Source organism: Elaeis guineensis, chromosome 13, assembly GCF_000442705.2.
Source record: "Elaeis guineensis isolate ETL-2024a chromosome 13, EG11, whole genome shotgun sequence".
NCBI classification, from domain to species: Eukaryota; Viridiplantae; Streptophyta; class Magnoliopsida; order Arecales; family Arecaceae; genus Elaeis; species Elaeis guineensis.
Genome location: NC_026005.2, coordinates 13089881 through 13161969, shown reverse-complemented (window position 1 = coordinate 13161969; position 72089 = coordinate 13089881). Strand labels below are relative to the sequence as shown.

Genomic DNA, 72089 nt, shown 5'->3' with positions numbered 1-72089 from the left:
AAGTGATTCACAATCACTGACTTTGAGGATTCCCTCTTGAGTTAACCTGTTTATTCTGTTCTTATTTATATGACCTAGCCTCCAATGCCATAAGTAGATATTTGACACACTATCTAATCTAGGGTGCTTGCCAGTAGAATAGACTCTTATCAGGCTTGATCTTTTTGATCTGGCTCTGCACAGATATCCCAGCCTGAACTTGCACCTTCTTGACTTTCTTCTTCTTGTTCTTCTTTCCTTTCTCAAAGGGTCGAGAACCAGAAGATGAACCTCCCACTGAGTTCACTGAGTTCACCGACTCCTTGAGGAGTTGGTGATCCTTCTCAAAGTTCTGAAGCAACCCCATTAACCCATGGTAGTTTACTTCAGACTTTGTCATTCTATAATGAGTGAGGAATGGGAGACAAGACTTGGGCAGCGAGTTCAGTATTGCATCTTTCCCAAGCTGCTCATGCAAGGGAAAGCCGAGCTTGCTCAATCGTTCCATCAGCTCGATCATGTACAATACATGATCAGTGATAGAGACTCTATCCCGTATTTTGGCGTTGAAGATGGCACAACTAGTCTTGTGCCTCTCTACATCATCGGGTGTGCCAAAGGTATCCTCCAACACTTGAAGCATGTCCTTTGGCTGAGCCGTCTCGAATCTGCGACTGAACTCGTCGCTCATGATAGCAGCCAGCATGATACAGCGCACCGTGGTCCGGTCACTGAGCCACTTCTGGTAAGTGTCTCTAACTGTTCCACGTGCATTGACAGCTGGCTCCTCAGGTGCAGGATCCATTATCACATATAGGATCCGTTCATGCTCCAGGACTATCTTCAACTTTCGGTACCAGCTACCGAAGTTGGGTCCCACCAACTTATCATTGTCCAACAATGATCGGAGCGATAGGGAAGTGGCCATATTTGCACAAAGGAGAACCATAACCTAATTAGTAATTGATTCATTAAACCTAAAGATTTGGACTTTAATCAAAAGGTTTCTCCCACTATTTTATTCGAATTGGTAGCCTCTACCTCCAATTCGAGGAATTACCCTAATTTCTTAGCGGGTACTAGAATCCACTTAGACTGCACACAAGCCCAACTTTGGTTGGCCAACCCATGTACATCTAAGGGTAGGTTCATAACCAATTGTTTCTCTAAACAATTTCTAGTAATTTTAATTTTGCCCCAGAAACCTAATCAGTAGGCTTTGGCCTCCACTGTAAGGATCCGGTTAGGTCCAACCATTAACATGATCATACTTGGTGTATCTAACCAACGAATGATTAAGCCCAACTTTGGTTGGCTCACCTAACCACCATTAGAGAGATACTTCCAAGTCATCATATGATGAGTGATAATTCCATTAGTCAACAAGCACCAGGCCTTTGGGTCTGCAATGATTATTGAGTTCATGGACTCATTATCAAACACCTTAATGGGAGGCTATGACTCAGTTATCTCCATAACTTTATCATTTTAAGGACCTAATAATTTTAGAGGATTTAAATAATATAGAGGATGAGGTCAGATGAACCAGCTTATCATGATCCTCCCACTGGCTTCACCAAGTCAGCTTAAGGGAGACCAGGGCTGGTCTAGGAGCACCTAAATCAGTCACACTGATTTACCTAGCTGACATGGGTCAGCTCGAATAGTCAAGTGATCCGATCAAAACATAATTTCACCAAGAGGCCAGGTAAGTTCGATCAGTGGGAGGGTCTGCCAAAGCTTGCCTTAGACACCATCAGAAATGGTCAGGTAAGCGGGCTCCCAATTAAAAACCACCGGTCTGATTTATCTTAGACACCAACTGGTTTAATTAGTTTCGATTAGATCAACCTAACAGTTCGTGCTAGACCGCTTAGCCAAGAATCAAGTCCATTTGGTTCTCGTTAAAGACATGGACTTGACCAACTACAACTATTGTAATTGATCTAGAGAATCCTTGACCTAATCTAAGACAACAATTGATTAGATTTAGTCAATTCTCTAATTAAGTCCATCTTTAATCTAACCATAGGTCTAACCCAATTAATGGACCTAATTTTCACTAACCCATTAACCCAATGTATTATGATTTGTGTCTTAGGTTCTTCAATTCACAATCCTAGAACCTAATCAAACAACTTCTTAATTCTTAATTAAGTTTTGGACTGAGGGTTGGGTTTGGCTTTTCAAAAATTATTTTCATATTTGTAAAATAATTTTACAATATGATTCTACCAATCATATTGCATGTTTGATTCATAATCAAGATGCAAGTGAAATAAACATGAAACTACTTTAGATCTAATCTAAACAGGTTCATGTAATTGAAACAATTTCAACTTTAAATAATTTCTTTGCATAAAAATTATTAACAAAAAGATTTTATTTCAGATTTAAACATCTTTTAAATCTAATAAATCATAAATTTAATCTAGATCATATCTAACAAATTTATGATTAAAGATAGATCTACACAAACTAGGACAACCTTTGCACTGTAAGGGGTAAACCTTACAGCAGGACAACCTTGCAGTTTGTGATTGATCTAAAATTTTAATTTTAGATTTAATAATCAGATTATAAATTAGATCTAATCTAAAAAATAATCTAAGCATGTATAAATAATCATGTAATAAAGAACCTAGGCTCTGATACCAATTGTAGGAACCAGATCTAGAGTTTCAGGGTTAGATCTTGAAACTTTTTCAAGATCATACAGCGGAAGACTAAAATAAATCAAAATTTATTTTTTAAGATCAGAAAATCCCTAGATCTAAGATCCTATTACATGATTATTACATAGCATTAAATCAAAAATTAAAATATATATAAATATAGTATGAACTACATGTTGATCATATCAACATGTTTCTATACTAGCTACATCTAATGTATGTATTAAATAATAGATCAGATCTATTACCTTGCAAGTTAGACGCTCTAACCTCACTGATCCGGGCTTAAGGATTATGTTGCAAGCCGTACACGCGTCCGGCCTCTAAGAATCGTCCACACGAGCCCACGAATCTCGATCAGAAGTCCTGCTTCAGGAAATCAGCACAGTATGCTAGTACTGCGCTGATCCTTCTTTGATGGTTGATCAGGTGCCTCCTTCTTCTTGATTTAGACTCTTCCAAAGATGAAAAGTAGAAGAAGGAGTTTCAAATCTGAGACGCTCTCAGGAAACTCAAGATGGAAGGAGGAAAGATATGAAAATAAAAACCCTAGAAGAAGACCCTCTTCTTCTTCACGTTTTTCTCTCTAGACACTCAAACTTGCGTCTTTTATATCTCCATGACCCAAAGGTATTTCTCTCTGATTTTTGGATGGCAGAAAGGCCTCTCAAATATCTATCTCTCCTTAAAATTTCACGAAGAAACTCATCTTATATAGAGAGATATGATAGAGTCCTTGTCTAGGTCAAACACCTAGTCAAGGCTTATCCAAACATGGCAAGTTAAGGGACGCCCAACTCTTGAGCACCTCCTCCATATTTTTGTGCATGGATTACCAGAAAAGGGTGTACAATGTAAACCCTAAAAGCCACGAAAATTTCAAAAAAAATTTGGATAAATTCGGTGCAAAATTGAAAGAGTTGTGGATTTCTAAAACTCTATCTCATAGAATTCGAAATCCAAACTTATTCCTTTCAGATTTGATCCAAATCACCTTCCATGTAAGAAAGAAGAGAGGAGACCTTTTGTGAACATGGGAGAGATCTGGGAGAGGGCTTTTGTCACACAAAATAAGTGGAGATTGGCGTTGAATAAGAGAGAGGGCGTGGAGAAGGTTTATGTGGCGCAAGGTGGAATCCTAGTCCTACTAGGATTCTGTCTCATAACTTGTTTTAATTTGGTTTCCCAAACCAAATCAAATCAAAATTAGATCAACTCAATTAAAATAGGTCTTAATCTAATTAAGAATCTAATTTAATCAGATTAAATTAGATTTAAATCTGATTTAATTTTCTAATCAAATTAGAAATTAGATTGACCCAAGTCCTAGTTGAACTAGGACTAGTTTTTCCTTGCACTTGGCTTATCCAATAAACCAATTGAACTTGATCCAATCAAGTCCAAACTAAATCTAATTAAATCATATTTAATTAGACTTAATCTCAGCCCATTGGCTTAATCAAATTAAGCCAATTAGCAATCAAATTGCTAATCGATCCTCCTGCAACACTTGCACTGGGTTAAATATCAATCGTATTGATTATTTAACCCTATAATGATTCTTAATCATTGATCAACCATCCGATCGGATCATGAACTCTAATGTGTGTGACCTCATAGGTTCGAACCTAAGCCGGTAGCATAAAAACAAATTCCTATACCAATCGAAGTGACCATCTAGCAATGGTACCCGACGTCCGGATAGGTCGAATGTGTAGAACAACATCCTTAGAACCCATGCGGATATAGTTTTCATATAATTCATCCCCTTGACCAAAATGATCATAGGACACCCCAGAGCTCAACTGTCAACTCTGATCAGGTTGTCCACATTGTATTTCAAAATATCAAATCCATCTGATGGATTACCCTGGCCAAGGTTTTGCTAAATTGAAATATAGCGACTCATTCTTCTCCAACTCTTGGAGTGGTCAATCCCATCTCGATCATACTCTGACTTCGCAAGTACTTGACTGTGCCCAGAAGCCTTCCATCCCTGAATTAGAAATTCAGTTAGTCCAGTACCAAAGCACAGTGAGTTGCTTGCAAGTCACTGAGGTGATCTCAAGTCTAAGGGACACTTATACCTATATCCCATCAGAGACATTCTCGACAGCAGAATGCTCTGGAGTTGGTCACGTTCAATGACGATGTAACCTTACATCTCACCTGTATGCCATACCAGTGTCTCCACACTCTTTGATTAAGAGGACAACCAACCCATATGGCCTACAGCGACCTATGCTCGATAGAAGCTGTCGTCCTTATTAACAGCCTATCATTTGGTCGTGAACAGTTTTAAGGACTAATCGATAAATCCTCTCTTTATCGAATCTAAATAGTCCTAAGGACTTCATCATAACAACAGAGTTCATTAGAAGATGAAAGTTTATGATGAAGATGCCAAATATATTTTATTTATTAACAAATCAATTACAATACTTGGTCGCTCAACCGTCAACAACTTGACGATTGGCTTTTTGGGACACATTTCCTAACAGAACCTACTTATACATGTAACCTTCTAGCAATGTTTAGAAACTAATAGACTATTATTATATACCTAAATTTATCAAAAATATTATTTTAATTTTTTTATTATTGTAGCATGGTTTTGAAATTAATGTATGGAGTAAAAGTTATTCTCCTTCTAATAAATTTTATGACTGTGGATTTATGATAGTAGTCTTATGTTTCTATCACTCAATGATATTATTCTTCATGATAATGAGAACAAGAAAAAGAATATGTGATGGTCACATGTCTCTGGTATTGCCAACTTGATCATTTTTATGAGTCAAAGATAAATAAGTACTACAAAAAAAAGTTCTTTGTTCTGTATGATTTTGAATCATTTAGAACTTATAAATCTTATCTCATGAGTAAAATGTCTAAGATCTCATTTACTGAACATGGAAAAAGGCATGAGCAAATTATTAGGCCTTGTATATAGGAATATTTAAAGGCTAATAATAATATCTCGATCCAAAGATGGACACCCCATATGTGATATGGTGTGTTCCTTAATATGCTTCAGAGACCTTGTTATCTTATTCTGAGGATATGCCCTACAAATTACTGTATAAGTTTTGAATTGGATACCGTCAAAATCTGTTACTAACACTCTATATGAGATATGAAAAGAAAAAGAGACAGGTTGCCCAGCTTATATGAAAAGAGTTGATGTACATAAGTCATGTGATAGATCAGATTAGTATTCGTTTATAGGTTATCATAAGAGTAGTATGTGATACTCTTCTACCATCCTACTAGATAAAAGATATTTTGTCAGTAGGTATATCACTTTTTGAAAAAAAAAAAAATTTCTAAGAAGAGGATAGTGGGAGGATAATTGAACTTGAGAAGTTTAAGGTCTATGAACTATCCCATCATAACCTATAGAGTGTCCACAAGTTGATCCTCAACCAGATGTGACCATTGATGAGGCACAACTATGAAATACACCTCCTTACCGAAGGTCAATTTGAGTGTGTAATGTACCACTCAGATATGGATTTATCATTATAAATAACAATACACCATACATCATTAAAAATGATGTTTTCTTAACCTGTTCGAAAATAGTCATGAGTAGAGACTCTGATAGATGGTTTGAAATCATAAAATTAGAAATGAACTTTCGGTACATCAATCAAGTATGGACTATGGTTGAAGTATCTATGGGTATGACCTAATAGATTGCTAACAGGAATGTCAATCCAAATTTTTGCTTGCTATAGCCATACACCATCTAGAGAGTTTATCTCTAATGGAAGAATAAATTCATTTATGGATTAAAACAGGTATTGAAGAGTTGGTACTTCTATTTTTGATCAGATAGTTAAAATATTTGACTTTGTCAAAATATGGATGAACCGTATGTGTGCAAGAAGATAAGTGGGAGACCCACTAACTTCTTGGAGATATATGTGGATGACATACAGCATATTAGAAAGGTAGTCTCGATACTGCACTAGGTCAATGACATGCTTATCATAAAAGTTTTCATGAAAAAAATATGGGTGTAGTATCCAATTAACTTGGCATCTATAGTGATAGATGTAAGTGGATACTAGGCTTACCCCTATCTAGGTACGTAGATTTTATGTTGAAGAGGTTCAACATGAATGGGTGTAAAAGAGTTTACTTACCAATATATTCAATATACCAAGCCTGATGTGGTTTATGTCTTGTGAATAATCATTAATTTCAGGCAGATCCATGATAGGATCTTTTCAAAACTGTGAAAAATATTCTCAAAGTACTTGAGAAGTACTAGAGGAGCAGTGAATTGGAAGAGTTTCCAGTAGCAAATTGTGTTTGATTCAGTTAATTGCTGTTAGTAAAGATTACTAAAAAAAGTTGCCTGATGAAAGGGTTCATCACTGAGTTGGATGTGGTCTCACCAAGCACCCACGCATATTCTATGGCACTTTCATCTCATTAATGATTTGATCATAAAATGGGTTCGTATAAGGAACAGCATAATGGACTAGTTCATTAAGCCTTAACACAGCAGCAGTGTGTTCGCTACCTTGATTGCATGGGCATCAGGTACTGGGGCAATTGTCTTTAGTGCAAATGGGAGATCGAAAAAATAGTACCCTACAAGCCAATCGCATGGGTGATGCGAAGAAATTTTTTTGTAATATCTTTCTGCTCATTTGTATGACATTGGTTATTTTGTTTATGAGGTATTGTGTTTTATCATTTGCTGCATCATATTTTTATGATTACGATAAACTCTATAAATTAGGACAATAATTTTAGGACCATGATGAGATCATGTCAGTGAGGCCTAAAATCTTGATAGCTTCAATCTAAAATATTTTCAGTCATTGGATCATCGAGTCGGAGATCGATGATGTCGGTAAGACTGGTACATCTTATGTATACTCAATGAAGAGGATGATTGATCTCACAATCACTTGTGTGGTGACACTAATACAAGGATATATGTGTTCATTAGAGAATGAGTTTACTGAACTGATTTATAGAAAGAATATCTGATGAAGCCTTATAGCATATCGACAGATGATTCTTCAGTGAAAGTGGTGCAAGTGATCCTTTGATCTGAGATTACCATGGTACATTATGTATATAGATCCTTACTTTGGTTTATTCCTTAGCATGCCACTTTGAAATGTGTATAAGATATTCTGAGTTTGGTGAAGTATGTATCGAGGTTGTGAGTGGTCAATATAGAATCGGTCACTCCTTATAGGAGGAGAGAACATCCTATGTGATCTCATACAATGATGACTCTGAGAGTCTCTGACCAGAGCAGGGATGAACAGTAAAAAAGATTTCTATTGGTTCATCAATCGAGTCATCATCATCAGATCAAGATACATATGGATAAATATTTGAGCTTGATATGTTTTCATGCCCATGGCCTATCTGGGATGTTATGTAATTGAAAAATTGAATTGCACGGTAACTCACCATGGAAAGATAATTTTGATATTTCTATCAAATTTCATGTCTTCTGGATAGTCATGACACATTACTAGACGTCAATCTTGACTTATGGATTTGTAAGAATTAAAGAAGTTTAATTCAAGAATTAATTAGAAGGTATTCTGATTAATTGATGACTTTGGGCTGACCTAATTGAATTAGGTTATGAGTTTGAGTCCACTGCTGGCTAGATATGGAACCCATTGTTCGACGTATATCTTAGAAGTAATATGGCTGACACATTATAATAATTTTAGAACATAATTTTATACTTAATATAATGATATGATCAATAAAAGGATATTTTTTTTTCATTCAAGTGTGATGTGTCCTTGAATCATCTATTAAATTAGTTTCAATACATATTCTCAAAGTGTTGAAAATTAGAGACGTGTATTTAATTCTTAAATGCTCCCGATCATAGGATTATCATGAGGATGGTGATTGATCTGGATAGACTGACGCACAAATCACTTCTTTTGGGATAGATGAGTCTCTGATTTACTGTATAGAGACATAGGACGACGAGTATGGATAGTTGTTAGAGAACAACTAATACTGAGCGTGACCATACGAGAGATCACTTAGATTTCTATTCAATCATCAGTGATTATCTTGATGCTGTAGTTGTATGATTGATCTTTTGACTTGAGATTGTACTACTGCTCGCAGTGAGGCTGCTGAAATTTGACTGACACATAAACATGGATCTCAATGAGCCCTTATAGTGGATGTTGGCGACAGTTAATTCACTGTAGGAGTGGGATGCGTATCAAGACAGGATCTATCGATCTTGATAGAGATGAGTAGTTCTATGAGATTTGAAAGGCTAAGTCCAAGAATCTATGACCATAGTAGTGTGATTGATGAAAAAGAATTTTCATAAAAGTCACAACTAGACTTGAGCTAATCAAATCTATCATATGACTGATGTTGAGATTTGATGATTTATCTATGATCTGCCATCTAGTCGAAACTCATGATAGAGGGACTGAATCACACATTAACTATACCTAGAGGTTCATTTTAGTTCTACTGAGTTACCACTACATACTGCTAGATGTCTCTGGTGAATTGTGAGAGCTCACTAGGATTGTTCTGGATCGACAATCTTTGTCGAGTTAGAGTGAAATTATTCTGACCCATTGAAAAGAGTTTCAATGATACAATGATAGAGATTATTGTATATCTCACTACCAAATAGAATTGAACCTATGGGGCCACACAACAAAGGGATTAGGCCTGGAATAAGTAATTGAGCTTATAAAGTGTTAATTAGGTTTAGAGAAACCCCTTAGGTTCATGATAACCTTGTTAGCACATGGTCGGATCCAATTTTTTTTTCGTTGGAATTACTTATTTGATAAGATAATTCTAACTTAATTATCTGCTAATAACCTACATGAATAAAATTCACGAGACTCCAATTGTTAGGTGTCTAAAGTTATGGATCATATTAATTAAGGGTGCAAGTCCCTAAAGGGTCTAATTATGGGGCTTTTAGTTCTCTTATGGAGCTTCTCTTGGATGTATTTTGGGGTGTCTAATTATAGATGCAAGGGCTCCAATTATTGGTGCCTAAAGGGTCTCCTAAAGTAAGTTGGATAACTTAAGTTAATAGAAAACCTAATGCAAGTAGGACTTGTATTATATGATTGAATAGGATTCAATCCTCATGTCTATTTAAAGGGACCTCCCTTAAGGTCTCTAGAAAATCCAAACCAGCAGCCTCTCATGCCCAAAGGCTCTCCCCACGTTCTCTCTTCCTCTTCCTTTCTCTTCTCCTGGGTGTTCTACACGCCCATCCCTTGGGATGCGAGTCCCAAGGAGCTCTACGCCTAAGGTGTTGGGCATCCTACAATTTATTAGTTGCTAGTATTTTGTAGCAGCACAAAGCAAGGAGAAACTCTAGAGAAGAGGAGAAGAAGAAGATCAAGGAGAAAGATCAAGCGTTGATCGCGATCCAGACTTCGTTCAGATTCAGCAGGCTGAATTTTGGAGAACCAAAATTTAGATTAAAAAAGACTGTTCCAGACTGATCCTGAGTGGATACTCATAGAAGTTAGATACTTGTGCGGCTAAGAGAGAACCTCTTCTCTTCCAGATCTAGATTTGAAGAAAAAATTACGAAACAGGTCTGTGATTTGATCACAATTTAAATTTCAGTATATATCAATTTCAACATATGAAATAGATCCATGTGGTTTTATATTTTCATACATGCATAATTTAGATTAAAAGTATTTTAATCTTATTCTCCACTGTGGTATTTAAAAAATAAAGTTTTTGAAACACATATGCATGCACCAAACCCCAAATTTCAACAGTGATATCAGAGCCACGGATTTTTATATGCTAAATTTTGATATACATGTTTTTGAGAAGATTTCTAAATCAAATTTTTTCTTAATACATGAGATGTATAGATGGATCTTCTAATATGAAATTTGATTTTGGGTTTAATCTTAGAAGATATAGATAACATATAATTGCATGCATAGATCTGAATTTTGATCTAGAAAGAGTTTTAGTTCATGTTCATGTGATACATAGATACATGCATAAAATCTAAAATTTTTATATAATCTGAATTTTGATACATATATGTGATATATGATTATATTTTTAGATCATAAATTTATTTTTAATCTGATCCATAATTAGTATATGTAATATATGATATCATGCTAAGATCTGAAATTTTATTTAGATTTGATTTTACATGCATATATGTGATATATGTTTGTATGCTAAAATCTAAAAAATATTTTTATATTTTTAAAACTTACTTTCATGCAATAAATTTAGATGCGAAATATAATTTTAGAATCTAAAATTTGTGTTTATACATGAGAGTTTTTGTCATGAAAAAATTATAAATTAGATCATGTAATAGGATTGCATTTAAGATTTTTGATTTGAGTCATATGGATCTAACTTGATTAAGTAATTAATTAAATTAAGTCAAGTGTTGATAAAGATTAGATCAATTAAGTTAATGATCATACAATTATTATTGATCAAATCGTTTGAATCCCATATGTAGAATCGATTAACTTAAGGACCTAATTTGGCTCACTGGTTTGATCCTGATTTGCTAGAGCTAATCAATTCTGATCAATCGACCTATTGGTGTCTAAGATAAGTTAATGAGATGTGATTATTTAATTAGTTTCGTTAGCCAATCTGATCAATTTATTGGTGTCTTAAGAAGGCAATGGGGGGACCCCCACCGATCTCCACTTATCTGATCAATTTGAAAGATTGGGTCTTGAATATGGTTACTTAGCAATCTGATTTAGGCCATGCCAGTTAGATCGATCATATGATGACTGATTAGATGAAATCTAAATCTAAATCTCTTCACAAATATAAAGTCTATAGGTCTCCCACCATTGTAGATATGCAAGTGTACTATCGATGTTGATTGTTCTCGACTGGTTACAGTGATTCGTTGCATCAGAAACATGCAACCATTCTATTAGCAAAGAGTTGCTCCAAAATAAGGATGAGGTTGGGCTCAATAACTGTTAGATGAGGGACCCAATGACGGTCTTGCACCTGCTAGTGAACGGTGGGTCGGGCTTAATTAAGAAGTGTGGGCAATAACTGTTAGGTGAGCCCACATGACTTAGAGATCAAGTTGCTGCAACATACTTAGTGAAATATCTGGATAAAGAGTTGCCTACGCATCGGTGTGCATGTTACCAATAACTGTTAGGTGAGGTGCATGTCATCAGTGGAACCATAGCACCCATTAGGAATCTTTTATCGCGTTAGGATTTCTATTTCCTTCTTGGAGAGTGGAGGGATTCGATAAATTAGTGGGAGTCATTATTTACATCTTAAAGTTTCTAGAAGCAAATTAAATATTAAGTACAAAAATCTAACTGGAATCTCTACTCTCGCAGTTAAACCATCATGTCAGCCTCAAACCCTCTTTTCTGCATCCTTGAAACCAATTGTTTGATCGATAATAATTTTAAAGATTGACTCAAAAATCTCAGGATTATCCTGATCTTAGAAAAGTTAAGTCATGTTCTCGACCAGGATCCCATAGTGCTACCAAACCGTCCTACTGCTGAGCAAAGAGCTGCTTTTGAGAAGTGGACGGATGAAGACAGTCGGGTCAAATGTTATGTGCTAGCATCTATGTCAAACTAGTTGCAAAGCTAGCATAAGCATATGCCCACTGTTCGAGCCATGATAACTCATCTACAAGAGTTGTATGGTAAGCAGAGCCATACTGCGCGCTTCGAAATATCCAAAAGACTCTTCAATATGAAGATACGTGAAGGACAGTCTGTCTATGAGCACCGTATGACAGTGATCAAGGACATTGAGAAGCTTGGAAAGCTTGAGCTAGAAATGCAAAAGGAATTGCAGATGAATCTGATCCTTCAATCTCTTACCAATTCATATAGTCAATTCATTATGAATTTTTACATGAACAAACTTGACTGCACTATTTCTGAACTCGTTAACATGTTGGTCACCATGGAGGGTACCTTGAAGAGTTCAAGGAGTACTATTCTCGCTGTGGAGCGAACTTTTTCTTCCAAGAGAAAGTCCACTGAAAGAAAGAAGGTTAAATCTGCGAAGAAGCAAAAGAAAGAGAGCAAGCCGAAGAAAGATGGTCTAAAGACGGCCGAGGCAAAGAAAAAGTATTTCCACTGTCATGCTAAAGGCCACTGGAGGAGGAACTGTCCTAAATACCTGGAGAGCCTAAAGACCAAAAAGGGTGATAAGCCTTCTGAAGGTATGCTCGTAATTGAATCTAACCTTACAATTTTTTTTACTTCTAGTTGGATATTGGACTCTGACTTGAGTGCTCATATATATATCTCAATACAGAGTCTGATAGAAAGTAAGAGATTGAGGAAAGATGACATGATCCTTCGAGTCAGCAATGGAGCAAAGATTGCTACAGAGGCCGTTAGCACTTATCCTCTTCGATTACCATCTGATGTTAAATTAGATTTGAAAGACTGTTATTATGTTCCTATGGCTAGTCAGAATTTAATTTTTGTGTTTGTGCTAGCACAGAAATGTTTTAAAATTTATTTCAATAAATATTTTTATTTCATTTATTTATGAAATAAATTGATTACACGAGGTCTTTTAATTTACAGTCTTTATCACTTGCATGTTGATGCGATGTGAACCTAAATGAGTAAATAGTGAGTGTCGTAGGCCAAAAGAGACCCAGAGATGGAATAAACTAGAAGTACTTGTGGCACCATAGATTATGCCATATTGGAGAGGACAGGATAAACAGACTGGAGAAGGATGAGATCCTTAGCTCTCTTAACTCAGAGTCATATCCAGCTTGTGAATCATGCCTTCGAGGAAAGATGGCCAAGTTGCTCTTTGTAGGACATAGAGAAATGGCCACAGAGCTACTTATCCTAGTACACACCGACGTGTGTGGGCCATTTGATGTGCAGGTCAGGAGCGGTTATATCTACTTCATTATCTTTACCGATGATCTGTCTAGGTACGGATATGTATATCTCATGAAACACAAGTTTGAGGTCTTTGAAAAGTTTAAAAAATTCAAGCATGAAGTAGAAAAGCAGACAGGCAAATCTGTTAAGGTTTTTCGATCTGATCGAGGAGGTGAATATCTTAGTCGAAAATTTTTGGGATATCTTAAGGACATGGCATAGTCTCTCAATGGATCCCTCTTGGAATGCCTCAGCTCAACAGGATATCTGAAAGGAGGAACAGGATCCTATTGGATATAGTCTGATCCATAATGAGCTTCATTGATCTACCCTTATTTCTTTGGGGACATGTCTTGTTAACTGCCATTCACTTATTGAATAGGGTTCCATCAAAGTCCGTTCCTACCACATCGTATGAGATATGGTTCGATAAGAAGTCGAGTCTGGATTATCTCAAGATTTGGGGATGTCCGACCTATATCAAGAGATAAATGATGGATAAGTTAGAGGATAGATCTATTATAGCTCGCTTCATAGGGTATCCAAAAGAATCCATAAGATACTACTTCTACTTTTCACAAGATCACAATGTGATTATGAGTCGAAATACTGTATTTCTAGAAAAACAGTTTATCCAGGATGGCGGCAGTGGGAGATTAGTGGAGCTCGAAGAGAAAATCTCTGAAGAGTCCAGATCTATAGATTCTCAAGAACCCATAGTCCATGAGCCAGTAGTTGATGTTTCTCTACCACCTCATAGATCTAGTAGGATCTCCCGACCTTCTGAAAGATACATGGGTATGCTTACGGAGGAAGTAAAGAAAATATTCTTTATGGGAGATAGAGGTCATAGTGATGATCCTAATACCTTTGACGAAACGATGTCTAACATCGATTTTGAGAAATGATTAGATACTATGAAGTCAGAAATTGACTCAATGCACTCGAATTAAGTCTGGATTTTAGTAGATCCACCTGAGGATATCGTATTCATTGGGTGTAAATGGATCTACAAATGAAAGATAGGTGTCGGTGGTAAGGTAGAGATCTATAAAGCTAGGCTTATGGCTAAAAGTTATAGTCAGTGCGAGGGCATTGACTATCAAAAAACTTTCTGATCGCTGTTGTAGGCGGTCAAGAATAAAAATCAACTCAAACTATATAGATATGGTGAGTAGAGATCATTTTCACGGAGATCTAGGATGATTATCTTTTTTTTTTAGAAGAAATAAAAGAGAATTATTTATAAAAAAATTAAATAGAAATAAAATAACAAGAATTTAATTAAAAGTATAATTAATGAAAGAAAATAAATCAAAAAATAATCCAAAAATTTCGAATCTACCTTGCAAATTAGATTTATTTTCTTCTTTTTTTATGTTGCAATATTATTTCTTGTGATTAAGATATTAGCATAGCTTATCTCTAAGGGGTACGGACTGTATCAGTAGATTACAGCTTATCCTGTCAGAGTATAAACTATCTAAATTCAATTACAAGATATAAGATTTAATCTAGCATACCATGATCTATCTCTCCAAAGTACGTACCATATCCAGGGATCACGGCACGTCAATAGAGAGTATAGGTCGTGTAGGCTGGATCAATATCTCAAAAAAAATAAAAAGATATGAAACAAAAGTATAATTTTATTGTATAAAAATTAAATATAAAAAAAAAATAAAAATTTATTTACAGGCTTCATCGTATTCCTGGATTTGTAGGGATTTAGCCACGCATCAAGCTCTCTTGCTCCATAAACTCCCAATATTTGATTCCTAAAGCTTCTTGATTTTTTTCTCTATTTTTTTTATTTTTTTTTTGATTTTTTTCTCTTCTCCATTCTTATTCCCAGATCTCCTATTTATAGATAAATTTTTTATATTTTTTTGGTAGGAAAAGGAGTCCTAAAATTCTTAGAATTCGTATAATACTCTTTACATTAATTTTTGGTCATCGGATCGGCTTCGGATGGCTCAGATCAGCTCAAAAATTATAGTTTTAATCTTTATCAATATCGGATTCAACCACAGCCATCTGATCATGCTTTTGATCAGTTTCTGACCGTCGGATCATGTTGTTTATCTCTTATTCTCAGTCGGAAGTGTCCTCAACCGTCCGATTTCATGATAGATTGCATCTGGGCCGTCGGATCATGCAAAAGAGTCCTTTCAACTGACAACGAGTATAGACCGTCAGATCTTCTCCATAATCAATATCAACCATTGGATCATGCAAAAGAGGCTTTCATCGCCCGTAGATCGCGCTTGTGGATCGCGTATTGTTTCTGATGGAACGCATCTTGACTCTGTGGATCGAGCGGTCAGTCCATCATGCACTGAAGGTAATAAATTTTGATTTTTAGGATATTTTCATTCAATTTTTGCTTGAAAAATAAAAAGATATACATTAAATTTTTCAAAAATTTTACATTATTTTGATGCTTAAATTACTCAATTAAATCAACATCTATTTTTCATAAATATTCTCTAATTTTATATTTTTTTAAAAAAAAATATTTTTATAAAAAAAATTAATTTATTTATAAAATTAGATTTTTAAGAAGATGTTAGCACCATAAATTATCAAAAATACCATCAATAAATATAAAAATATATCACTTATCACTTTCTCACCCGTAGCCATGCTGAAATCCATCCGTACTTTGCTTGCTGTTGTGGCTTACTATGATTATAAAATCTGACAGATGGATGTAAAAATTACTTTCCTGAATGGATACCTGGAGGATGATATCTAGCAGCCTATGGGTTTCACGTCCAATGATGGTGATCACAGAGTCTGCAAGCTGCAAAGGTCTATATACAGATTAAAGCAGGCTTCTCAGAGTTGGAACTATTATTTTGGTGAGGCAATCAAATCATTTGATTTCATCAAAAATGAAGAAAAATCTTGTGTGTACAAGAGGATCAATGGGAGTGAGATCACCTTCCTCATATTGTACGTGGATGATATTCTTTTTATTAGGACTGATATTCCCATGCTGACCATGGTCAAAAGATGGTTGTTCAATAAATTCTCCATGAAAGATCTAGGAGAAGCATCCTATATTTTCGAAATAAAGGTCTATAGGGATAGACCTAAATGGATGCTTAACCTGTACAAAAGTGGTACATAGAAAAGATGCTGAAGAGGTTCAGCATGAAAAACTCCAAGAGAGATCTCTTACCTCTTAGGCATGGTATTAATCTCTTCAAGACGATGTGTCTGACCATATTTGAGGAGGTGCAGTGCATGAGTAGGATTTCTTATGCTTCGGTAATAGAAAGCCACATATATGCCATGCTATGTACTCGATCTGATATTGTCCTTACCGTGAGTGTCACAAGCAGGTATCAGTCAAATCTAAGCGAGGAGCACTGAATAGCTGTGAAGAATATCCTTAAGTACTTAAGAAGGACTAAGGATTTGTTCTTGATCTTTGGAGGGGATTCCGAGTTGTGAGTTGAGGATGTATTCTTGTTCGATATATTAGAAGGGTTCTAAATATTCGATCAATGGAGGCTGAATATGCTGCAGATGTATAGGATAAATTCTGGCTCTAATGTTAGTTGTAAAACTGGATGTCATGCCCTAACACAATACTACAAAGACAATCACATCATAGTCCTTGCTAAAGAGCCTAAGGTCTCACCAGAAGTCCAAACACATAGAGCAGCAGTGAACGCGACTACCTCATATCGAGGTGCAAAGAGTAGACTCCACGGAGAATGTGGTGGACCCGTTGAGCAGTTGAGCCGACCGAAAATGAAAGTCCACTTTAAGAAGATAGGATTTAGATTTGTGGCCAATTGACTTTAGTCCAAGTGAGAGATTGTTAGACGTATGTCCTAGAAGTCAATATGATTGACATATTATAATAATTCTAAGACATAATTTTGTACTTAATATATTGATATGATCAATAAAAGGATAATTTTTTTTTCATTCAAGTGTGATGTATCTTTGAATCATCGATAGAATTAGTTTTGATATATATTTTCAAAGTGTTGAGAATTAGAGATATGTATTTAATTCCTAAATGCTCCCGATCATAGGATTATCATGAGGATGATGATAGATCTGGATAGACTGACATACAAATCGCTTCCTTCGAGATAGATAAGTCTCTGGTCTACTGTGTAGAGACACAGGATAATGAGTGCAGGTGGTTGTTAGAGAACAACTAGTACTGAGCGTGACCATACGAGAGATCACTTGGATTTATATTCAATCGTCAGTGATGGTCTCGATACTGTAGTTATATGACTAGTCTTTTGACTTGAGATGGTACTGCTGCTCGTAGTGAGACTACTAAAGTTTGACTGACACATAAACATAGGTCTCAATGAGCCCTTGTAGTGGATGTTAGCGAAAGTTGGTCCACTGTAGGAGTGGGATGCGCATCAAGATAGAATCTATCGACCTTGATAGAGAGGAGTAGTCTTATAAAATTTGAAAGACTAAGTCCAAAAATCTATGACCATGGTAGTGTGATTGATAGAAAAGAGTTTTCATAGAAGTACAACTGGACTTGAGCTAATCGAATCTATCATGTGACTGATGTTGAGGTTTGACGATTTATCCATGATCTGCCATCTAGTCGGGACTCACGATAGAGGGACTGAATCATATGTTAACTACACCTAGAGGTTTATTTCAGTTCTACTAAGTTGCCGCTACATACTGCTAGGTGTCACGTTGGATTGTAAGAGCTCACTAGGATCATTTTGGATCGACAGTCTTTGCTGAGTTAGAGTAGAATTATTTCGACCTATTGAAAAAAATTTCAATGATACAATGATAAAAATCATTGTGTATCTCACTATCAGATAGAATTGAAGCTATAGGGTCACACAACAAAGAGATTAGGTCTGGAATAAGTAATTGAGCTTATGAAGTATTAATTGGGTTTAGAGAAACCCAATTGAGTTCATGATAATCTTGCTAGCACATGGTTAGACCCAGTTCCTCTTTCTATTATTTGATAAGATAATTCTAACTTAATTACCTACTAATAACCTACATGAATAAGATTCATGATACTCCAATTATTGGATGTCTAAGGTTATAGATCATATTAATTAAAGGTACAAGTCTCTAATTAATTTTTTTGATAGTTATTTTTTGACGCCACCTTGATTTGATCAAGTCGGACGTGTCCATTGATTAGAAAACTTTTAGTTCTCTTATGGGGCATCTCTTGGGTGTGTTTTAGGATATCTAATTATGGGTGCAAGGGCTCCAATTGTTAGTGCTTAAAGGGTCTCCTAAAGTAAGTTGGATAACTTAAGTTAATAGAAAACCCAATGCAAGTAGGACTTGTATTATGTGATTGAATAAGATTCAATTCTTGTGCCTATTTAAAGAGACCTCTCTTAAAATACTTAGAGCATCTAAACCAGTAGCCCCTCACGTCCAAAGGCTCTCCCTGTGCCCTCTCTTCCTCTCCCTTTCTCTTCTCTTGAGCATTCTACATGCCCATCTTTTGGGATACGAGTCCCAAAGAGTTTCACACCTAAGGTGTTGGGTATCTTATAATTTACTGGTTGTTGGTGTTTTGTAGCAGCACAAAGCAAGGAGAAACTTTAGAGAAGAGGAGAAGAAGAAGATCAAGAAAAAAGATCAAGCATTGATTGTGATCTAGGCTTCATTCAGATTCAGCAGGTTGAATTTTGGAGAACCAAAATTTAGATTAAAGATGACTGTTCTAAGCTGATCTCGAGTGGATACTTGTAGAGGCCGGATACTTGTACGGCTAAGAGAGAATCTCTTCTCTTTCAGATCCAGATTCGAAGAAAAGGATTGCGAAACAGGTATGTAATTTGATCACAATCTGAATTTTAGTATATATCAATTTCAGCATATGAAATAGATCCATATGATTTTATATTTTCATGTATGTATAATTCAGATTAAAAATATTTTAATCTTATTCTCCACTACGATGTTTAAAAGATAAAATTTTTGAAACATATATGTATGCACCAAACTCCAAATTCCAACATCCAATGGGTCACACACAATAGAAATTTGATCTTGATCTAATCTATTTGGATTTATTGTAAATCTAATGGGTTAATTAAATTGCTAGTACATGAATTATCCCAAATTTTCAATTTAGTTTGGTGCAAAGGTGTTTGTGCTAAACCTAAGTTTATTACCTTGATCTAATGTGATTAGGTTGAAACCTATAAATTAATAGGTGGCTTATCTTATTTTTATGGAAGCGTTCCATAAGAAGTCAACTTCCTCCATGCTAAATCTCATGCCAAAATAAAGGCACGTCCCATTTATTTTTTGTGTTAAGATGAAGGAGTCCTTCTTTAGTACTCTTAATTTTTTTCTTATCCTTCCACACATTTCTTTATTTTTTGTGCCATCAGATGGTGCCTTGGGATATGTTGGCACAGAAGAGAAGGAAGAGTGCTTCTCTGTGAAGGAATTCACACGTCAAAAATTAATTGGGATGCCCCTTTTTGTGTGATGAGAAATAGAAGAGTCCATCTCTCATTAAACTCTTAACTTCTTTTCATTTGCATTATTATTCCATACTAATTCCTAAGGGGTGGCGGCATCAGGTGGCACCTTGGATAGTGTGCGCAGAGGAAAGTCCTTCTGCAAATTAAAAATCCAACTAATTTTCTTAAATAAAATTTAATCATCGATGAATTCATTGGACGCCAATTGTTGGTGTCCCTTGGAGGCACCCTTTCCTTCTTATTTAAAGGGGGCGTGTCCTATGTGAAATACATAGAAAATCTGTAGTGATTAGGCATCAGAATGAGAGAATAAAGATAGAAAAAATCTGAAAAAAAAATAAAAAAAAAGAGAGAAAGAAAAATAGAAAGGAAGGCAAAAGAAAATTGGAAAGCATGTGATGTTTGTCCTAAAATTCAGATTGTTCAAGTATGGAACATTTAATCTGATTTTTATATGGTGACATCTTTTGGGAAAGGATCTCTAGAGTAGTCTTAGTGGAGGATTCAAAGGTATACAGGCAGTGGTACAATTCATTCTTGAGAAGAATGATTGACAGTAAACTTGCGAAGATGGCTGCAGCACTACGTCGAATTAGGAAGGACCCTGATCTGTCCTGTGTGGATCACCATTGGAGGGTTTCTACTTTGGAATCTTATGAAGATCACTCGATTATCAGATCCTCATCTTCATGTTTGGTATATGACATCTGATCCCTTGTTAATATGTATTCTTATATTGTTTGATTGTAATCATCAAGGTATTCCTAGGATTTTGTATTTCGATAGTCCTGTTTAATTATTAAACATATTTTCAATGGTTGAATATATATAAAAATTTTTGAAATCTACATTCCACTGTGTCATCGGAACCCAACAGTGGAGGATGACCTCTTGGAGGTATCAGATGGTCACAGGCAAAACACAGATGTATGAATCTTGGATTCATCCTGTTCGCATCATTATACATCAAATCGATCTTAATTCACTACATACATCAGGACAGATGAAGGGAGCGTGACACTTGAAGATGATCACCCATGTAGAGTTGCTGGTATTGAAAGCATTCGAATGAGGATGTTTGATGGGATGGTGCGGACTCTCACTAATGTGGAGCACATCCCTGATCTGAAAAACAATCTCGTGTCACTTAGTTATATGAAGTGGAGTGGCTACAGTTTCAGCAGTCATACCAGGAGTGGGGTGTTGAACATCTCAAATGAAGCCATGGTAGTGATGAGAGATAGGAGGATGGAGAATAATCTCTACAGAATGGAAGGATTTATGGTGACTGGAGAATTTGATGCAGCAGCAGCAGCGTAGGACCAGCAGGGAGCTTATCGATTGTGGCACTACCGCCTAGGCTACATGGGAGATCGTGGGATGAAGGAGCTGAGCAAGCATGATCTGATTCTAGATCTAGATGAAGATATCTTAGAGGTATATGAGTCATGCCATATGAAAAAATAGGGAAGAGTGCAGTTTGCTAGCAGTTCAGCTCGCAGTGCAGTCCATTGGAACTAGTTCATACTAATGTGTGGAGATCGATCTGATTTCAACCAGAAATGGGGTGAGATATTTCTTGACCTACATAGATGATTTTTCGAGGAAGGTATTGGTCTACTTCAAGGAGAAATCAGAAATCTTCACCAAATTCAATGTATGGAAGGTTGAGGTGGAGAAAGAGACAGGTCGGAGCTTGAAGTGTCTGCAGTCCGACAATAGCAGAGAGTACACCAGCAAGAAGTTTTAGATTTTTTGTAAAGAGTGTGGCATCAAAAGAAACTTCTCGATAAGAGAGACTTCTCAGCAAAATGGGGTAGCTGAAAGGATGAACAGAATCCTTATGAAAAAGGCACGGTGCATGAGGCTGCAAGCAGGATTTCTTAAGGTGTTCTAGATTTATACAGTGGATGCAGCCTATTATTTGATGAATCGATCATCTCATACCAAATTAGATGATGGTATTCCAGAGGAGAAATGATCTAGAAGGAAGATTGGGCTAAGCCATCTAAGGATGTTTTGGTGCACAGCATTTGTGCACATCGGTGCTGGTGAGCAGAGCAAATTGGATGCTAGATCACGAAAGATGGTGTTCTTGGGATATCCGCGAGGAGTTAAGGGATGCCGGCTATGGGATCTCTTGGAGAAAAAGATCATAATCAGTATGGATGTCACTTTCGATGAAAATTTAATTCTTCAAAGACGAGATGGCATGGAGGAGCAACAGGAGGTCCAGCAGGGCAGTGCTAGATAACTAACATCCTATTCTGTCTTGCCACTTGCGAGTGCATCTGGAGGACTTGATATTCAGGTGGAGCACTCCTCAAAGGTGTCTCCACATGTGGAGAGAGCTTGGATGGATGAAAGAAGTCAGAAGGTCCAGCAGGAGCAAGCTGGACTTAGGATAGATATCGGGGTTGTACTGCACAAGCCCAAAAGAAACGTCAGGCAATCGAAACGATATAACTTCGAAGAGACAGTGTCATATACCCTGATGACAGCAAATGAGGACCCTTACACCTACAAGGAGGCTATAGAGAGCCAGGACAGAGAGAGGTGAGTCTAAGCAATGTTCGAGGAGATACAGTCTCTCCACAAGAATGAGATATGATGATTGGTGCAGTTGCCACAAGGAAAGAAACCCATTGGTTGTAAGTGGGTTTACCAATGCAAGGAGGGGCCTCGAAGTAGAAAGGTATCAGGTACAAGGCGAGGCTCGTGGCCAAGAGATACTCCCAAAAGGAAGGCATCGACTTCAGTAAAATTTTCTCTTTCATCGTCAACCATACTTCCATCAGGGTGCTGTTGAGTATCGTAACAGCTCAAGACTTGGAGCTGAAGTAGATGGATATCAAGATGGTATTCCTTCATGGACATCTGGAGGAGAGCATCTATATGGAGCAGCCACCTTGGTTCTGAGAGCTAGGAGCAGAGGGAAAAGTCTGTTTGTTGCAGAAATCGCTGTACGGATTGAAGTAGTCACCGAGGCAATGGTACAAGTGGTTTGATTCTTATGTGAGGAGCATCAAGCTTTTCAGGTATGAGTATGACTCTTGTGTTTATGTTAAATATTTGGAGGATGGGTCTAGGATATTTCTACTCTTGTATGTGGATGACATGCTTATAGCATGCAAGAGTAGGAAGGTTGTGTAAGAACTAAAGGCAACCTTGTCTCAGGAGTTTGAGATAAAAGATTTGGGACCTGCGAGGAAGATCTTAGGCATGAAAATCTTTAAAGATCAAGCTAAGAGGGTGCTGTATTTATCTCAGAGAAGTTATATCAAGAAGGTCTTAAAGAGATTCAGGATGAAGGAAGCGACACCGATGGAGCTGCCACTCATCGGGCACTTTAGACTCTCGAAGATGATGTCGCCACAGACTGAGGTGGAGGCTCAGGAGATGAAGAGAGTACCATATGCTTTTGATGTGGGGAGCCTTATGTACGTCATAGTGTATTGTAGGCCGGATATCGTCCATGCAGTGAGTCAAGTCTGTAGGTTCATGGTGCAGCCTGACAGGGAGCACTGAAGAAAATCTTCAGGTATTTGACAGATACTATTGGAGTCAGCATCTGCTACAGACAGCGAGGAAGTGCTGAAGGACTCTCCAATATGTCCAAGAAGGCTTGGAGGCTGATAAAAGGGTTCATGAATGCAGATTTTGATGGAGACGTGGACATCTGACGGTTGATGACAGATTTTGTATTTAGCCTATTTGGAGGTCTCGTTTCGTAGAGATCGTGCTTGCAACCCATCATAGCCTTATCCATGATTGAGGTGGAGTATATTGGCATTACGGAGGCAGTGAAGGATGCCCTATGGTTGAAGGACTTGACGTTGGAGATGAACCTCGCACAGAAAAGGTTCCAAACAGAAAAATATAGCCAAATTCAAATTGTGAGACAGAATGCATTACAGCATTAGATGCTTGTAAAGAAGCTATATACAGATTTATTGACAAGCTAGGAGTGGCACCCTCCGATGATGGCCTTGCTGTATTGCACAGCACTGGAGCCATAGCTCATGCCAAGGAGCCAAAATTTCATTAGCTTAGTAGATATTTTGCATCACTACCATCTTATTCGAAAAATCTGTTAAGGTGACGTCAATTTTTAGAAGATCGACGGAAAGAAGAATTTAACCAACCCATTTACTAAAGCCTCGATATTTAAGAGTTCTGAGATGATAAATCGAAGATGGGTATATGATACTATACTGATTAGCTTTAGTCTAAGTACGAGTTGTTGAAAATTGTATCATAAAGTCAATCGTTTGATGATTGTGCTGATTATAAATATATATGAATTGATAAATAATAAAAATTATATGATATTTTTCATCACAAGATTACATCTTCTAACGAACTCTTATGTTGTGATGAAGTTCTTAGGACTACTTTGATCGATAAAGGAGGATTTATCGCATAGTCTTTAAATTGATTTGCGACCAAATGATACGCTATTACTAGGATGATAGCGATATCAAGTGTAGGTCATTGTGTGCCATATGCATTGGTTGTCCTCGTAAGCAAATGGTATAGAGATACTGGTATGGTATACAGGTGAGATATAGGAGTACATCATCACTGAACGTGATCAACTATGGAGCACTCTACTGTCAAGGGTAGCTCACGAAGGGTATGGGTGTAAGTGTCTCTCCAACCTGAGATCACCATGATGATTTGCAAGCAATTCACTGTACTTTGGTGTCAGACTAACTGAGTTTCTAATTCAGTAATGAAAAATTTTTGGGTACAGTCAAGTACTTGTCAAATCAGTGCGTAAGTTAAGATGGAATTGATCCCTTCGAATTAGTAGAAGATATGCATTAGTATATTTTAATTTAGCAAAATTTGAATTTGGATAATCCATGTGATGGATTTGAAAAAGATTGAAATACAATATGGATGACTTATCTAGGATTGATAGTTAAATCCTAGGTCATCCTCGAATATTATGATCAAAGGGATGAATTATACGGTAACCATACGCCAATAGGTTCTTGAATATTGCTTCACCATCATTCGACCTATCCAGACATCGGGTCATCATTGCTAGATGGTTACATCGATTGGCTCAAAAAGTTATTCCTATGCTACTGGCTTAAGTTCGAACCTATGAAATCACATTCAAAAGAAGTTTCTGACTGATCATGTGGCTGATCAATGATTGAGAATTATTCAAAGACTTAATCGTCAATTCGATTGATGATTAATCTTATGTAAAAATTATAATAAATTAATTTATCAAGTGTTAGTGAATTAATGAAAGATTAATTAGCAATTAAATTGCTGATTAGTTCAATTTGATTGAGCAAAGAGGATTAAATAAAATCTAATTGAATTAGATTCAATTAGGTTTGACCCGATTAGGTTATGAGATAACCTAATCGGGTCAAATCTAATCACTAAGATTAGGATTAAATAAAATCTAATTGAATTGGATTCAATTAGGTTTGACCCGATTAGGTTATGAGATAATCTAATCGCTAATAAAAAATTATCCCTGATTTGATCAGGACTTTGGTTCAGTCAATTCTTAATTTGATTAAAATTTGATTAAAAATTTATTATCTAATTAGATTAAATTTCATATATTTTATTTAGACTAAATCAGATGTGATTTGGTTTGGATTCAAATAAGGAAACCTAGAGTCCTTATTGGAATAAGACTCTTCTCCCTGCGCCAACCCAGTTTGCACATCATATATCTCCACGCACAAAATTATTTTATGTGAGATTTTTTTTACACAAAAGAGTCCTTTCTCTTATCTATCTCATGTCCAAATCTGATTTGATTTTGATAAAAAGAAGGTTCTAAAATTAGATTTCAAAATATTCCTTATCAGAAGAATCTGTTCTCATTAAGATCAATCTCTTCATGCCAATAAATTTTTTTCTCCTTATATGTGTGATATTTTGAGGAGATTTTTTATAAAAAATCAGTTGGAGAACTGATTTACCATAAAAAAATATGAAAAGAAGCGTCCCATATTTTTTTGATATGTTTTGAGGTATGAAATTGTGAAGGAAAGCAAAATCCTGTAAGAGTCCAGGATCACTAGGACTCTTCATCCCACCTCCTTACACGCCTATAAAAGAAGGTTTCTTTTGTATGTGTAAGATACCAGAAGAGAGTTCTTTATGTGGTAGAAGTTTGGGCATGATTCATAGTGTGAAAAATATGAAGGAGGGTCCTCTCTCTTGGGGTGTGCGCAAAAGTTTGAATTTCAAATTTTTTATCCTTTGGGTTTGGAAAGAGAAAATAAATTTAAAAAAATTATTTTCTTCTTCATTTTTTTTACCTCTTCATATCCTCCAAAAGTTCATCTTCAACCTCTGAAAAGGTTTCAAAAATTGGAGCTTCAAATAAATTTTTTGTAGAGGCCGGACGCTTGTGCGGCTGCGAGCAACCAGCAAGAATCCTCTCCACCATGTCTCTCAGCAGCGGAGATCATTGACCTACGATCATGTATGGAGTTCTGAACTCAGATTAGAAGTAGATGTGATCTACTACTCACATGCATGCATGCTGATTTTATTTTCAGTATTTTTTAGATTTTATATGCAACATTACATGTCATAGATCCTAGAGTAGGTTGATTTGATGATTAGATCATATGCATGTTAGATTAATTTGATTAATCTAATGATGTTCTGCTGTAATTTTTTTAAAAAAATTTGAAATACATACATGAAATCGCCTGCGTTCTCCAATATGAAGGGCTTGACGTTGGAGATGGGCCTCACACAGGAGGCCGTCAGGATATACTGCGACATTCAGAGTGCACTGTTACTTACACAGAACTCTGTCTACCATGCAAGAATAAAGCACATCAATATCAGGTATCATCAGATCAGAGAGCTTGTGAAAGAAAGTGAGGTGGAGCTGGTGAAGGTTCACACCAAGGAAAATCCAGTGGATGCACTGACGTAGGTACTTCCACAGGACAGCTTTCAAAAATATGTGAAACTGATGTACTTGATGGACAGGACGGAGTTGGTTGAGGCCTTGGGATATCAAGGTGGAGATTATTGGGCCTTATGTGGTGCTCCCAAGGCTTAGGGGACCAAGGCTAAGGCCAAGGTCCAAAGTCCATGAGGTGGTTATGGGGTTTCTAGGGCTAGTTTGGGCCCTAGGATGAAAGGCTGTCAGTTTTCGGATCTTGAGGTTTAGAGGTTTTGGACCTTGAGGGGCTAACTTATATTTGGACTAGGATTAGTCCAAGATTATGAGATTGAATTAAGTCATGGATATACATGGACTTGGATGAGCGCAATCTTATATTGAGTTAGCCAGGAGAGTATTTGAGTTAGATCACATTGACCCTATATAATACACTATATTCTGACTTGATGAAGTGAATGAATACTAAATCATTTTCTCCCTAATTTTCTCTCTCTGATCTTCTCCACATTCTAGCAGCAAGAAATCTTAGGGTTTCTTAGCTGTCAATTCCAAAAAGGAAAGAAAGGAGGTGCTAGGGTTTCTAGCACCCTCCTTTATGCAAGCCCTCTTTTTGTGCGCTCCCTCTTGGCTGCCCAAGAAGAGTTTCATGCCTTCATATTTTATTTTTTGGAGGCCTCATCAAAGGTGCTTCCGGATCTCAAAAGGTGGATTTCAAATCTGGTAGAGAAAGGGTTCGAATCGTAGAAGAAGATCTTACCAACAGGATTTACAAAGCTATTGAAATTCTGAAGGCTATTTTTATGTGGCTGTATTGTTGGCCTTCAAGGACCTCTACGATCTGATCCTTGCTGTTTCCTGACATCCACAATCTGAAAAAGTTGCTCCAACACTCTTTATATGAAGTCACAAGCAAAAATATCCTAACATTCAAAAGCCTATCCCCTTTAGGTGGATAGACCCCAAAAGATAGAGCATCCTCGCGATATAATGCTCCATGCAATTCCTAGTTAAAACACACAATAACCCTTTTGGACAGGCAATTATATGCCATAACGAGAAAATATCCCTTTCATGATGAAAGATCTCATGAATTAACATAAATAAACCACTTCAATGATAAATATTCATGCCAATCCACAAAATTATTCATACAAAAAAATAAATGCCTAGACAAATATAAGTTGGCATACTTTAACCACATGTATGCCTACAAATGATCAAGTTCGAAATGGGATAACTTAACAACATGCACCTCACTTATTATATTATAGCATAATATCGCATTCTAACACCACAATAACATATATGTACAGCTCAAATAAATAATTTAGATTTTAACCTATTTAATCTCTTAAAAAAAATTGAAAGTATATAAAATATATATACAACTAGAAAAAGTACATGCTACCAGAGGATCTATCACATACTAAAATAATTTTCTAAGCTATTGTGTGTCAAAACATATTTTAGAAAGTGACATGTTATGTCACATAATTATAAAAGTATAATTTTTTTTTTTTTGAGGACTATTAACAAAAATAAACCTTTTTCAAGGACTAAACTAAGGTTTTGAAAATTATTATGAAATAATAAATTTCAGTAGGGCTAAACTGTAACACGAAAATCTTTTATACAAGAAATTACATTATAGGGACTAAAATGTAAATAATATAGGATTAAAATCAAATTTGATATTCTATATGGACTAAAATGCAAAATTTGCTTTATAACTTATTGACAAATCAGATTCGGATTTTGGGTTAAAACCCAAACCCAAAACCCATTAAGGGCACCTCTTCCTCACAGTTGGGTGGCGACAAAAAGGGCCAAGCCGGTGCCTCTTCCACCTCAAAATTCGGTTGGCGATCGTTTGAAAATTGGCCAATCGATAGCCACCGCTGTCTCCCAAATGCCAGCCATCGGTAATCAATTAAGGAGAAACCGCCTGTCAATAGAGATCCAGTGGTCTTGATTTCTTCTTTTTCTTTGTTTGAACGCCCTTGAAACAGGCTTCCAATGCTGGCATCGCCGTAAGGGAAGAGGAGGGCACGGTGGTAGGAACCGCTGTAGCTCTCGCTCATATATATATATATATATATATATATATATATATATATATATATATATATTGTTTGTTTGTTTTTTTGGGACCTTGAATCGTGATGGGGATCATCGCTGTCTCTCCTCAGGCTCTTCCTGGTCGCCGTCGGACCATCAGGATCGCCAATAACTTGTGCACGAGGACCCCCTTGCGGTCACGACATGGTAGGACAAGGAGGGCACGGTGGTCGGAATCGCTGCCCTTCCCCTTTTTCTTTTTTAAATTCTTGATTGTTCTTGTTTGGATCCTTGGATCCGGATGGAAAATTAGTGGGAGTTATACCGTCGCTTGTCCCGATGGTCGTTGGAGCATGATCCCCCAAATGCCGGCAAGGAGAAGAGTAAAAGAAGGGACAGTCAAAGGGAGATCCATCCTCATCTTCTTCTCCTTTTTTTATTGATTGTAACAAATAAATCTATTCTTTATTTGATTCTAATTTCTTAAAAAAATATTAATTTTAATTCTAATCCTCTATAAAAAATATCGAGCTTTGATACCAATTGTTGAAATTTGTTCATAGTTCTCATGCAGAAGATTGAAATACAAAATCTTAATTTAAGAATAGATCTCTGCATGTAAGAGATTCATAAATCAAGATTTAGGATGCATACTTATATTCGTCATATATTTCGAATAATTGATCGATCACAAATGCTCAGACGAATATCAAAAGTTAAGTCCTTCTCTCCAGCTTCCTCTTAACAGGTAGCTATTCGATAGGATAAATCTGAGAACTAATCTCATGATATTTATAAGAAGTGGAGAGGAGACCTAACCATTCAAAACTAAGCTTAACAGGCCATCCCATCACGGACTTAAGTCAGATTCAGGCTTACATTATGCCGCCTCAACTACACCACCTAACATAAGGTCCGTATAGTCCAAAACATAAAGATCACTAACAATATTAGGCTTACATGCATGTCCATTAACCTGGTTTATATAGTCTGTCCATTTTTAATAAAATAAAATAATTAATTAATAGCAGTTCATAATTAAGAAAATTTTCAGGATTCTTGTAGGTGTATTTTTCTTTATGCATAAGAAAACTAGAAGTTAAATCCAGCTGAGCAAACCACTGGTTGTTCACAATCATTCAGGTAGCTTCACCCATGCTATCACAAAATAAGTTTTTTTTTTTACCAAAAAGAAAAAGAGCATGTGTTTCTGAAATCTAATAATTAAGATTTCATAATTAAAAAAAACTAGCTTAGAACCCATGCGATGCATGGGATATCATTTTTTTAAATAATATTTAATTTTATCTATCTATTTTATTGTATATATTTTATATATTTTAAAAATAATAAAAATATTTTTAAAATTATATTTTATATAATATTTTTAAATCCTTTCATCTCTCCTTCTCCTCTCCTCCCACATCTCCAACTTTTTCAATGGTAGCACCGACAATATGTTTATAATACATTTAAAAATACAATAAAAAATTAATAATTAAATCTAAGCACTTAGCATTGCAAAATTTAAAAAAAATTAAAAGGTTATTTAATATTCAAGCATGTGCCAAAAAAAATAATTTTAAATCAAATCCACTGACCAATAACCACTCCTTCATTTTATCATCGAATTAAATATCTTTGATGAGATATTAAATAATAAATAATGAAATAATATACAAATATATGGTATCCATGAAGAAAAATAAAATCTCATGAATGCTACAATGAAGACCTTCTATTTGTTTTCATGCTATTAAAATATCCTCCATTTGATTATTGAATTAAATATTATTGATAATATATTAAATAATATTTATAATATTATTTAGATGATAGAATTATATATATATATATAGAAAATTCTGATATACACACTCTTCCATTATTATGCAAGTGAGCGCACTAAAATCCAATCTCAACCAACATCCCACATGTCCACGCAAAACAAACGGTTATTTCAAATAAGGGCCATGTTAAGTTATGAGACATCTCTATCATAACAAATCGTTCGTCGCCTCAATAACCAAAAGAGTTTCTCCAGACTCTATCCTTCACACCCCGACCTTCGTTCATCATCGAGGCCACCCCTCATCCTCTCTCTATATCCTCCTCCTCTTCGACCTCTCATCTCTACCATCGCTCCAACCCGGCTCCCCCTCCTCCTCCGACGGCAGCCGCAAGATTGGATCTGGTGCTTCGCCTCCACTCCAATCGGAGACAATGAAGATGGCGCGGATTCGGGCCTGGGAGAGAGACGTCGCCCCCATCGTCCTTAAGAGTCTAAATCTCCTTCCCTGCCGCTTTCTTTGTTCACCTTTCGATCTCCACCGTCAACCACCGTCGGCGGATTGCTGGCCAGCTTAAAGCAACTCGGCCGCTGGAGGTAAGCCGAGTATCTCCATTTCTTCCTCCTCAGCTTTCCCTCTCCACGGCCTCTCTTCCTCCTCACTGTCACCACCAGATGCATCGAGATCCACCACTCCCCTTCCCTACTGCCTTCTTTGTCCGCCTTTCAATCTCTTTCATGAACCACCACCGGCTGATGTTGAAACTTCCCTACTGATGATTTAGGTCTCACGATCAGCTTCGGATTTGGCTCGTCCGACCTCCGATCTTTTTTTAATTTTTTTTTTAAATATTACATAAGATAGAGAACTGTGAAGAGACACGTGGCACAAAAACTTTTATCCACATGTCAAACAAAAATGTACCAACATGATTGCTCCATTTTAATATACATATTTATGATGTCCCATTAATCCGGAACTGCTTCTTGTAATATTAATAATCTCAGTGGGTCTCATTATCCGAAACCAATTTCACAATTGATAGCCATGCAAGCTGATTCAGCTATAATTAATATTGTTTAACAGTAGTAAGATGAATGTTTCTTTTATTTCATTAAATTGGAAAATATTTCACTTAGACTCTACTCTAACTGCCAGGGGATGTGGCTAAAACTGGATGATGGATTCTCACGAGCGGAACGAGTCATCTCCAATCTGCAATGCGGCGAAAGGGCTATTTAAGGATAATGCCGATGTCCACCAAAAGGTTCAAGGCAACTGCAGGAATTTACAAATATGAAAAATAATTGCAAGACAATCATTTTGTAGCACATCGCTCATTACAACATTAACCATCTTGTATTGCTCAATCCCCATACATTATTCGCATTTGCAATCAAGTCAAAAAGCACAGAAATTCTGAACTTGCAACAACTAAAAAGGAAGAGCTGGTTAGTCTCTACCGTAGTACACTGTTAGGCACAGCTCAAAGAACCAGAGGAGTCAATGTGCTTACTGTTCCCCACAAGGACATGTACAGCATTGCTACATTTCACCACCAAAAAGGCCTCCGGTTTTGTACGGCTGCTACGAGAATGCCATGATTACCTACAGAAATGAATCTCGTGAAAGGGTTGGAAGAAAACAAAAGAGGGACAAAAAAAACTTGCGTCCTTCCTGTATATAGAATGTTCAAAACAAATTTGAAACTCACCCGACCCCTTCTGTGATTGCCTCGGACTTCCATACAATATCGTTTAGTCCCAAGGAAAAGCCCGTGAAGAACCGCAAATGGAATTGGAATGTGTTACTGGTGGACGGTGAGGGGAACAACATCTCAAACAAACCTATGATAGCCACGTAGCTCTGGTCTAATGTGCCCAACCTCTTTTTCAACCTCTCTCTCCTTCTTTGTTGTATGTGGCCTTCAATAGCTCCTACATCGTGGGAGAGAGGCAGCACCATTGAGATGGCCACCAAGAAACAATAAGTCTAATGACCAGCAAGATCGGGCATTTTGAGATAGATCCGATAAGGATTGGCCGATGATGAAGCCCTAGCCGACCGACATCATGAGAGAAGGCAACGTGGCCTTTTCTCATGAGGAGTTGAAAGATGGACCACACTATAAAAAGATGGCGACTCACCAACTTGGCATCATGGGAGAGCAGTAGCCCTTCTTCAAGTCTAATTATAACCGGTAAACCAATCTAGGAGCCACTGACGACAATATCTTCTTGCATTTAAACAATTCAAGATTCGTTGATAGGTGCTTGTTATCCATCGTGCATATGCTCCAAGATTTGGGTTTGTCCATTGACCTAGTCTATATGATAATTTTTCTTCTCCAATTGGCCAACAATAAATGACGCAGACCATCCATGAAGAAAAAGGGGTTGTTATTCAATTTTGACCTCTCAAGTTGAGAAAATTACGTCAATTTCATCTAGTATTCAATTTAGAAGTTGAAAAAGCTACACCTATTACCATTCTTATATTTTTGCTCTAATTATGATGCTTGTCTCTCGTACTGAAGCTTTGCATCAGCGAGAAATTCTTTGTGCACCGTGGGTGGTGCAGATCGCGTGCATTATCTGCGGTGAATGGCTCATGCATGGGATCGAAATTTTTTTTCATATATCGTATTCTAATATCATGCGTGAGCTAATCACCGCGGACAGTGCGTACGTTCTACAACGTATGTGGTGTACAAAAATTTTTTTTTGCACCAACTAAAATTTATCATCATTAGATAAATCAATACAGTTTATTTTTAGATGAACGGCAAAGCAGATATTAAGCAAAAAGTCCTGAAAAAATTTTGGGAAGCAGCACAGCAAAATTCGAGAACAATCTGAGCAAACTTCTCGTCCGATAAATATAATCAAATAGATGCTGAAAGAGTAATAATTAGACATGTTTAGCGTAATAAAGAAAGAGAGGAGAGAAGGAGACGTGCGAATCTAAATTGTCATCTGATCCATCCTTAGATGCAAAACTTGCCGTCTGAGTTAAACGATGTCCAGTGTTGGAAGCGCACTCACTGCGAGCATGGCCTAATCATTACCGGACCAGGTCCAATGAACCACGCCAAATCCCACGGTGGATAACACGCCACATTCCCCATTGTATTTCACCAGTTCCCCGATTGTGCGTTGTCCACCGTGCATACGCTCCGAGATCTGCCTTGATCTATTTGGATCTGATCCATGCAATAATTTCCCGTGAACATGGCCTCATAAAACGGTCACCTGCTTCTCCGGATGCTGATGGCCTAGGATGCTATCGCGGTCACCATCCCGTCCAACGGTCAAATTGTACTACGACGACAACTGGCTGGTTGTCACAACATCATGTATAGGGTCCACGTCTACATCCACAAGACATCTCATGTATTTTTTTGGGTATAAGATCTCATCTATTTGTAGACGAATCACATGACTTCACGACGTATGGAATCGCCTACCTCCCGTGCATAGTCTGCTACGCGTTTAATTGGCATAAGCCGCTCTCCGGTCCGAAAGACAACTCTACGTGGCACGATTTGATTGCCTATAATTGACCCTCTCTCTCTCTCTCCCCCCGTCCCTTCCGCTTCCAACGTGTCGAACCGTCCTTACCGAACCTTTCGGACACATTATTCGACAAAGTGCGTCCCCAATCGCCGAAGACATTAGATTAGATTAGATTATATAATTCGGGATAGACGCACCGCTGTGAGTTCACCGCCTTATATACCTTCCCCGCCTCGTCCCCGCCGTAGCGCCCGGTGCCTCCACGCGATTCGGGCCAAGTTTTCTTTCTCCAACGGGAATTAATTTATACAAAAATTTAGGTTATTTAATTTGGTATTTAATTATTCGGGGCGACACCCATTTCCTTTCGTCCTGCGGATTTCTCGCTCATTCCTCGCTTCTCCGGCGCCTCTCCTCCTCTCTGCTTCCGCCCTCAGGATCCCGATCGGACGGCCGACGATGGCCGACGACGAGTTCGCGAAGGCCGTCGAGGACGGGTTGAAGCTGGCGAAGCGGATATACGCCGGGAAGGACCGGCACTTCGCGCCGCCGCGGCCCGTCGGCGGGATGGAGAGGTCGCCGGTGTCCCTCCTCCCGGCGGCGCCGATGGTGTACGCCGTTGTCGACGACCCAGGGATCGTCGACAACCCTGACATCCCGAGTTACCAGCCCCACGTGTACGGCCGCTGCGACCCTCCGGCGCTGATCCCCCTCCAGATGAACGAGATCGCCCTGGAGGCCGACTGCTTCTTGGACACGGCCTTCGTCGCCATCCGCGGCCGGTGGCGCGTCCACTGCATCATGCGAAACCGGAGCTGCGACTGCCGCCTCGTTGTCCCCATGGGCGAGCAGGTGCCGTCTTCTCTTGTGGAAATGTGCTTCTTTTCTCGATTTTTTTCTTATAACGTCTTGCGAGTTTCTGTCAATCTTGATGTTTCCTTCAAAAAGTTGGAATCTTGATGAGTTTTTATGTCGAAATATGTCAAATCTGGAGGTGTATCGTTTGATTTTTAGTGATTAACTAAACTATATCTTTTTATTTTGTCTATTGCGTTAAACCAGATGAAAATCAGCCATGATTTTGTCAATTCTTTTTATTATCTGTTTGTGTAGAGATTTTATTCAAACGTAAGAATCTTGATTAGTTTTCATGTTAAAAGATGTCATCTTAGGAGATGTATTATCTGATTTTTAGTGATTAATTAAAACTTATGTCTTTTTGTCAATAGTGCTGAAACTAATGAAGATTGTTTATTATTTGTCAATTGGTTAATATCTGCTAGTCTTGAGATTTTGCTTAGATGGAAGCATCCTGATCAGTTTTTATGTTAAAAGTAGTCAAATTTGGAGGTGTATTATCTGATTTTTAGTTATTATTAGATTATATCTTATGGTAACGCCTGTTAAGAAGTTAAAGAATCAACTAATTGACCTGTTTGTTAATGTAATGACTAAAATGGTTGATCTATTAAACATTTGAAATAGCGGTTTCTTCATATGATTTGTTGTTCCCCTTTTGTTTCAAACTGTCTTCTTTTCTTTTCTTTTCTTTTCTTTTCTTTTTTTTTGTAGATAATATGTTTGGTTGCTGATCTCTCGACAGTGATGGGCTTGGCTGTTCTCAAGCTAAATATGGGTTTGGCTAACAGGGTTCAATTCTGGGTGTCGAGGTTGAAGTTGGTAGGAAATCATACTCCACTCGGGTGATGGATGAAGAAGAAAATCAGAACATGGAGAAGCCTGCGAGAAATGAAGGAGGGGGCTTTCTGAAACCCCAGCTGTTTTCCTTGACAATCCCTGAGGTGACTTACTAGTGCATCTTGGTCTCTTTCTGATCATCTACTTTCTAACAGTTTGAATCATAGGCATGTGTTGAAAACAATACTTTTAACCTTTTTTTGAAGGTTAGTGGAGGATCTGACATTTCTCTTACAGTCAGATGGTCTCAGAAGTTGTTCTATAAAGATGGGCAGTTCTCTATTACTGTCCCTTTTAGTTTTCCAGAATTTGTCACTCCATTTGCAAAAATATTTGCAAAAACGGAAAAAATTCAATTGAATGTGAATAGTGGTTTTGGGAAGGAAGTTTTGTTGCAGACTACGAGCCATGGTTTGAAGGTGAACTTATCTGCCCTATGTTAGTAAAAAAGCTGCCCTGTAGTTTGATGTGGCTGCAAGTCAAAGCTAAACCATGTTACAGATTGGCAGTGCTTCTTGTCGTTGCAGGAACGAAGTCGCCAAGCTGGAATATTGACTTTCTTATATGAAGCAGCTGTTGAGCAGTGGTCACATAGAGAGTTTTATTTTTCATATAGTGTAAGTACCAAATATCAACTTTTGTTGATAGTTTTCATATTTATTTTTGATGACTTTAATTATAATTTTGAGGTTTGATATGTCTAAATCTACTGTTCCATGCAAAAAAAAAAAAAAAAAGATCAGATGAGTTTGGGTATAGATATCATTCTACAACTGAAAAAAATATAAGCATAGATCCTATTTTATATAAGTTCAAGATGTTATTAATTTATTTATACTTTTCTATAATTTTCACATGTTCTATAGATCCTCATTTTACCTTTCGAAACTGATGGTGCAAGTTTTGGATTTGATGCTTTAGCTTTGGAGATAGAGCCAATCATATACACTTAGATGGACCTACGCCCAATCAAAGAGCACCCCGAAAGTCCATGTATCGATATAGTGGATATATGCATGCTATGTACATATTCATGTAGAATATAGGAATCCACAAGAAGGCGAGTGTGTTAAACATGTATATTTAGTATTGTGTGCACTATTGATGGCTGTGATGTTATTTTTTCTATCCCTTTCTACACTTTAATGTGGATTTTACACCATTTATTTGCAACCAGAGATGTCGTATTTGTATATTTGATGACAAGGAAAGCAGCATGGCGACAATAGAATGAGTAAATTGGATATGGGGGAGATAAGGTTTTTGAAAGTTTTGAGATATGACATTGACTTAGTGGTCACTAGGGATTACTACTTTAAATTTTGAGCCATGAAGTTACATTTACATGTCAAAGATAGATCCACAGACAAGTTGGCATGATCTAAAGAACAACTTGCACCAAGTTAAGTCAATTGCGATAGAATTAGCAAACAAGTTCCGAGATGAAGTTGAATGGAAGATCTTGATTTTAGTTCAAACAAATTGATCTATCATTGGTTAGTTTGTGCTTTTGAATTAGGATTCTAAACCTTGAGCTGTAGAAGTGGCATGCACCGGCAAAGTTGGAAATGTTTGTACTAAGGTATGGTATGAGATGCCGTACCGAGTGTTGATATGGTATGAGACCGGTATGGTACAGTACGGGATGCATCGGGTGGTTTGGCCTGATATGGCATTCCATGGTTTGTACGCTTTGCAAATTAGAGTGGTCTAGGGGAGGGTGTTATATAGTGAAATAATGTGAATAGCACAAAATAGGATTGCACTTTTCAATAAATCACTAGTAATCGATAGGTTACATGCTCAATAATATGCACACACAATCTCCTTCCTGGAAGAGACCGAGGCCACGAACATGCATGACCCTCTAAGAAGTCCATGACCCTCTAAGAAGTATCATTCACACCCGCTTCAGTCACATGCCTTATCTTCAAGGCTCTTCTTGGTCCTGAATCTCCAGCAACCACAGGCCAAGGAGATGCTCTACTAGAAGATCTTGTCTTACAAGCTTTCTTTTAGCTTTCTTTCTTGGAGGAGCCCTAGGGGTGCTGGCCTCACTTGGTGCACTCTCAGATGGAGTGCACCATCTAATTGGTGCAAGATGGAGCAAGGGTGGCAGCCACCTTTCCTTGGTTGGCCGCCTCCACTTGGATCCCATCCAAGTGGCACCCAGAATTAGCCTTGGTTCAGGTTTGCTTGACTTAATCTGGCCAAATCTATGATATAGACTATTTCTTTAGCCTAATATCTTCTCCATTTAAAAATACAAATCTTTCTCGATTCATTATATGAGAGAACATGCAACTGGAATCTTATTCCAATTGACTTAGAGATAGATGATATGTGTTAGATGCCTTAGTAGATAGGTCAATTTAGGTTTCGGTTCGCTAATAATTTCTTCTTTAGGTTTGTTTTAGTCATACATTAGGAACATGGTCCATCATGAGGATGTGGTCTCCATAAACCTTTGATGACCAGTTATCCTTCCTATTCATGCTTAAGCTACATCATGCAATTTAGTTCCCTATCATTTGGTGTCCTTGTATGATCATTGAGTACTGCACTGCCAAACCCTATAATGTCATAGTCCATCAGAATTTTGATCATGTACTCTTTTACGAAAAACATTCATGGGAAATCTTTTTGAAAATAACTAAATATTAACTATAATTTTATCAAAATAATTATCTTGAAAATTTTTCAAGTTACCGCTTGGGCCTTGAGTCTTATATGTCTGATAATGTTTCTATTCTAATATGAATAGTATACCATTATGATGATTTCCATGTTAGACAACTAGATTCTCACTCTTATTTGGATTCAGAACACCAGTGTACTCCCAATCAAAGATATAGGCCAGGGTATTATTGTCGATACACAGATTTAAGTGCAAATTGATTGACCTCTAGAATGCAACAAGGTGTCATGTCCTTTAGGTCAAGGGACTACTACCTGGTTCACGTTGACTGCTACCTAGTTCACACTTCTATCTTTGACAGTGCTTTGTGATATGGATTAACAGTGTTGATTATCCAATATATGATGGCTTACTCGAGTGTCAGTGCAAGGTCTCATCTCGGCGAAGAACTCTAAAAGTCATTATCCACCTCAACAACTGTATAGGTGCGATGCCCACTTTTATCCATAGCTATGAACACTTTTCGAGTACCTAGGAATATGGAATTCTCCTCAAGGTAAACATTCTGATTACTTGGATAAATCCTCTATAGTACTTGTGGATTTTTCTGGCTCTAAGGCCGATGTGTGATATATATCCTATTCCTTTTATGACTATATGCAAACGGGAGGTAGCTGTGATATCTCAATCACTCTTATGTTAAATATACAAACGACTTTTAGGGCATGCTTCCAACAATTTCAAGCTATATGATTGAACTTAAGGTAAACCTTAAAGCAAGTGAAGTTATCAGTGAAGTAGAAATAATAATGGAACTCTATTATAAAAAAGGGAAGGCCATAAAAGTTGAGATGAACAATTTTAAAAATATCGGAAAGCATTATGTTTGACTTGATAAAAGAGGGAAGATCTAAGTGCTTAGTCATCTTATACTCTATATAATGTAACAAGGAAAAGAAACACCACTTAAAAGTCCTGATTAAAAAACACCTAAGTCTAAGTAATAAAATAATTTATATTTGCTCATCTTGAGATTTCTTATGCTAAACTAATTTAATATTCTCTGAAAGTAAGCTATTAAATTATCTACTTTCTTTGGTTTCCAAAGTAATGAACAGATAAAAGTGTTTAATTTTCTTGCTTTGGAAGAATTACACTGGTAATTGTCTAAATTTATGTATGAACTAAAGAAGAGGAATCTTTGAGCTGAAGGTTCCACTTTTGCCATCAGCATTCATTAATAACTCTAGATTTTTGATTCTGAAACTTTACTTTTCTTCACAAATGTTTTTTCAGGTTTATTCAAATGATTTGTTTGGTGGCATACTCTTACAATCTCCAACAATGTATGACCTTGATCAGAGAGACACGTTCTGCCTCTATCTTTTTCCAGGAAATATCCAGAACAGAAAGGTACATTGATCTTTTGGTCTTTCCTTTTGCTGCAATGCTCATTGTTCAAACACAGACTATGTTTTCTTATTCCTTTTGCCTATGTTTATACATGTGCATGACTCTACCTATGACATGATTCATTCATAAGTTAAAGGTTGACATCTACAGAGGACAGAAATGGTAACGTTTGTAATGAGAGGTATGGTTTAACACACACACACACACGCATGCACGCACGCATGCACGCACATATTCATCTCAATTATGACATGATGTCCCAAGAGCAGTTGCTAGTTCTGCTGTTATATTGATCTTGTTCACAATTTCAGTTACATTCTTTGTTATCTGATTACTCCAATAAACAAACACACATTCCTCTTAAACATGGCATAAGTCCCAAGATCAGTTGCTAGTTTTTTCTTTTCCTTTTCTTGTTATGTTGATCTCATTAACAATTTCAGTCACATGCTTCATAATCTGATTACTAAATTTGCAAATTTTGATAACTTATGCCTACTCTTCTTCCTAAGATTCTTCTGAGTTTGCAATGGGAATGTAGCCTCCAAAATTCCATCTTGTCTCTAGATTATCCCTCATTTTGCTGCCTGACCACTATAAACTACTTGCTTTTTTGCAGTTTGATGATGACAACCATAAGATCTAACTCATCAATACTTTGTAATGTATACAGAATTGGAATTCATGATCCAAAGTCTTTGCCTTTTATATGGTGAATATAACTTGTTGAAAATTTCAGAACAAAACATTCTTTTATTCAGCAAGGAGAGAGGAATAGACCATGTACTCATTTATTCTCATCCCATCCACAATTTTTTCCCCTCTCATTATCTTATTTTAGTTTCTAACTACAAAAGGCAAAATGCTTTTCTTTTCCCTTCTAAGCCGCACCCTGAATCTATGTTTGCTTAGAAAGTTGATGCAAGGACATCTTCATCATCATTCTTATTGCTTCATGGTCATACCTTCTCATATAAAAGTTTTGTCCTATTTCCTTCTTCAAGATGTATCTGATGTCTTAAGCTGGTTTATTAAGCTCCATCCTTTTGGCATTTCTTTGTATTACATCCTCAATACAACAGTTTTTCCTTTACCTTCGATATTTATTTATGTTTTCTCTTGTTAATGCTAGTCAAAGCACAAATTTCTTCATTCCAATGTCGGTTTTGGATGATGTTGTAGAACTGTCTTCTTCAGTTCAACCCATTCAAATCAGGACAGATGTAATTCTCATTAATGTCATACATGACTAGGGCAGTGTTTCTGTTTGGAGTCTCTTCATAAACTTATAATTCTCTAACTGAGAGCTTGATAGCTTTAATTCGTTTAAAACCTAGGAACCTCCTTATATTACTGAAACTTTTTAGCATATCCTCTTTCACTGCCAAATCACACTTTATGATAGTCCCATAAGATGTGATTGACTTATATTAAATTGATATGCATTGGTACAGGTCAATTGCAGTGACATAACTAGCACATAGAAATTCCAAAGAGGTCCATAATTTTCTCTATCCCTTAAAATTTTTCCATTTTATTTTTCAACGGATACTTATTTTATATCAAAAACCTAGTAGTTGTTACTTGGAAATTCACCAGCTGAGTAGCTCATATGTGGCCTGTTTTGTTGCTTGAGCTTCAAGGAATTTATAGTAGTTCATTTTATATATTTTAATATTGTTTAAATACTTTTCATTTTGTATCCTGACTAAATTTTTGTTTGGTTTTCTATGTCACATGTTCCTTGTGGTCTGTATGTCTTATTGCACTTGTGAATTACCCATAGCATTTACAAAATACTGAACAATACCGATTTAAAACGAAGCTTATAACTTCTTAAGTAGTAAAGTGAAGTTATTTCTTTTAGCCTCTAAAGATTGTATACCAGCATTGCAACTTAGATATTATACTGAATTGGATAGATCAATACCATTATGTTACAAGCATGCGCACATTCTGACATTCTGCTTTTACACCTCGATCATTTCCATGCCTTCTAGAGCCTTTGTGAACAATATTCATGGGTCACACACAAGTTTTCACCACCTTGTGCTTTTTTTTTTTTTGTGCATGATACCCACATCTCTTATATACCATAGTTTATGCCAAATCATGACCATGTATTGGAAATCTTCTCACCATCCTAACATATGTCAATCATGATAAACCTGGATTGGCTTCCTTCTAATTATTTTATAATGGTCTTGGTTTCCTGCCTTTTTTTATTGGTAAGAAAACTCTTTTAGATGCGCTTATCTCATTCAATCAATGCTATAGGTCTTCAGAAGAGAAGTGGTTTTTATAGTTGATATAAGTGGAAGTATGGAAGGGAAGCCTCTGGAGAATGTTAAGAATGCACTATCTACAGCCCTCTTGGAGCTCACTGCAGTCGATAAATTTAATATAATAGCTTTCAATGAGGAGTTACATTCATTCTCATCATGTATGGAACCAGTGACTGAGGTCAAGGTAGAAAATGCTCACGAGTGGATATGCAAAACTGTTGTTGCGGGGGGTGGGACAAATATCATGCACCCTTTAAATGAGGTAAATCCCTGTCCATGCTAAACAAAATCTGCTATTACCTTGGTATCTTTTAGGACTTGTAGACGTAATGGGCTTGTTCATATTTGTCATTTCTGTCCATATTTCTGTAGTCTCTTTTCCATTCTCTTGCACACATTCTCACTCTGGTGGACATGCAATGTTGCTGTTTTTCCTGTTTCTCTTTGCTGTTTCCATCAGGCAATAGATTTACTATCCTATGCTCAAGATTCAGCCCCACATATTTTTCTCATAACTGATGGATCTGTTGAAGATGAACGTGACATTTGTTCTACCATGAGAACTCATGTGGCAAAGAGAGGATCCATGTCCCCACGAATTTCCACTTTTGGTGTTGGTAATAATTCTATTGAACATGGCTATGCTCCTCTTAAAACTAAGTTTTTTCTTTTTGATGTTGCTGTTCTTGGTATAACTCTTATTCTTAAGTTGACTTAGTTTACTAAGGGTGTGACTATATTTGTGGGTAAAAAAGGAAATCTTTCAACTTGACTTGTCATGTTATTCTGGTGGTTGGCATCTTTTCTTTGAAACATTTATCTTCAACCGATTGTCTTCTAAAAACAACTTATCATTGTACCAACGGCAAATGATGTATTTTAGTTTCCTCATGGTTGACATGTGCTTATTCAGAAATCATTACTTTCCAATAGTGCGACAAGTGTCCTACCCAAGGTTTGCCATACTGGTTGGCAGCATACTAATGGCGTACTAGTATGATGTACTATACTGATATTTGGTATGCCAAGCCTTACCATACCGTACTACGTATCGATACTGTAATAGACTGGTGCTAGTATGGGTCCTGGTACTGAGATGGCGAACCATGGTCCTACTATTGCACTGAAGAATGGTAGAACTATTTATACAGGCAAGTGTAGTGTGATACTGCAATTATAATCCAATAATTTCATGTCTTCCAAACCCCCCCTCAATAGAAGGAAAAAAGAAAATACTTTGATTTGGTCCAAGGACAAGGGAATCAATAAGAAACTTATTGTGTTTTATTGTTTTTCTCATCATTATGGATATATTGGTGATAAATGTTGATTCAATGAGAAACAAATTGGTTTCTATCATGTGTCTTTTTCTCTGGACATTTGTTGGACACAATTGTGAAAAGCATATGTTGTTGAGAATGTATCACATGTTGTTGTGTTGGACTACTGTAATCCAAAAATTATGCTAAAAGTACTTAGGTTGAGATAGAAGTTATCCATATATGTATATACATATTTTTTTTCTTGTAGTACCAAAGGAGGAAATTTGAACTGGCTTAGCTTTCTAAGCATGACACTGATTTAATAGAAAAGAAAACAATGTCAAGGTAAATTGCTTGCTTTTAAAGTATTACTGAATTAGCAAATTATTAGTACTGAAGGAGGAAATTTGAACTGGCATAACTTTCCAAGTGTGACACTGATTTAATAGAAAAGAAAACAGTGTCAAGATAAATTGCTTGCTTTTAAAGTATCATTGAATTAACAAATTGTTAAATACTTAAATGTATTTCTTAGCAACATGTTAAAACATGTATAATCATTGTGAGTTGCACCTTATATGGAAATGATTTGTTATGATGCTTGAAAGAGAGGTCAACACTAGTTTTGCAGACTTTGCCTTGTTAGTATTATGCCCATCCTTGTGCATTCGCAAATTAAGAACCTTATGATCCTTTCCTGATATCTTTTTAATGTCAGTTATACTGTGTAGAAATCACATCTTTAGGTTCCTAATAAAATTGGCCATGTACATTGAAACTTTTTATTTTGTTTTCTCAAAAATGAAATTTTGTGAAGCCTATGCTCATAGAACCTGGTTCTGTTGTCGACTATCAAGGATGGATGCCATGGTGTTGTGTGATTATTCTTTTGATACATCACTTTGCATGCTATTATTATATTTTGATAGATGCTCCGGCCTAATATTGTTTTTGCTTTTCTTGTTATGCTGGAAATTTTTGTTAGGTTCTTATTGCAATCATTATTTCTTGCGGATGTTGTCATCAATCAGCAAGGGGCAGTATGATGCTGCATATGATCCAGGTCCGTTATGTTTTCTTAATAATTCAACTTCTTTGAAACTTATTCTGATACTTCAGTCATCTGCTAGGGACCCACTAGTTTCATTTTGCATTATTTGTTGCATGGATTAGTTTGTTGGTAAAGGAGGACAAAGCATGACAGAAGATGAGCTTTGAAGAGATGGTGTTGGGGAGGTGGATGTGCTAGAACTTCAAAGGATGTAGTTTTTGATTGGTGCGTTGAAGGAGGCTTAGAAGTTAGAACTCATATTGTTAATTAGAGCTCTTATTTGGATATATTCCATCTTAACTTGTTTCTTTAACAATAAAAAATTGTATCTTTCTTTGAAGAATAATAGTATTATTGTTGCTATATATCATAACAGTTCATCAAAATGAGGTATGCCTTTTGTAGCAACTTCAATACCTTTGCTCTTTTTTTTTTCAGACCCATTAATTTAGTCAATGAAATCATCACAATGCAAAATCATCTGGATAAGAACTACAATTTTTTTAGATGGAAAATGCCTCTATCATTCAGTTCTATTCATATTACAATCTGCTACCACATACATTCCACTATGGTTCAGGTAGATGCATCAACTCAGAGCATAATGCCCATTAAAAAAAAAAAATCAATTCATATGTCAAAATCAAAGATAGCTACTACATGTCATGAATTTTACATTTTCTTTTGTGACAATAAAGGGCAGTTCTGTATTCTTTTACATGGATGCTGGCCATTTCTAATTAGTTATACCCTCTATACTAATGATGTGCCCTTCTTATGGTCATACTAAATTCCATTTGACTGTAGTAATCCATGGTGCCTTGCTTCCTTCCTATCTTAGTTCTCCAACTAAGCCGTAAAGTGCATTCCTTTCAAATTTTTTGCTTTACCCATCTTTTTTTCATATTTATGCATGTGCATGTGTGAGCAAGCTTTCTTTAGAACTCTTAGAGACAACTTGGATAATTGGGCTGAAAATCCTACGGGATTTGTGGGTTGGGCTAGCACAACCAACAAAATCATTAGATAACAAGCTGGGCTAGGCCTATATTCATGATTACCTAGAAGTGCCCTTGGAGTGGGCTGGCCCAACCCATGAATCCCATAGGATTTTCATCTCAATCATCCAAAGAGGCCCTTAAGGGGCTGTTCTTTTATGGATTAATACCATGAGAAAATTGATCAATCTTTTCATTAACCAACTTACCCATGTTCTCACACTTTTCAAGATGGATAAGTTACTTTATCATGGGCATTATTTACCCATAAAATGGGAGAAAATTTTACCCATCCAGGAGGTGGCTAAATCATTTTTCCATTAGCCAGTAAAGTAGGCATTTAATGCTGTACCTAAAATGTCCATCCTCATTTCCAACATCTCCATCATTCAATGCTTAATAACTTAGTCTAATCTAAAAAGCATAAAGGATATCATGAAAAATATGGATAAATTTTTTTAACTTATCCAAGAAAGTAGTAATGTAAAAAAACATGGGTAACAAATTTTGAAGCCACTTTTCTATGTGTAAAAGAACATAGATAAATTATTTTCTTATCTAAATATTGCCTAAAAAATATTTACCCAAAAAAGTATGGATTCTCAGGCAAATCTTTTACCTGCAAAAGAACGGGCCCTAAGTTTATTTCCTGATATCTAGTTTTCATCCTTTTAAAAAGAACCAACTGTTAAGAGTAGGTTTAATGAGTTCTCAGTTTCCAATTATTCCTATCTAGAACCATCTCTCATGTGCTTTCAAGAGTCTCAGTGTCCTTTCTCTCAACTTCCATCCATTTTAATCTGGGTCTTCCTCTCCACTTTCTAGATCCTTAGACAAAGATTAGAGTAGCACCCCTTCATGGCTACTTCTATTGTTGTTGCAAGCTTTTTGACATCTTCCTAAATACTTCAACAAAGATTCTCCTTATGATAGCTTCCTGATTGCTTTGGCATATGCCTATGCCATCTCAGATGGTGCTCCGTCACTTCGTTTCTAATTGGTGCAATTTTTAAGCTTCTCTTATACTCATATCTCAATCTATCCTCCCTATTTTTACCACACATTCCATCTCAACATTTTGTTTTTGCATTCGACAATTTGGAAAGCTGATTCTACATGGTTAAGACTTAAGACAATGCTTGATGGATTGATTTATGGTAGCATGATCTTTCATATGCACTATATGATCTTTCATATAGTATGCAGGCATGCATGTATGTATAAAGACCCTTAAAAGGCTTACTTGGACATTTCAAACGTAATTTTATACAAAAACTGAGCATCTTTACCTGTTATCATACTTTATTTGCATATATGGTTATATGTGATATGGAGGGTACGTTTGTGATTGTTAGTATGTATGCTACCATTGAGTAGGAAACTTTTTGCAGCCATTATTAGCTTTTATGATCTGTTTGATTGCCCCGACAAGATTATGATCATAATTTTTCTCCAAATTCCTCCTTAGCTACTTGATACTGGCATTTTCAAAGCTAATGGCCTCTATTTGTCTTTTACTAGATCTGATTGAATCCCGAATGCAGAGATGGTTTATGAGGGCTTCATCCCCGATAGTTATGAATATCACTGTCGACATCTTTAAACATCTTGATGAAGTTGAGGTACATTGTTGCAATATTGGTTCATCCAACATGCACATATACATGCATGCTTAAACAAATTTAGTCTTTTAGTCATGGCTATAATACAAATCCATCAAACCACTATTTCTACAATTTTCCTTCTATTTGCGGAACTCCAGACACCAGTTTTGCCCATGTATTGTGGCAATTTTGTTTGCTATCTTAGGGCCCTATCTGATCTCACAAATCATGCAAGTGTCCAGACTAAAGTGTGTTTGCAGGGAGTTATGAAATATTTCTTCAGGGTTAAGTTAAGAAGTTAGGCATGCCTTCAATTGGATTCTTTTTTTAGTTTACATATTTTCTTTAGAAATGAATTTAGCTTTGTAGATCAGGCTTTGATCTCTTTCCAATTTTTTGTGAATCAAAATTAATTTTCTTTGTTTGATGGGAAAATGGGCCACATTTGCTGCTTCAGTGTTGCATGAGCATAGATATTTTCTAACTGGTCTTCCACATCTCATTGGATGCTTTTCACATGCAAACATGCTTCTTCTTGGAAGTATGCAGAGCTCCCTTTGGAAAGTACCAATTAAATGAGGATTACTCTCACTGAAATCTTGCTTTGAAAAATTCTCAAATGTTATTAATTGTATTTTCATCCAGAAAACTGACCCCAGATGGATGGGATAAACCTTACAGTAAAGATAGGGCTCTATATTACTTGATTAGTGTTAGTGGTTATCAGCTGTGATACTAACTCTCACTTTGCAATGGTAATATTTGCATTGGAGTAGATCTTTTCCATGATGGTCATTGCAATTCAACATTCTTGTTTTTTTTGTTCCATTCATTTTTGCCTTTTCTTCCAGTACTCATTTTAGTGTAAATCTTGTAGAATTAGTAACAATTGTCATATGGAGTCATAGTTTCTTTACAAATAAAAATAATAATTATAATCAACAAATCCTATCCTTAAATGCTTATGGCAGCTTGGTTGAAAAGAGTGATTTAGAGTTTTAGACTATCATGTAAATGGGCAAGTGGGTGGGACCTTACTAGGCTCAGCTTATATGTAATCATGGAAAATTTAATTTCTTAGCTGAGTAACATGTAATCCTTTCTCCAGTTTACTTAAGAATTTGTTTACATTCTTTTTAGGTGTATCCTTCTCATATTCCAGATCTTTCAGTGGGATGCCCATTGATTGTATCAGGCAGATACCAGGGCAAGTTTCCTGATTCTCTTAAAGCTAAAGGAATCTTGGCTGACATGAGTGAAATTGTTATTGACTTGGAGGTGAAAAATACAAAGGATATCCCTCTTGAAAAAGTAAGTTACTGAGTTTAGATCTGAAATGCTTTCTGTTCTTTTAGAATGAACCTGTGCATGATATCGCTTGTTTAGTTGAGTATTCTGGTTATTGACATTGTTCATTCTTGTTTTTGTATTTGAAAATTAAGCAATGCCATAAAAAATGCATGCCATGTGCGCTATGAAGCATGGAAAGGGCACAGGATATGTATAACAAAATAAAGACTTATTAATATGCGAAATCTTGGAAAAAAAAGAGAATATAGTGTGAGGACACAACAATATGAGCACACATTTCTATTACATCATGATATTATGGACAGCAAACATTAATATTGTTTACTGTGTTGAAAAGATAGAAATTTTATTGTTGCAACTTGCACCTAATGGTAATCAGTAATGACAGCATCCAATGTATTCATCAAATAAGAACATGAATGCAGGTCCTCTTTTATCTGGCTTTGATTTGCCATAGGTTCAGAGCATTAGAACGTAAACTTCATTGGCAGAGGATGCAGAATCACAGTAGACTATAAGAACCTAACCTCTAGTAATTCAAGCATTCCATGTACTCATTTTGTGTAATTGCTGTTATTTGCACAGGTTTTTGCAAAGCAACACATTGATCTTCTTACAGCTGAGGCATGGTTTTCTGAAAGCAAACAGCTCAAGGAAAAGGTTAGTGGCAATCACAGTTAGTGCTTTGTAATTACATCATTCCTATGGTTGTGTTTCATTTGGGAATAAGAAGAAATGGAATAGGAGAATCTTTGCCTCATGGAACAGATATGCAACAAGTTAGTAGGCTACAATTTTTGGAATAACTTTTGGCTAAGGTTGTTTTGTCCATTAAAACAAAGGGGGGCATGCAAAAAAATAGCTTTATGTCGGCTGCCAAGATTAGCTTGAAGCAGCTTTACTTTAGAAGTGTTATGCCTAGCATAGGCAGATTTGACCAGCATAACCATTCAACTCAAGGTCCACTGTGTCGGTACCGGTGCACGTACCGGCATCGAGCTATGGTATGATACGGTACCGGTACCATACCGTACCGATATATGGTACGCTCCGGCATACTAGTTCTATACCGGTACAATTTTTTTTTTTGTTTTGTTTCATTTTTTTTGGATTTTCAAGTTATTAATTTATAATTATAACTCCAAAATTATATTATATTGCATATTATTGACATATTTGGATTCAATTTTTGAGTTCGGTAGCGGTATAGGGACTCTTGATCCAAAATTTTAAATATATATTTATTTACATTATATTACAACTCTATCATCCTAAAATTAAAAAGAAAATATATAAATGTGCATTAAAATGTATCTAAACTTTTAAAGTACAAAGCACAAAAAATGATATACTAACCTCAAGATCTGTTCTGCATTTAATATCTCGTTGAGTGTCTGTGACGCTCATAGATATCTGGATCATTGACATTGTCTGGAGGAACATCAGTCCATCCATCTAACCAAAGACGTACTGTACTCTTGAATATTCATCCCATAAGGCATCTTCTCTAGATTGTAAGACATTTCAGATCTCTCACTCAAACTCTGACTCTGAGAAGTATCTTCGGGATGATGATATGGCTGTGGAGGAGTCCATCCAAATATACCGGTAGCAAAATCTGATCCGTAAGATACTCCAGACTGCATAGGATAGTAATCACTAGAAGATGATGCCTCGGATGTGCCATATCCATATGGATCATAAAATGACTGCGGATAATAGGATTCATAATGCGAGGATGATCCAGATACATCCATGGATCCTACACGTGCAAGATCGTCTGTAGCTGCATCGTGTGCTGGATGACCTCTAGGAGTCCGTCGTCTATATGAAATTGACTCTCCACGGTCTCTACCGACTCATCCACCATAGTCCTTATCTTGTATGGCATGTGTAAACTGGGACTCACTGGTGATCGAATATCACCCTGCAGCTGTGTCTCATAAGCAGTGGTCTCCTGTCCTCTAGTTCCTCCTTGATCATCAGATCCATGACTTCTACTAGTATCATCATCACTCTCTTTGATTTTCGAATCTGAGTTAGATAGCTCCTGTACTCTTGAGAGTGGTGCACGTGCAACTGTCTTTTTTTTTCCTCCTTGTGCTCTTCTGTGACTAAGTTTTTTGTGATTGAAAAGATGGATGTCTTGTTGCTGACTGCCGACTTCGTCTAAACATTTATCGTTCAAATCTCTGCGAGGATATATCGGACATCGAGTCATGTGATGAATGAGTCCCCTGTGTCCCCTCAGACTGTAGCTAATCAGCTGGAACTTTATGTGGAATATTTTTTTCTGCCCATTACCTTGAATCCATCTTGATCTTCCTATTTACCATACTAGCTGGTCGTGGATGGGACCCTGGCTCATCAAGCTCTGGCTCCTGCTACTGACCTGCAAGCCATCCGTTGATCGGATCGTCGTCCTCGTCAGCATAATCATCTAGTGTCGGATCAGTGTACTTCAGTTGTACTTCCTTCTGAATGTATTTTAGCCTCAATCTCGGATTATAGTGAACATATATACAAGATCATTGAGGCGCTTTTGTGTTAGACGATTTCTTTGTTTGTTGTGGATAAGGACGAAAGTCAATCAATTGCGCTCACAGCTACTAGCAGAGATCGTCTGGGAAAGAATACGGACAGCCACACTTCTCAAATATTCTGCGGACATTCCAAAATAAATCCATCATTCAGCTGCAAAAGCAAAATTACATATCAAATTTTATGATATTATTAGACTTTTGGTGTCAATCTATGCTGCTCATTATTGATATATAATTTATCTAGATTCATCTGGTTTTTGCTTGCGACAGCTGATGGGACTCCAAAGCTGTCTGATCCTTCTCTAAACTGTTTCATCTGTAAAAAAATATATTTATTAAATTTATAAATATATCGTTGAGTACAGATCGAATTCAGTTGAATAATCACATCTGTTTAAACTAGCATGCCTCTTGCAGACACAAAGATATGATTTCTGGATCGGACACCATTTTATATATCACATTACGAAGAACAGCAAGAGGCTCGTTATCCATATCTATCCCAGAAATGGTATATTAGAATCTCGGATTCAAATAATAAGCTGCAGATAAATTTCATAATTGATTAAGTACACTTTTACAAATATAAAAAAAAATATTTTAAAATATTCTTGAATCTGTGCTTATCGGCTAGATGCAAATATCTGTCCATCTGATAATCCCAACGACGCTCGATGATGTTAATAAATTTTTGAGCATGCTTCAGATCGTTCTCACTGATCTGTTTTTTTGTCCTCTCCATCATGTAATATAAGAAGCCTATCTAGGGGTATCTTTCACTATCCGCAGTGCGAAGCACCTCATATAATAGCTTAATAGTCTTCGACTATCTTCTCAGTCCGCTGTCAGAATGACTGATTTGTCACCAAGTTCTTCATATGATTCCATCAATACCGGCCCTCGTATATCTGCTCTTCTGCCATTCGGCACTGACAAATATCTGACGTAAGGCTGCTTTCTTCTGAAGAAGACTATCAAGTGCTATGTAGTTGGTAGCAAATCATGTGATATCCGATCTTAAGATTTTTTTCTCAGTATACGTCCGTATCAATGAAAGGACCCATGTGTGATTGTAAATGAATCTAATAATAGTCTGGACAATCTTCACTATCTGTTGCACCCTACGAATCTTTCCAATATCCATCAAATATAAGATCAATGCAATGTACAGCACATGGGGTCCAGTATATCTGTGGTCGCTGCTCCATCAGCAACTCTTTGGTAGCCTTATATTGTGGCCCATTATCTGTGATGATTTGCACGATATACTGCTCACTCATTGAATCAATCACCTCCTTCATCAGATCAAGGATATATGCGGCATCATGCATCTTATCTGAAGCATCAATTGATTTGTGAAAAAATATTTTTCCATCACAGTATGTCAAAAAATTAATGATGCTCCATCTAGTAGGGCCAATGGCATCATGCATCTTATCTGAAGCATCAATTGATTTGTGAAATATTTTTTCATCACAGTATATCAAAAAATTAATGATGCTCCATCTAGTAGGACCAGTCCAACCATCACACATTGCTGTCAGTCCGTATGTAGGCCATTTATTCTTGTAAAAAGCAATCTATCTCTATAGATCCTCTTTATTACTGTCAAAAAGCTGACCATAGATATCTTTAGGTCCTGACGGATCTACACCCTAGCCGGCATCCTAATCGATAGCCTCTATGGCTGAAATGGCAGATCGATAATAAGGATTGCTTGCTGTATTTGCTGAAATATGGCTGAAATAAAATCATGATCCAATAGCTCGCCACATATCCTTCTTCTTATCCTTTTTTACCATAGAGTCAATCCTCTACTGCTTTGAATTCTTACTGGAAAAAGCATGTGGATCCAAATCATGGATGGTGGCTTCAACTGGAATATCTCTGAAGGACCTCCTCCTACTGCTAAAAACTCCCAACAAAGATGACATACTGTCTGCTCCCTCTACCATCGAACTCTCTGATTGAGGTAGTCCTCCTGAACTCAAATTCTCCTCCATCAATCGCTGATCCAGATCTCGATTCGTAGCATGATGGTCTAAATCGCTCTTTATCCCTGGCCATCTTCTCCTGCCTCAATCTGTACCTCATCATCTAGAGTGGAAGCCTTCTCTGTCTCTCTAGAGTAATAAGAAGGTGGCTCTGCAGCTTGACGGTCTACTTCCGTCATCTTTAGCTTTGTCCTTTCCTTCGCTGTTTCGAATCAGCGAAGTACTTCTTCATCAACTGTCGAATCTCTTGTGGGCATTTTCGACACATGGACATATCAGGATAACCACCAGTCAGGTACTGCTTCTGAGAGCATCTCATCATGATCCCAACCAATGTCACGTTCTGAATCTTTCTTCTTACTCATTTCTACAAGTATAACAAAATATGATAGTTTAATAATTATTAAAAAAATATTATATATAAATTCAAAAAAATTTCAATAATAATTTTAAAACTCACAAATTCAAAAAAAATATGTTATATGCTTCAAATAATATTTTTGAATTAACTATAATATAATACTAATTTTACATATTTTTTATTTGATAATATTTTTTATTATTTAAATAATTATAAAAATATTTTTTAATTTCAAAAATTTTAAAAAAATTCGAGGTTGGATTCAAGTAGCTTGAATCATTCTAAACATGATTCTGAAACTCTGATTTTTTATTTTTTTTATTTATTTTTTTAATAATTTTTTTATAAATAAATATATATATTTAAAAAATATATAATTAATAAAAATCAACGATTTTAGTGTTATCATGTAGATCTTTTAAAGATCTATCACATATGATCAAATCATACCAAAATCACAAAATTTTGATATTTTCTCTTATTTTCATACTTCTTTGTTCTTATCTTTTTTTAACAATAAAAATATAAAAAATAAAATATTTACTAAAAGAATAATACATTACTTTACTTTTGGTCAAAAATCAGCATCTTCTCGAACCAGTGCTGCAATTTGACAGAATTTTTTTTTTCTAATTTTTTTCACGTGTCATCGAACGCCTGAGAGCTCGGGAGTTCTCTGAGAGAGCTCTCGGGTCTCTCAGACAAAGCTCCTGGGCTGTCACTAAATGATAGTCCAAACCCCACTACTACACCCCGGCACCCCCCCACTCGCTATATGATTTTTGTCGGTACGGTTCAACATCGAACCAAACCGTACCGAGCCATATCGTCCGATTTCGGACGGTATGGCCCCGAGCCGAACCGCCCGGTTCAGTACGGTTCGGAGTTGTTTTTCGAAAAAAATAGCCGAACCGGATTGGCTAGCCATCGGTCCAGTTCGGTACGCCCCGTACTAGACGGTTCGGCCCGGTACGGCATTCCTTGATTCAGCTTATCCAAGCCTTATGCCGTGGGGTTCAAATGATCATTGATGCCATTCCGAGATTATGGGAGATCTTTTATTCTTAACGCCATTCAAATCCTAATGACCTCTTGGTTCTGATACATGTGTTTATACATCCACATGCATTGTTATGCTACATAGGATACTTGCATCTGCATATGTGCCTAACTTGATCATGGTTCCTGAATCACTTACAGGTACTATGGTGAAGATCTCATGGCATATTATGCTTATAATCTTTGTTTTCTCATGCAAAATTTGGAATTAGTACTAATTGTTTTCATAGCATATTATGCTAGCTCTCTTTATAAATTTAACTCTCAAAGGCTGAAATTGTTTTCATAACATACAGTCAGCTAGTTCACCAATTGCATGCAACAATTTTCCACCTGCATGCTTAGATTTGGCCATCATGTGTCTCTAAAAGATTTGAATAACTTGCTACCAAAAAGAAAGATTTGAATAACTGTCAATTATGATCATAAGATGAAGAAGCCTCTCCATGAGGTCAATCACATTCCGGAAGACAGCTATTTTAGGACAATTTTTGAACTGTAAGTTTGCATGCCTGAAAATTGATTGGAAATACTAACAAAATTCTTAGGGAGCATGTTGTTTGCCTAGGACACTGACATGATTAATTTTCAATAAAGATGTAATTCCTTGAGAGGAAGAAAATGCCATTAGAACTAGTCTAGATATTCTGAGAATACTGCTTGGTATACATATACTTGAGTGAAAAATGTCCCAACATTCATTTATTAATGGATAACCGTATAATCCTCTCAGTGTGAGTTTGTAAAATATCAGTATATAAGCATTTTAATTTTTAAGTGTGACTAGCGTGCATCAGCCTATATTAATCTTTTTTTTTTTTTTAATGCACGGGAATGCAATGCTTTCCAAGGGTTGGTTTTTTCTTATTTTCTTTTTTCCATTTTATAAGGATGCCAGTATGTTTAAGACTCTGAGCAAGCAAGCTGTAGTAATGCCATATATTAGAAGATATTGCCATATCTTGATCTTGGATTCTCAAAGCAATCGATTATTGTTGACTTGATGGTTGTAGTCAGCTGTTAATTTATTTCTCAGAAAACATTTGAAAAATTTTAAAATAACAAACCATCTCACAAACAGCTTGAAATATTAGGATCAGCACCTGGTAACTTGCGGTTAAGATGAAGGGTGGGGCATGGGATACATGCTACGCAGGTTAGAATGGTTAGATGATGCTACCGCAGTGCAAATGTTGCCAATTGGACAGACGTTGCTTTGATTGTTGACATGTACCTATTGAAATTTAGAACATCAATTCTATGCGTCTTCTTCTTTCACCATTGTGCGGGGAGGAGGTTTTGGGTGTTTCCTAAAGTGTTTGACCTAATTAAATCTCATGCCATTTTCTTTGAAATGATTGCCATGTCTATACTGGCAACCAAAACAATATCTTTTAGTAACTTTGTACTATATTGTAGTTTTCAGACTCAGAAAAGCAAGAATTTGGTGTACTTACATCCTGTACTTATTTTTATTTTTGTAGGCTATTAAAATAAGCATGCGAAGTAGTGTACCATCGGAGTATACATATATGATCTTACTGCAGACTGACACAGAAAAGCAGGATGCTGTAAAACAGGTACTTCATATTTTTGATAGTACGAATGCATTTTACCCCACATATTCTTTTCTTTTATATAGCTTTATTAGGGCTTTTGCAGTGCATGCATGGCTGCATGCACATGTATGCTTCGGTACCTGTTTCATGATAAAAAGATTCCTGGCTTATTGAATTCTATATAATTTCATACAAAGTAGCTTAGAATGGGTCTCATACAATGATTGCCATTGTTCTAATTTATGTTTGGTCACATAGCTTAATTTCTTCTCCCCCCTCCCTACTTTTTTCTGCTTAAGTCTGGAAGAGCCAATATTTGTACAAAGGTTGACTTCTTATCTCAAAGTCATGAGCAGTTGATGGTAGCAGCAAACTACCAAAAAAAAAAAAAAACTGACATGATAGACATCACGCCCTGATGAATTGTTATTGTGTTCCTCATCCTTAATCAGTTTATTACATTCGACAAGCAAAGCTTTTAAGTTTATTCAGGATTTCCAATGAAGGCTCATGCCTTCCTCCTGTTTCTGCCAATATGCAAGGGGAAAATTGACGACTGATCTAAGTAGTTTCTTTTATTATATCTTCTATCTTTCTAATTTCCATTAGAAGCAAACTCCCAAGCTGAACTTCTGAGGCTCCACTCGGGAGGCCTGTGTGTGTCACATGAGAAGCTTTATGATTTAAAATAAAAAACTGATTGTCACTGAAGTACTTCGACTCTGATGGATCATGTAAACTCATGTTGCAGGTAAAGAAACATGGCTCCCAAAAGGATGCAGGCCCTAAAAACTGCTTACGGATTCGGGTCCATGGCCTGGCCATTGGATTTGGAAATGTAAATGCAACCTTGGAAAATCTCCCCACAGGGTTCGGAGAGCCGAAGCTTCCTGAGACCAACTATGTCTATGAGAAAGCTGTCAGATGCTGTGACAACTACTGTTGCTGCATGTACATCATCAAAGCATGCTCTAAGCTGAATGATCGGCTTGTGATTGTAATGACACAGTGCTGTGCAGCGTTGTCATTCCTTGGCTGCTACGAGTGCTGCTGTGCGGCATGCTGCGAAAGCTCCAATTAGTTATCATGCACATCAATTCTCCTTTGTACAGTTTATATCACCGTTTGATGTATTTTTCTAGTGCTTGTTTTCCCTCATCACGTGTAAACAATGTTTGTGAAGAGATGAGTGTACATTGTTTTCTGTAATATACTGCTGCTACAAGTGATAGTCTTTTCTGAACAATGCTTTAAGCAAATCTTAATGTAGCAATCAGATATATCATAATCAATCCATTCGGTCCACCTGATGGGCATTGTCGAAATATTTTGGTAAAATTTCTTTTATTTCACATTCGCGAGGTCCTCTACCGGAATGGATGGACGGCAAAGATGCTTCCTCTGATATGTTGGAACAAGATGTCCTGTCCTATAATTGTCATCATTGTGGTGTGTCTACCTTTGAGTAGTGGTTTATGATGCTTAAAATCTGCTGTATGGCCTAGTGCTAAGGTATCCCAAAATCAATTAGTAACTCAAGCATGCACAAGGAATTGTGGCTAAGCTCTTCCTCTCTCTGTTTTTCTTCCCCTTTTCCTGAACAGTTCTGCAGCTTCTGCTGACCCTAGCAAATCCTTGTAAACATATATATAATTTCTTACAAGGTCATCAATTTCATGCTAGTTGCATCTTGAAGCATTATATGACTGTTAACAATTATCAATTCAACAAGCTCCTTTCAAAATAACTATGAGCTATATATACAAACCCCAACAGAAAAAAGAACGAGAATCAAATGGCTTACGGTAATCCTGCCACCTGAAAAAGAAAGCAGGCACAAAATAACTACCACTAGTCTACAGGCATCACAAACATTTGACCTGGATGAATTTTTCTGGTTCCTTCTTTTATTTGCACATCAGCATTCTTTAAGCTTTTCTTGAAACAAAGTGGCACAGAAGATAGTGCAATCTTATTATTGGAGATTTCCATTATTAATTTCCATTTTGGAGCTGATAATATGGGGATCATCTCCCACAACATTCTCTGTGATGTACTCGTCAACCTCAACTTTGTGTTCTTTCTCCTTATCTGAGCCAAAAGAAATGTGATGGAATGTCTCTTGTATCTTTGTGACACCCTTTTCTACAGGCTCTATGGCCTGAGATATGGTCAAAGCTACATCTTTAACAACCTGCATGACAGCAGTAAAGCCTCAGATATACACATACAGTTAATTTCACAGAATTTCTGGACTGATGAGCCTACAAACAAAAATTCTAGGACTAGGAGTGGACAAATGTGACATGCAATTGTTCAGGAATTGTGGCATCATGATGATATCTAGGGATGATCTGTGCCTACAATATCTTTCTATACATCATTAGTATTGTACTAACCAAAAAGAAGAAAAAATCTAAATGCTATAAGAATTAGTCTAATCCGAAAAAACTTTAGATCATCTACGGTGCATCTGTGCCTGGTAGGGAGGAATATGGGAGAGCTCACATGTTCACCACTCCCTAGCACGACATCCTGAACACTTTTGGTGATGCTTGTCCCTGGAGATTCAACACGGGTTTCCTCTTGCTCAACACTAGTGGGCCTTCCCTTGCCACTTTCATTTATTTTCACTTTGGTTGTAGTTTCTAGGGAAGTGACCTTTCCATACTCTGAAACTGAGAGAAACCGGTACGGTTTTGCTGAGAAGACATACACATGGGCAACAGCTGCAATAGCCATCTGTGAAGAAAGATACAATGTGATTAGTGAAACAATATTAACTGCATATTAGGCACCCTAAATCATTTGGGAGTTGGAGTTGGGAAAAGAAAATAAGGGAGTTATATTGGTTCAGAACAGAAAGAAAAGGACTTACTTCAATGCAGATAAGAAAATCCTGAATTCCATTTTGGATCTTCCCCTCCTTTGGCAAGATACCAAAATAACAAATTATTGCAATACCCACTCCCTGCCACCAAGTTGCAAACACAATGGCCTTGAAGCTTATGAACTTTGCCAATGGCTTGATTGCTTGCAACCTATGATGGGTCACATTGTAAAACTGCACAAGACAATACAAAGCCCACATCTGACTGAAGTTTAATACAACTGCAATATATGGGTACCTGTTAGAAATTTTATGAGTCATCTCACAGAAATCAAGGAAAATTTAATAAAAGTAGAAACTAATGAACTGTATGATGAAGTATTATAGCGATCCTTAAGTTCTTTTTTTTTTTTTAAAAAAAAAAGCTTACATACCCATAGTACAGCTGGAATTCCCCATCTCCATATACTCCAAAAAGCTCCAACAGCAATGCAAGAAAGGCACATAATGTCTTGAGAATCATCTGTATATATGCAACAACTGAGAAACCAAATTGTACAAACATAAACTGTATTAAGGCATCCACTTACATATTGCACAAGACCGAATTTCACAATTGTGTATAAATATTTTCCGAGCACACTTGGGTGGCAAAAAAAATCGAGGAATGATCTTCGATGTGGTGCTCGTTCCTTCTCTTCTTCCTTGAGCAATTGTTCACTCAGCTGTTTATTTGCTCCATTCTCAAGCAGCTCTGCAACTCTTTCTTCACCTCCTAAAATTGTTAGCAGTATGACTGTTATAGTCAAGACAGATGAACTGTAGAATGAGTGTATTTTTGAGAAGATGGACAGGAGTCATTATGTGAATCCACACTATACTGGCTAGATATTCTCTTCCAGCATTAGGTTCTTACACCAAGACAGGAATCTATTTTGCTTCTTGGCAATTTCAGGTTCTTAATCGGTACAGAGAACCTTCTAATTACAAGGTTGTGTGAAATAAGATCAAGAAAAAAGCTACAGACAAGTAAATAACACAATAGTGGAAAGTCTAAACAAAATCTTGTATGTTTTCTGGCATTATGCATGTTAATTTCATCTCCTTCAGATGCAATTTTAATGGTACATGTTATATTGGTGCACAAGATACCATTATTACTTGTTCCAGTGGTCCTATCTTCTATGTAATGCTAAAACAATGATTTGTGCCTTATAATGTTATAAGTTTCTAACAAGCACAAGTAAATATTCATCCCTAACAAATACAGCTGACTTGTGAAACAGTTAACAATCAAGTTAGCTTGTAATAAAATAATATTTAAATGCTGTTGCAATTCATTGAAACATGAATGCAAACTTACCAAGGCAGGCAGCCAAGTAGCTTCCAAAAGAATACAGGGCAAATGCTTCATAACAATTTCTTAAGATGTCACAAATTATAGAAAATCTTGAATTCCACAGGGATATTATCTGAAGAAGCAAGCATCCGATTGTGGATAATAATGATAAGAAAATGGAATGGAATTATAATGAACAAATATATTACTACAAAATGAAGACAATATTTTCATACATGCTCACATATCCAAATTAATGAAATAAATTTAAAAATGGCAATTGAAAGGGTGAATTTTTTTCTTCTGGTGAGTTTGTGCGTGCCTGCGTGAGAGAGAGAGAGAGAGAGAGAGAGAGAGAGAGAGAGCACGCACTTTTAGGAGGGTTGAAGCCTCCAATTTTATCCGTACAATAATCAATATTTTCCAAAATCAATAGTATACATTCTGAATCAAGGATGCAAGCTTTTTATCACCATCGTTAATATTTAAAACATTCATAAAGAAAAGCTTATATTTTGGATGTCTGTTATATCTCTACATCAATGGACAAATTTAGACAGCTGCAGTAAAGCTAGTATGCTAACATATATTGTAGGTCATAGAAAATTGTGATGCATTGGTCATGATTCATACTTCCTATAACACACAAATTCAACTAATTTGGTTGTTCCTAAACTATAATTCAATTCAAGAAATTGTCTTATGCCATTAAAGTTACCCATTCACTGACCACTTCATATACAAGTTGGAAATCTCGGAAACATTTGATTTTCTTGGTTTTCAGGCATCATAATCTTGTAGATCATTTTTTGCTGATACGAATATTCTATTTAAAGATTCCATGCTTGATTTTGCATAGAGGTTCTAGTCCTACTGATAGCTGATGGGATTCCAACTCAGTATGAACAACAGAACTCTTATACCTGATCACAGAAGACATTTTCACAAGGATTGGCAATAAAATAAGTAGCAATGCTTACAGATTCAGTGGCATAAACAGGAACCATGAATATGATGCCAATAATCCATTTCTGTTCCTGCAAAGGTATTAAAGTCATGCAGTTGTCAAGCTCTGGCTGTATTTAGATGATTGATATAGTTTCATCTGCCTAACCTAGTCAAATTTGGTTCAGTAGATATGCATTTATGGAGCACCATATATTTACTCTGTCAGATTCTGGCATCAATCAAAATTGTAATAAATTCTGTTGATAGAACAAGATATATGCAAGTTTGCACCAACAGAAACTTACTGAAGTTGATATCTAATGAAATGTGAAAGGTCTGTGAAAGCATAAAAAAAATTGCCACAAAACATGCAGAAGATTAATGTAGCTTACTCCTTGAAGATACCATTTACTATTCCAGTTATATATATCTAAAAAAATTATCTATAATACAAATGATCTATTGGATTTAAAACTGAACTAGTTTTACCAAGGACGTATAAAATTCTATCTTTAGGGCAGCCTCTATGAATCCAACTTTGGATAATTGAACAGTGCACTAGCAGCTGATTTTCCTTGTTGTTTTAATGCTACTAAATTATGATGATAGTTGATGAGCAGAAACCTACTATTGAACTTGACATTGTATGCAATTATTTGAGTTTGGAATGTCACCTGGGATGGTTAAACGCCTACTGTTGGGGTTAGAAAACTAAATTGGTGATCATCAAGGTATTCAGTCCAGTGGTTGAGCCACAATATACTTAATTGGTTCACTCCCAAATTTGTAGCCTCAAAGCAATGGCCAATTATGAGGTTAAACGAATAAATGTTTTCTTGCACTGTTAGCAATAAGATCATAAATATCACATGTGTGTCCCTTGCATAAAACAATCTATGGCCCCTAGATAAACATATGCACAGTTTTGAGCTTGCACACAGAAAGTAAAAGACTGCAGATCCTGGTTGCTTATGTAGATGATGTTATTGTGATGGAAACTGATAGCACTCACCTCACCACTTCACTACAGCCCTTGCCTATTTGTTTAAATATGTTAAAGGCAACTATAATTATTTCTTAGGAACATGTGCCCTTGAAAAGTTCTTAAACAAAGATAATACAGGTCTATATCTGACATAAACTGACATGAATTATAGTTTAGCTAACAATAAATCCGACAAACCGCGTTCGATCATATCCACTAACACAAAACATAACTCTGGCTAGTGTTTCTGTAAGAACATATCATTGAACTACTAACTCTTCAATAACATAACCAAACAAATGGATAGCAAAGTTACAGCAGGATTAGTGTATGATCTGAGATGTTGCAATATCAACAAGAAAGAAAGGACCAGTGCAATCAAAACAGATACTCCTCCAATGACTAGTGCCGGTATGTGAAGATTCTTATATACTCCACCAAAGTTAGATAGGTGATTCAATTCCATTCCAGAACTGCACCCCAAAGCTGCAGCAGACCAATTCAGAATCATGAGCCCATGAATTTTCTACAGTTAAATCAAACACAGTCTAATGCAGAAAATTAAACACTGCGCAGAAAATATTTCTAAGTCCTGATTTCTAGTTACAGCACAACTAGGAGAGCCAACAAGAGAGGCACTATGAATTTAAAGGTCACACTCCACGAAACTAAACATCATATCTATCCTTCATCTTGCTAACAATGGAATCAAATTAGGAAACTTTTTCTACCGTTATGAGTAAACTACATAGACTAATTAGAAGGTAGTATGGTTTAGATTTATACAATTTATATTTAAATTTAATTTAGTTACATGAAAGGGAAGGAAGACTGACCTTTGAGATCGTCTGCAAGGAAAATGCCTTCTCTCACTGCAAAGAGAGAGAACCCTAACCTAGAAACGGAAGCAGTAGAGAATGGAAGGAGGGCGCATAAAAATTTCTATACGGACGACGGATCTGCGGCCTATTCACCTCCCTCTCGTTAGAAGACACCGTAAACGAACGGACGAGATGTAGTTGCGCAAGTAAAGTAACGGCGGAGTTTTGATCACGTATAAATAAATGTTATGCCAGCGTTCGGACGATGGCGGGGTCTGAAGGGATCAGCGGGAAAGGACACGTGTCTGAACTGGCTAACGTGGCGGAGCCGGAGAGCGCGAAAGCGTAACGGACCTCAGGAGACGGAAGAAGGATGTTCCGCTCGAACATTTTAATTAACATGCTTCTCTGCAGCATGCATAATCATCAGCCCTCCATTTTGTGACGAGCGGCTACGTCCCGCTTTTATTGAATGAACGCTTCTGATTATCTGGACTCAGTCGTCATAGTATGTTAGATACAGGAGCATTTAGGTCATTTGGTACTCCAGCGGTCGCGGTGATCAACTCTGGTTTCCCGCCTCTTCGTCGACAGAATGGCCAGTCTCCTTCTCCTTCTCCTTCGTCGGTAAGCGAATCTAGGGTTTGCACCCTTTCCTTCCTCTACGAGAGAGAGGTTTTATTGGAGAAAATTTTGCGATTTTGGAGTTTTTAAATCTCTAGTCCTGCTTTTGATTGGGTTTTTTCCTTTTTCTTTAAAAAAGAAGGGTTTTTTCTTTTTGATTGCATTTTTTTGGGAGCTTTTGATCGTATATAATTAAATTTTGATTTGTTTACTAGGAGAAATCTGCTCTTTTTACCATGAGAGGTTAATGATTTCCGTAGTTCTTGGGCTGAAGCAGAAAGTTTTCCAATTTCTTAGGGCTCTGTTGATGCTTCTGGAGAAATATGGTTTCATTCTTATGCTACCTGGACGGAGAATTTGGGTTCTTGAATGAAGTTAGCTTCTATATTTCAACTGCGTTTGGTATTATATTTTATATTTAATAGTGGTGCTATCTTAACGCTTATTATACTGATAATTTGCTGAGGTGGATTCATGATTGTAGAAGGTTCTTTTTTCTTGATTATTTATGATTTTGGAGAAAAGAATTGGGGGAAGTATCTTGATTAGTTACATATGATCTTTTCTTTTTCAAATTATTGTGTTCTGTCACTGCTTGCTATGCTTTGGCAAAATAGATTTTGCAATATATTTCATGCTTGTAACAGTTGTCTTTGCTTGAATATTTGTAATGGTTGAGCTCATGTATGAAATAGAGCTTTGTTAGCTCTCCCGTTTGACATAACACTGAGGATTGCTTGCTGAGGGTTTAGTTAAGTCTGAGGGTTTTGTCATCACACTGCGGGTTGCTTGCTGAACTTGGTGTGATCTCAGGATTGGACCGATTGTGAGAATAGAAGATGATTAGCACTTGCTCTCTCCATTGAAATCGGAAAAGAATATATTTCGTGATTTTCATACTTGGAAAAAATAAGATCTATGGAATCCTGGCAACATAGAAATTAAATTTTTATGGGTCCATCCAATTGTGTGATTGGATGTCTCTGAAAGACATTCTACATCACTCTTTTGGGGAATGCAGCAGAATTTTCATGTTTTATATTATCAAGTCCATGTTTGGATGGTGTGATTAATTAATGGAGGGATGAGGAAGTAGGTGGATTTTAATCCCAGATAGGGAATGCTTCATGCAATCCTTGTTTTGACTGTGGAGTCATGTATTTTATTTCAAGATGGAGAATAATTCAAGATATCCTTGTTTTGACCTTAGGTCAGGTCCTGCCCACTTCTGTGTGTGTGCATGCACATGTATGTGCGGGTGCATGCATGAGGTTGTGCTGGAAGTTATCTTTCCATCATATCAACTGGGCTCGAAGATCTAATCCAATGGTTAGCTTCTAATGCTATTTTCTTGGCACTGGACTATACCAAATCCATCCCATATCTGTGCAGATTTTGTGGGAGTCAAGTTTGGTCAACTTTGACCATGACCAGGTCCATATGCATCCTCATAATCGACATATTATTCCACCGATCCAACTGTATGTTTGATATGGTTTCTTGTTCTTTGTATATCGATCAATCAATCAATCAAGAGATTGAGATTGTGTGTGTGTGAGAGAGAGAGAGAGAGACTGTATTATCAGTATGCAATGCATAATAATCCCCATGCAAATATTTGTGTAGGCTTGATGAAATACCGTCATAGCACAACCAACAAGCGATCTCTACAGCCACCATTTTTTAGCCTACCTTATAATTCTAGCGAGACAAGGTTGGTTCTACTCATATCATTACTAACCGGTGTACTGTACAATATTCTCGACAACACAACATATAGGTAGTTCTGCCTCTAAACTTTTATGTTTGCTTCTTTCCCCTTATTAATTTCAGAACTAAAGAGTGCATCACCATTTTATTTTCAGCTTCATCTAAATGCTTATCATTTGGTGGTCCTCTTTCTTCTCCTCCCTTACTCCCTTTTTTTTTCGTAGTAGTAGGTATTCTTTGTATCCTAAATAGTTGACTTCATGTACCACCTTTTTTTTTAACTTATACTAGAGGGAAATTGTAGCTTTGGCTATTTTTGACTTCATTTATAAAAGGTTTGTTATTGTCCAAATTGTTGAAACTTGAAACAGAATAACATAAACTTTTGGCTGAGATTCTTGCTCATTACATCCTCTTGTAAGATTATTGCATATCACAGGGCTACCATGTAGTTATCTTCTGTCATCTGGTGTTCAAAACCTGCCATGTCATTTTCTATGGAAGTTCTTAAACCATGTTTGTACTTCACCACTGGGATAAATTGACATGCTGATTCTAATGTATAGTTTAGATAACTTGTTCATGTATTATTCAAGTTTCTATCTCATTGATGCAAAAATAGAACCCTATAAAGTGCAGGGGAAAAAAGAACTCAAACAGTTATAAAGTCTCATTTGACAATAAACTCTACATTGAAGAGCAAAAGATTTCATCAGTTCAGCCTACAATGCCTTGATTTATTATACCTAGCATGCTATCAATGCATTGATCTTGTATCTTTTTTTTTCTTTCCTGAGTGATTTATTTCACACTCCATAATGTGAATCTTATGAATCCTTTCTGTTGGCATACCTATTTTCACATGTCAATGAGAGTCTATTCACTTTGGTACTAGTATAAGTGATCCTAAGTTGGGATAGCATGTGCATTTAATAGATGTGAATCCCAATCATTTAGATCAACAGATACTATACTAATTTCTCCAACTTCTTATCTAGGAAAGAAAAGGCAGGTTGTGGGGTTCTTTTTCCTTCTTTTTTTTTTTTTGTCTTGTGAGAATAAAGTTGTGGGTTTCTTAAGCTTCTGGTCCAGTTACTCCTGCACTGTGCGGTCTGTGCCTATGTCTGTGTGTACAAGTCTGCATTTATGCACACACATTTTCATGTATTTACATATGCACTAGTGCATGCATATCCTTGGTGGGAAGACATGAGTATGGTCTGCCTGTGTGTAGCACAACATGTATTATAAATTTTTGAGAAAGGTCTTAAGTTCAATCTGTTAGACTGAAATTCAATTAGAATTTCATCAGATACTGATGTGATAACTAAATTAAGGATAGCACATGCATGGTTGTCTGGGCAAATGACTGCACAAAGTGCAGAGAAGATAGCACAGAAATGGCCAAACTGCTTTTTGTCTTTCACATCAAATAGTATAGTATGTGTGGGTACGTGTGCATGCATGTATGTGTTTGTACTTCTCTGCTTAGTAAGTGCTTGGGTTCTAGAAACACAAACTCTCAGGAACTTTATTTATAGAGATCAACCATATAAATCTGCTGAGTTATGTTCATTGCCTGTGCATTGAGATAGACTTCTGCACATGGTCCATAGGAGGATGCATGAAATGACTGCACTGTGTTCCTCATGCTGCACATTTTCAGGTACGTTCTTCTTTTTAATGCCCTAATTTTATGATGAAGTTTCACAGGACTGAACATCCTTCTCGTTTATATGGTATTCCATGAAGTAATGGACAACACATTTTTGCCTTCAGATGTGTCTCTTTAGGTTTCAAAATTCTCAAAGTTCTTCTTTTGGGCATGACATTACACCTAGTAATTGGAAGACCTGTCATTTTTGCCTTGTTATCATCTCTCCTCAATTCTTTGGTACATGAATTGACAGGCATTCCAATTGCCTTGACCTTTCACTTAGATGCTTGTGGCAACTTCATATTTTTTAAATTCTATAATCTCATGCCATGAGCTCTCTTTCTAGGAGTCTATTTTTAAGCATGAAAGGGACATGGAAAGAGTTTGCATAATTCTAACCAAAAGATACAATTATAAGGTATGCATAGTTATTTCAACAAAATTCGTGTTTCTTTTGTCAAGAAAATGTTCATTACAAATTAACAAGTGGCCTATGTTAATAAAATTTCATGACAGCTTGCAAATACTTGTCTTCTCTTTGTGGCAACAACTTTAAAGTTAGTTGATGGTTTACTGCTTTAATGGGTTTCAAGTATCATGCATTTGACTCATTGAAACTTGAACTGTTTATTATGTTGATATTATTAGTCAATTCCTGAACACTACATGATCATAGTGCCACTTCTTCACTCTGAATAAAGTGTAGTTGTTGAGTTTCCCCTAAGCCTTTTTCTTGAACTTACTCTGAGTGGAGCAATGATGAGATTTTTCTTTTTGTGCTTCAAATTTTTAAGGGAAAACATGTGATTAATATTACAAAATATAATGCAAAAATGTATGCTAATTATGACTTGCATAACACATATGCTCGTGACAACTCATCTATCTCCCTATTTTTGAAATGTCATACTATCACCACTCACAATAAGAAGATTCCATTTTCAATTCTACATCTTTGACCATGATAAAGAATTGGTTATAAGATTCTACCTAGTTGCATCTTGTTCTAAACTTTTCTAATAAATTAGTGGAACATTTTCAACTGTTTATCTCTCTCTAAAAAAAAAGAAAGAAAACTCAGCATAAAACTTGTGTCCTCAATTTTCCTCATTCTGAATAGAGTTACTTGTCAATGTCCTCTCAGCTTCATACTTAAATTCTTAGTCTGGACAGAAACCAATGCTCCATCCCCGAGCAAAAAAGGAAATGATAGAGAGAAGAAAGCAGAAGGAAAGGTCCCTATATTGCTTTAGGGACATTCTGTAAATGTTGTGAATATTGATGGAAAAATCAAGCTGATTGTTTATCTTAATGAAATTAGTTTGGTTCCATATTAGGGGAGGAAGGTGGGGAAGTTTGTGACTCCACAAGAGCATGCAGTAAATGGCTTCTACTCATTTGCAACCTCATGCAAAAGTTTTTGGCCTTTGCCTGTTGAGGAAGTGACTAGCAAGCATGTTGCACATCCAACCTGGAAGAAAAGATACAAGTCAGTGCATCTAAATGACTTGTAAAAAAACTTTGCAATTTGCCTTGGAATTAATGGCGGTACAAGCTTGCGCCTTTCCTAGCATCATTATATGCTTTGATGTCATTGCTTATGCCTAAGTTCCCTTTTTCTGAAAATAAAGGCTCGTATAGATTATTTTCAAGCCTCATAAGAATTATTGCATGCCATGTTTGTGGGGAATGGAAAAGTGGAAATGCTTAAATATATATGACAGTTGTCATCTTTCCATTTTAGGTAAATATCTGTGATACTATCAAGATGCATGGGTCTTCTAAACCCTGTGAGAGATTAGATTTGACAATTCACATGGCTTCTTTGTTGATTTTACTTGGGTTGTTGTGTCTAACCCCTTCTTGTTGTACCAACTTTCTCCTTTTCTTTTGACATGCATCTTGAGGAAGAGTATGGGACCTTGACGGTGGAAAGCTCGAGCCGATCACATGGGAAAGCTGTTCATCGCTTGAATCTAGAAGAGGTGAAATTGCTTGCCATCGATATTTCAATAATGATCACTGAACTTTTGTTGATGCTATATTAATCCCTTTTATTTTGTGAGTAGGTGGTGTTCTGGACCATTAGATAAGTGCTATAACTCTTCCTAGGGATCTTCTTTTACATCTGATGACAAAGAAAGCGACAATTGGATTCTATAGAATACACCAAGAAGATTATGTAATCTTATTAATTGAAAAACAATATCCTTGTCGCCCGCATTCTTTTTCTCTTATTTTCTTTTGGTTACAGTACCGCCAGATTTCATTGGTGGACCTGAAGCTTTCTTTCATGTATTAAATAGGTTTATTTTGCATGTGGAGCCTTCACGTAGCTTTATCACCTGCATCTGGAGGCTTCGTGTAGTTTTACCACTGGTCTGTCTACTTTTATTGCGAATTTATGACTATAGTAGCGTCTAACTTTATACTACTCTTATTTTACCAGCATTCACTGCTTTGATAGCTCTTCAAATGAGATCTCTGATGAATCTTGCATGTGGAAAGGTTTTTACTCTCCCTTTTCCGTCCCTCTCTAGCTTTCTGGAGACGGGCATCACTGTACTCCTGGTTGCATATGGTATGATGGCTGTAGTCTCACACTCTCACCAAGTGCTGGTTTTGACAGGTTTTAGTGCCTCCAAAACTATTCAGTTATATCAAAAGGAACTGCTTTACACAAAGTCTTGCCACAATTGCAAGTATTCATTAGATGGCAAACTGGTGGCTCAGCTCCTACTTTTTTTCATGTGCCATTTGCCCATTTGTTTATTATTATAAATCTTGGAGGAGCAAGGGACTACGTGGAGTCATGGAGAGCGGCGAACTTGTGCATAATTTAACGAGCATAGGTCTTTGAGCTCGTAGCATGAGCAAGTCATGCACGACTCTCACAGGAAAGAAGTCGAGATGTGAAGAGCACATCGGGATGCCAAGCTTAACCCCGCTGGTCAAAAGAAGAAACTGCCCCTAATCCTAAATTTACTCCACAGGAATATCGATTACGTGGTGCTTAAATGCTGCTGCTCTCAATGATTTCCCAGAGTCAACCCGTCGGGTGTCGGTCCGACAGGATGCAATCCGGCAATCACCACCTTGTCGCGACACTTGTACTTGCTACTGGGCCCAACTGCGGCCCAGCTCCCACTGTAGCCAATAGAATAACAACCTTGGGGACATGGGTGAGTGGAATGGGGAGTTAGTTACCAGCTGGGATCGAATAAACTAAAGGTTCATGCGCTTTTGGCATTTGGACTTGATTCAGTCTTATTTTATGTCACTGGGAGTGGCGGATGATCTGGACTACTGAGGCAGGAACCCAACAATTTAATCCGTTCGGAGTGGCGCCATATCTATTTGGAACCTTTCTGGATTCGATTGGAGCATCAAAGAAGATTTATACCCAAGGCTTTGGTGGATGGCTTGCCGGACGGGGGTCATTTGCAGGATAAAAGTGTGTGCATTCCTCTCTCTAGAAAAGCTGTTGATGGATTGGCATCTTCCGTGCCCTTTCAACCATGATGCAGCGGCTGGAATTGTTTATATTCGAGTTTGAATCTTCTATGTGGTTTCCTCAAAAAAAAAAAAAAAAAAAAAAATTGTTGTTCGTCGATTACCGCGATCTTCATAGGTATGCTGAGCTCATTGGGCTGCAAAACTCCAACTAACAAAGGATGGAGGACGTAGGACGGTAAATGGTTGATACAATATTAGTAACAGCAAGGGAATTTATGCTTGAAGAGGTAATTTTAGAGTTCAACTTGCATACAGATACGTCGATGGCTGTAAAAGGGTGGCAAAGTTACCTGAAGTAAGATTAAATCACTAGAAATTTTGATATTATTAGGAGGTAGATTCTATGATCTGCATGACTTTTTTCTATGTTATTAGGGTAACTACTTTAATCTAGCATGCTATTATAATTGATCCGTACTAAAACTGTTATTGACCGCTATAACATTATGACAGCCATTCTTTGTTTCATAAAACAGCATTTTAGTTTTTAATTAAAACAATCATTATTATAATTAAAAACTAAATGGTATTGTAATATATAATAACATGCATTAACCGGAAGGCAGCGGTGTTATCTTTTCATTTAATTTTTTCTATTGATATTTTCATTCACTTTTTATTAGATCAAAATATTATTACGTTTGGAGTGTTCAACAAAATTGGCAATTCATGTTCACGAGTCATAAATGGATCGTATCGATCTGAGAATCTAACGTAGATTAGCTCAATCTGAATACGATCCATTTAATTAAACAAATCAACATCTGGAATATGAATACGATACGAATATACACAGATGGATATGACACGATCCATGTGATATGATTAATAACCATATTAACGGATCAAACAAGTACATGATGTGTTTAACTATTTGATTTATTTATAAAATTTAACTAGAGTAATAAAAATTTAGTTAAAAAAATAAAATAATATAAAAATAATTTAGTTATCTGCTATACTAATTCACAGCATTATATTCCATCATTGTTTGTTTTAGGTTTAAGTTATAATTTTTTGATTTTTCTTATTTGTCCTCAAGAAATCTTAACATAAATATATTTAACATGTTTAAACGTGTCGTGTAATCTGTTAACCTGTTTTAACCAATTTAGTTAAATGGGTCAAAAAATGAGTTACGCGGGTTAATCCATTTAAGACACAAATTTATCATGTCATAAACAGATCAATCCGCTTATGATCTGTTTATGATCCGAAGCTATTTATTCCAAATCCAAATCCATCTAAGTACGTGTCGTGTTGTGTCCATATCAACGGATCGTGTCAAGAATTGCCGGTCCTAATGTACAATCACTTTTGAAGATAATTTAATAAAAAATATTTTTAATTTTTTAATAGAGCATTTTATTTTATGGATATATAGAGAGAGAGAGTCAAGTTTCGGTAAGGTCGATCGGATTTGGGTTCAGATTCGGACAGATTAAAATGGGACAATGGAGATCGCACAACAATGATCCAAATTATTAGATGTGATTTACTATCTCCAAAATACTTGTGCACAAAAAATCATATCATATGAAGATTCCTAGCCTATGCATTAAGTGATAAAAAA

The 72089-nt window shown here is 36.6% G+C and overlaps 2 protein-coding genes and 1 long non-coding RNA gene across 6 annotated transcripts; 2 read left to right on the top strand and 1 right to left on the bottom strand.

Annotated features, from left to right (window-relative positions):
- Positions 1–34523: 34523 nt before the first annotated feature.
- On the top strand, positions 34524–57411 carry LOC105056713 (uncharacterized). Its single transcript, XM_010939021.4, has 13 exons — positions 34524–35162; positions 35960–36112; positions 36215–36427; positions 36536–36625; positions 39943–40059; positions 42337–42606; positions 42805–42961; positions 44592–44669; positions 47177–47277; positions 48400–48570; positions 49156–49230; positions 56012–56107; positions 56838–57411. Exons 1-13 carry the CDS (start codon positions 34770–34772, stop codon positions 57165–57167), a joined length of 2244 nt encoding a protein of 747 aa, XP_010937323.1. The 5' UTR covers positions 34524–34769; the 3' UTR covers positions 57168–57411.
- A 347-nt stretch (positions 57412–57758) lies between these two features.
- On the bottom strand, positions 57759–63186 carry LOC105056712 (protein LAZ1 homolog 2). Of its 4 annotated transcripts, none has more exons than XM_019854368.3 (9): positions 63025–63186; positions 62505–62674; positions 61236–61292; positions 60280–60388; positions 59507–59691; positions 59351–59427; positions 58965–59214; positions 58595–58828; positions 57759–58280 (listed from the first exon to the last, which is right to left on the bottom strand). In XM_019854368.3, the coding sequence occupies exons 2-9, from the start codon at positions 62652–62654 to the stop codon at positions 58062–58064; spliced, it is 1281 nt and encodes a 426-aa protein (XP_019709927.1). In that variant the 5' UTR covers positions 62655–62674; positions 63025–63186; the 3' UTR covers positions 57759–58061. The 4 variants fall into 4 exon arrangements, with proteins under 4 accessions (XP_019709927.1, XP_010937319.1, XP_010937318.1 ...); XM_010939017.4 differs by having other exon boundaries at positions 59351–59439; positions 62559–62674; positions 63025–63183; XM_010939016.4 differs by having other exon boundaries at positions 59351–59439; positions 63025–63182.
- A 400-nt stretch (positions 63187–63586) lies between these two features.
- On the top strand, positions 63587–70719 carry LOC105056710 (uncharacterized). Its single transcript, XR_012136539.1, has 5 exons — positions 63587–68985; positions 69070–69182; positions 69307–69379; positions 69450–69508; positions 69630–70719. It is a non-coding gene; the product is annotated as an uncharacterized lncRNA (long non-coding RNA).
- Positions 70720–72089: the final 1370 nt, after the last annotated feature.

Excerpts from the sequence above, each read along its gene's own strand:
- LOC105056713 (XM_010939021.4), top strand. The coding sequence starts at position 34,770 with ATGGCCGACGACGAGTTCGCGAAGGCCGTCGAGGACGGGTTGAAGCTG. Across the intron at positions 42,962-44,591 it reads AATTTCCACTTTTGGTGTTG|GTTCTTATTGCAATCATTAT; the intron begins GTAATAATTCTA and ends AATTTTTGTTAG. Across the intron at positions 56,108-56,837 it reads AGCAGGATGCTGTAAAACAG|GTAAAGAAACATGGCTCCCA; the intron begins GTACTTCATATT and ends CTCATGTTGCAG.
- LOC105056712 (XM_010939016.4), bottom strand. The coding sequence starts at position 62,654 with ATGGAATTGAATCACCTATCTAACTTTGGTGGAGTATATAAGAATCTT. Across the intron at positions 59,692-60,279 it reads CTACTTGGCTGCCTGCCTTG|GAGGTGAAGAAAGAGTTGCA; the intron begins GTAAGTTTGCAT and ends TAACAATTTTAG. Across the intron at positions 58,281-58,594 it reads TGCTAGGGAGTGGTGAACAT|GTTGTTAAAGATGTAGCTTT; the intron begins GTGAGCTCTCCC and ends GCTGTCATGCAG.